General features: G+C 37.9%; 2 protein-coding genes across 4 annotated transcripts in view; one reads left to right on the top strand and one right to left on the bottom strand.

The window, feature by feature from the left end:
- naa30 (N-alpha-acetyltransferase 30, NatC catalytic subunit) overlaps nt 1–3,735 on the top strand; it is an 8,122-nt gene extending 4,387 nt beyond the window's left edge. The window contains exons 4-5 of one of the 2 annotated variants that reach the window (XR_013819357.1): nt 1,066–2,615; nt 2,741–3,735. Coding sequence is in view for 1 of the 2 variants with exons in the window: in XM_079852692.1 (XP_079708818.1) it covers nt 1,066–1,203 (138 nt within the window). In the remaining variant the exon portion in view is untranslated. Of the gene's footprint in view, nt 1–1,065 lie in introns of both variants that reach the window. The other variant, XM_079852692.1, reaches the window with a different exon arrangement.
- A 13,183-nt stretch (nt 3,736–16,918) lies between these two features.
- On the bottom strand, nt 16,919–48,328 carry slc35f4 (solute carrier family 35 member F4). Of its 2 annotated transcripts, none has more exons than XM_079852689.1 (7): nt 47,926–48,328; nt 25,557–25,857; nt 23,542–23,761; nt 21,775–21,900; nt 21,460–21,652; nt 19,895–19,984; nt 16,919–17,351 (listed from the first exon to the last, which is right to left on the bottom strand). In XM_079852689.1, exons 1-7 carry the CDS (start codon nt 48,173–48,175, stop codon nt 17,110–17,112), a joined length of 1,422 nt encoding a protein of 473 aa, XP_079708815.1. In that variant the 5' UTR covers nt 48,176–48,328; the 3' UTR covers nt 16,919–17,109. The 2 variants fall into 2 exon arrangements, with proteins under 2 accessions (XP_079708815.1, XP_079708816.1); XM_079852690.1 differs by lacking the exon at nt 47,926–48,328 and adding an exon at nt 33,315–33,708.
- Nucleotides 48,329–72,089: the final 23,761 nt, after the last annotated feature.

Genomic DNA, 72,089 nt, shown 5'->3' with positions numbered 1-72,089 from the left:
GCTCATTTGCATTTAAAGGGACAGACACAAACGGAGCGTTTTTGCTCACCCTCAAAAAGTGACAACTTAAATATGCTATATAAAAATATCTGTGGGGTATTTTGAGCTCAAACTTCACACACACTCTCTGGGGACATCAGAGACTTATTTTACATCTTGTGAAAAGGGCATTATACCACCCCTTTAAAATTTCTAATTAAAATAATAAAAAGTTATTTTAATTTGTAGTAATATTTCACAGTATTATTTTTTTACTTTTTTTTTATTTAATCAAATACACCGTAATTCCGTTCAAAAGTTTGGGGTCGGCGAGATTTTTTAATGTTTTTGAAAGACGTCTCTTATGATCGCCACTACTGCGTTTACTTGTCCAAAAATACAGTAAAAGAAACAAGAAACATTTCTTATTATTATCAATGTCAAAAATAGTTGTGCTGCTTAATATATTTGTGGAAACAGGGATAGATTTGTTTCTCAGGATTTTGCAAATGGAAAGTTCAAAAGAACAGCATTTATTTAAAATATAAATCTTTTGTAACATTATAAATATCTTTACTGTCACTTTTGATCAGTTTAATATATATCCATAATGTAAAAAAGTCAAATAATGTTCCAATTAATGGGCTGTTTACACCTGGTCTCTTCATGTGTTTTCTCTGATCGGATAGCTAAAAAATCCTGGGATGTCCTTCGAAAAAAGAGTAGGGGTTTAACTATTGGCCTCTGTCTATCATGGCCTCCTAATCATCCCCATGTATACTGATTGTCTTCATATATACTGTCTCCTCTCCACCAATAAGCTGGTGTGTGGTGGGCATTCTGGCACAGTATAGTTTTGCGAAGACCCATTTATGTGTCCAAGTGTAAATTGAACCGTTTTAACAAATCTGCTATCCGATCAGTAAAAACGCATGAAGTGACCAGGTGTGAATGAGTATGTGGTGCTACGCCATTCCAAATATGCCTCAACTTCTATTTTCCCCTCACTTGTGTTTTACATGTAAGAATGTATTTGAAAACCTATGCTATGCCCATTATTTCTACATGCTTTATTTTCATCCTCAGGTGGTGCTAGAGACGGAAATCACCAACAAATCAGCCCTGAAACTCTATGAGAACCTGGGCTTTGTCAGGGACAAGCGGCTGTTTAGATATTATTTAAACGGAGTGGACGCACTTCGGCTTAAACTCTGGCTTCGCTAAATCAAACTACGGGGTCCCTCAACTCTTTCTCCATCCCTTTTGGCCTCCTCTTCCTCCGCCCCAGTCCTTTGGCTCAGATCACCTGACTTCCCATCAATAGAAAGACACTCGACCTCTGCTGAGCCACAAAGGGGAAACTCTGAGGGAAATTTCAACCAATCATAATAAAGTGTTTTAAGAACTTTTTGTGTAAACAAAAGAGAGGTCATTGCAGAAAAGAAAAAGATGCGCAAAGTCGGGTACTAATATGACATTGACACCGAAAAGAGAAACACGTGTTGGCGTCGATGTTCAGGTGTCAATAGCCTGGCTTAAGACCTCCGTGTATTTGCGTCAGGCAGTGGAGGCGGATGGGCAGAATGTGTCGACGGCATTGGAGAAATGAATCGTGCCGAAAGCAAACAGTGCGCTACACTTAGGTTTTTTTTTGTTGTTGTTGTTTTTTTATGAACAATCACAATGCGAAGGATGGAAATGTGTTTAAACCGACTCAACGAAACTACTCAAATCAATTTTTGTTTTACAATTTTGTTTTTCTAAAAGAGGGTGCACGGGAGCATTGCAGGTTGCGATTATGCCTGCTACTTTGCGTTGTTTTTGTGCGTACGGGGGTCTGTGGTTTATTTTATGTGTATATTTTATGTTTTGGAAAACACTGAGCAGAGCCTTGTCTGCTTTAGAAGTTTGATCTTCGACAAACTAACATACACAGATACGGAAACACTTTAACATGAGTGCTGCGAAACCGTGCAGACGGCATCTCTGCTCTTTTAAGTTGGTCTTATTAGCTCACGTTTTGCCATATTGGTTTATGTGGCTTGTGATTCTGACATAAGTGTTTTGTACAACTAAATTAAATGAATGAAAATCAATTACTAAATGGCCTAAAAGGAGAGTATTCCCTGTTTTTTTTTTGTTTTTTTCCCAGTACTTTTTACCACAGACTTCATCATAGATACTCCCTTTCCATATCTGATACAATGTTTGGATATGCTGAACTAGAGAAATGAACCTCAAACAGACGCACTTCTCATTTTTGCACTGATTAGATAGGGAATTTGTGCTCTGTATATTTCCCTTGTCCGCCACTGCTTTAGTGGACCAGTAAAGGACAGACTACAGATCTCACCAGCTCAGTTGCTCCATTGGACTCATGCAAATAGTTGCTTTAAAGTCATGAATCTATGGATGCTTGTTTCCGCCTTGGAATTTAAAAATAGAAAAGATAATTGCCACTTTCTCACAATTATGACTTGTTTACGTCTTGCAATTCTTTTTTTCTCCGAATTGTCTGATGTAAAGTTGCAATTGCATGTAATAGTCCCAATTGCAAGATATAAACTCCCAATTGTGACACTTTTTTTTCCTCAGAATCTCGCAATTCTGACTATTACACGCAATTGCGACTTTCAGTCAGGCTTGTCAGTCTTTTTTTCCTCAAAATTGGACTTTATAACTCGTAATTATTGCGAGTTTATATCTTACAATTCAGAAAAAAGACAGAATTGCGAGATATAAACTTGCAATTGTTAGAAAGTATTTTATTTCTCACAATTGCGAGCTATAATGTCAGAATTGCGAATTATAATGTATAAAGTTGCATTTGTGAGAAAAGTAATTTCTTTATTTCTCTCAGTTGTGAGCTTTAATGTCAAAAAATGTGAGTTTTAAAGTTAGATTTTTTTCTGCGACTTTGTATTCTTTCAATTCTGAGAATCTTTAGAATTTTTTTTTTTCATTCCGAGATGTAAACTCACGTAAACTTTCTCGTGAGAGAAAAAAAGTCGTCATTGTGAGATAAGAAGTCGCAATTATCTTTTTTTTTTTTTTCAATTCCATGGCGGAATCAAGCTTCCATATAATACAGATTGATTATATGCAAGACGACAATGTTTAGAGGTGTTTTTAAAATTGAATGGAGGAAATTTCCAGAGGTTCTTGTTTTTATCGGTTTGTGTTTAACAGTAGTGTGCTGTGGCAGGTTGTACCATCACGTTGTATGTAAGTGTTTCTATGTCATTGCCAATAGACCCCCATTTTGCTTTGCTGCTGGCTCATGAGTTGTTCTTGAAAAAAAAAAAAAACTTTGTTTTTTCAAGTTTGGAGTGGGAAACCGTTTCTTTGATTTGCTAAATGTACATATGGAAGTTTGATTTGTTGTTTTTGATTGTCAACAGAAAAGATCCCCATAGAGCTGCTGCTCTCAATTGTCGAGAAGATGGATGGGTTGCTTTATAAATTTGCGCTTAAATACACTGATATTGCTGATGGAATTATGGGAAGAGGAATTTATGCATCTTTTGGTTGTTTTTCTGTTTTATTGCATTTTTTTTTTTTTTTTATAAAGCCCAAATTGTAGTACATCTCCCAGAAATGTAACGGTCCCATCAATTCCCTGGCTCAGGTGTTTGGTTTCTATTCAATTCTCCTTTCATTAGTCACGGGCTCCTTTCAAGGACCCAGTGGTTCTTAACAGCCAACTTGTCTTTGATTCCTTTTGATTTAGGTGGACAGTCAATGTTGAAATGGAAATTTGAGAGCCTTTGAGTAGCTTTCGTCCAAACAGACCATCTAAGTTTTTAGATGGCAGATGTAAATTTAGCTTGAAATACAGGGATTGTTCACATTCAACATCATTATTTATTCACCCTCATGTCTTTCCAAGATTATGTAGTGTTCTGTAGAACACACTAGAAGAAGACATTTTGATAAATCAGTTTTTTCCCCTACAATGCCACTCGGGGTCAAAAGAACATTAGATTTATATTTTATAGACAAAAATGGTTGAAGCATTCTTCAAAATGAGTCATACAAGTTTGGAATGACATGAGGGTGAGTTTAATAAAGACAATTTTCTGTCCTTTTATTAAAATCCAATGCTTTTCACAAGATGCCAACTTTGCCATTCTATGCTGCCCATATTTTCGTATTGGAGAAATACTGGTGGTTGGCACGATGATGTTTTTTGCACTGCCAATATCTGACTTTTGTGGTTTGTCACTGTAAGCAGTCCATCAGCTTTAGACCGAACAGCTGGCAGGTTCTAGCTGGGTAAGATCACATATTTAGATGATGTGGACACTAATCTGACTGGCTTCTGTTTTGGGGAATCATTCAATGATGGGACTAATTTTGAATCTGCACTTGTGGCTAAATATCACCCTTGTAAACGGTGGAGTTTATGTTGTAGTTAGTGTAACTCTTGTACTTTCAGCTGATGATTTGGACGAGCGAGATCTGCACCTCAAACATGGATCCATTTTGCTGGGGGAAGAGCGACCGTTTGCATGTTGATGAACATTTTCTCCACCCTTGTTTCTCCCACTTTCACCCCTGACAAAATGTCTTGCAAAAGTTTCTTTGTTTTCAAGTGGACAACAGACCTGGTTTAAAAATTATAAATAAATTATTTGATTTTTAAGCAAATGTAGTAGTTTGTTTTTTTCTGAAAGGAGAGCTTGGAAATCAAACTTTGTATGTTAAATTATTTAAATGATATTTTAATGTTGTGGTTTATTGATTTTTTTTTTTTTTAGAATAATTAAGTCAATTAAAGGTTACTTAAGCAATTTATGTGTTACTGTTAGGCGACACCAAACGGAACTACAATCTGTGTGAGCAGATTAAAATATTATTGGTGTTATCATAATTATTATTATTTTGGGCGAAACTACATCTTTTACTGAATAATGGCAGCCGGAGAATTGTTTGGAAGTTGTTTGCATCGTCATCATTTTTCAGATTCTGTTTGATGCTGATAGTGGTGCAGCAATTACAAACTTGACCTTTAAACCTTGCTTGCTTCAGTTTAAAAAGGCCATCACAGCAAAAGGGCCGCTGAGTTCAACATCAGCTGTATTCAGATGCAGTAGTTCATTAAGCTATTTACAGCGGCAGAGGCACTTGATTATTCATTGCTGTTAATTTGTGTGTGTGAGTACACTGATTTAAATCTGTTAAAATTCATTTTTTGTTGTCAAGAGGAGGCAGCTGTACTCAAAACCACTACAATGTTTTGTTTAACATAATTGCACAAGACTGATTCACATGACCAGATTTTTATTTTATTCCTCAGACTACATATACAGACATGTTCTGCAGGAAAATTGCATGATTTGCATCTTATGTCTTTCTAGTTTTGCATAATCATAATACCACATCATGTGTAACAATTTATGCCAGTTTTAAATTCAGTTATACATGTATACATTTTTCACAAGTTGCTTGTTGGTTACACTTGATCCTTAATTTTCAATGGTTGGTTCTGAATGGTTTTGCTTAAAAAGTGGACTTTATTTTACAGTACATCCTATGTACTAATAGTAATTGTAATAACTGGATAATAACTAGAACTAAACCTAACCTTAACCCATGTAGTTACCTTATATTACCCAGCACTTTCTTAGGTAAGTACACGTACTGTAAAACAAAGTGCCAAATTGACTAATCCTGACTGCCTGCAGGATTAAAAAAAATAATTATATAAATATCACATATCATTGGAAGACCTTTGGTCAGTTTCACAGATGAGGCTTAAGTCTAGTCTCAGACTAAAATGGATGTTTGAGCTGTTTTAACTGAAATCAACTTGCTGATATATCTTAAAATATGTCGGTGCCATTGTTTTGTCTCAAGATTTACACCAGTAATGTTTTTCTCAAGCACATTTATAAAAGTTACTTAAATGTCCTAATTGAACTAAGGCCTAATCCTGGCTTAATCTAAGCCTTGTCTGTGAAACCAGGCACTTATGTTGTAGGGGGCACAATAAAGGAGGATCATAGTCTGGTGACTTCAATTTCTGGGTTTCTGGTGATTGGAATTGTAGACTGTAGATTGTACAGTCCATCTCACACCATGAAAGTTCCCAGTTAAAGACGGAGGGAGGACTTTCTGCATGGAGTTGATGATGAATGAGAAGATGAATTTGAGGCCGTAAATTGCCAGTAGGTGTGTGTGAATGTGTGTTAGACAGTACTGCGATGGACTGGCGTGCGATGGATTTGTGTGTGGGTGTGTCCCTGTCTGCAGCCAGAGAAGCTGGGATAAGCTCACCGCAACCCTACTTAACACAAATAATGTGAAGTCGATGGATGGATGGTGCTTGGGAATGACCTTGCAGCTTTTGTGTTAGCAGTGCAGGTTGTTAACCATTATGCTCTCACTACTGTTAAAATAACTATTCCAGAATAAATGCTTACAACTTAAAATGAGATGTGAGTAAGATGTGTGATATAATTGCTTACCAACCATGGGCCAAATTTCCTAAACAGGGCGAATTAGCATGAGAGCGCAATTCCATAAAAGTGCCAATGGGAGTTGAAAGTTCTGAGCGTGATCTACTGATGACATGCAAATGAAAGAACACAAATGCCCCCGGATCATAATGAGCAACACAATCTACCAAAAGCAGCGCAAATTAGTGTCTGGTTTAAGAGGGTTTTTTTTTTGGCCGATAAATAATGGCCCAAATACCAATAAATTGAAGAGTGCAAACCTTAATAAATCACCTCTCATGATTCATTTAAAAACTCTCCTCCCATAAATTTGGTCTGAAAGGGAAACTCCTACAAATGCATATGCAATAATAACCCTGTTCATGTCTTTTCATTGCTAGTTTTTCCATGCATGTCTTTAGTAAATCCTGACAGTAGTTTTTAAACGCCAAAGGAGGGTTTGCGCTGGCGCAAGCTAAAACCTGTGTCTTTACCATGTCAAATATCCAGTTGTTTTAACATGTGTCATGACTAGCAGAAAAAGTTAATTAGGTTCATTCCACTTGGTATCTACAGGAAAATATCTGGCAAAACATGGAAGAATCATATAGTGTTTCTGTAAAGCAATGTTGACTTGATCACAGGAATTAAAAGCAAGTATGGCCTGCTTGCTTGCTAGAAGTGTACTACTGTAATGACATTTCCCAATCATTTATGAACTTGAGGACGAGTTAATGTTGCCTGTGTCACTGACAGCATACACCAGTACAAAGATCATATACACTTGACCTCCTGCTTGCAACCTCTTAGACTAACTGTGCTTTTCAGAGTCTGCCTGGAAGAAAGGCCTCTTGTTAAGTTCGCATTCTTCCCTGTGTAACCGGTCCTACTGACCCACTCCGAGCGGGATTCAACCGTGGTCTCCGGCTTGGGAGTCGGGCGCTCTAACGAGGAGGCTAAAGACCGCAGCCGCTAGCATCAGTCGCTAGAGCGCCTCTTGAGATCAGGGGAGTTAGGTTTACACAGGTTTTCAGATTCATGATGTTTCTCCTCAAGTCCCTTCAAGTCAAGGTAACTTCATGTTTGTGTTGCAAAACCTTTGCACAGTTTCTATCAATTATGGGTCTAGATTTGTTATGCTCTTTGGAGAATGCGGGTCCTTATGGTGACTTTCCTTCCCCAGACCTTCACATTTTTGGTCTTCTACCTTTGGCCGGATTCCATTTGCCATTAGCAGTTTGTCACTCATGTCTCCCACGTTTGGGTCTGTCAGCTGTGGACTTGGCTGCAGCAGTTCCCTTACGTCCAGAATCTGTCCCTCAAACTCATCCCAGAAGACATTTTGTTGCATTGACCTGGATACAAGCCGGACCCTCTGACTTCTTTCCATCTCCTCTCCTTCCACTGATACATAAGACAAGACTTCAGTGAGCTCAAGTTCACAATCAAAGTGAAAAGGACAGTTTGGGCAATTTAATAATTGGAAAAGTGTTGAAACTGAGGGACTCACCATAAGAGGTGTAACCTCTCTTCGATTTCCTCCATCTTTCCCTAAAGCACCTCTGCTGAGCTTGCCGCTTCTTGGTTGCTTGGCGACTGAGCATCGTCTGTGCCAGCAGGACACCTTTCATGTGTCCCTGCTAAGGTAAAAAAAAAATGCTTAAGTGATCCACCTAAGAATAGCCTCAATGTGTTAATGTAATTCTGAGTGGTATTTGTAAGTAGTTGCTAAACTATTGTCATAACACTTAAAGACTCAACAGAAAGTGTCCCACCTTTGGATTAGAGCAGTGTTCTCAAACTCAATTCCTGGAGGGCCACAGCTCTGCACAGTTTTGCTCCAACCCTAATCAAACACACCTGATCCAGCTAATCAAGTCTTCAGGATTACTAGAAACTTCCTTGCAGGTGTGAGTTGGAGCTGGTTGGAGCTAAACTGTGCAGAGCTGTGGCCCTCCAGGAATTGAGTTTGAGACCACTGGATTAGAGATTGGGATATGGCTAATGAGTGGAGCTTGATGTCCAGCTCCACCTCTCTGGATGTAATGGGTGAAGCGTGAAGGTTGAGCCCGGTCCTAACCATAACCCTATTCATTTCTAGGTCAAGACCACCTATTACATCCAGAGAGGCGGAGCTGGACATCCTTTGCCTCAGTACTTGATTGTATGATGCAAGTGTGCAATTATTAAAATTGATTGGAATGGTTGGCTGAAGGCGTGCAAGTAAAGATCTCTCTCAGTGTTGATGACACTGGGATTTCCAGAGTGTGGAGAAGGGATCTACTCCCATTCCCTGTACCCTGATCCCAGAGATGAAGGTACCACAGCTGCACCCCAGCATACTTTCCACTCTAACAACACCGTAATCAGATCTAGTGGGACCACAGGGCAAGGCTCAGTGCTCACCAGCTGTCAGTCTTCTCCCTCCTTATCTACATCTTTTATTCTTGAAACACCATCACAAACTCTCGGTTCCTGAGTTGTCAAAAAACCCGTTTAACAATATATCTGACTGCATGTCTATTTGCATACTTTTCCTATATGCAAGAGAAGGATCAGTGCTTGAATTACACTAATGCATCCAGGAGCTGGGGCTTTAAAGTGGCACTATGCAGTTTTGCCAATTTCTTCGCTGTTTTCTCGCTTTTTGCTCGCGGGTTTCTCTATAGAGCTCTCCCTACAGCTTCGGAATAGATATTTGACAACACTGTCGTAAAAACTCGTTGGTGACTCTCCCCCCCTCCCATCTTCTCTCTCTGGTCATGTGCATTTGTTTTCAAAGAAGCCGGCGAACGCACGGAGCCATGTCCACTGAGGTATGTATGATGCACAGAAGGCTAGCACATAAATGTATGTGTGCAGTGCCGTAAAACAATTTGTTACATCGCGAGACCTAATATCATGCAATACTTCCTGACGCTTGCCCAAAGTTGCAAGGGTGTTTTTTCCGCTCACAGGCACTAGGGGGAAGCGAGACAGCCACCATTCAACCCGAAAAAGTCATATAACCATTCCAGTGACTCCGAAGCTGTTCAGTTAAGGTAAATTAAGCTAAAAAAGCTGCATAGCTCCCCTTTAATATTTGGAAGACCCACTGCATGGGGATCCTGATCAGGAAGTTTATTTTGCGATATTGACCGATTGACTGTACATTATCCTTTACATTACATCCTACACAACCCATCAATGAATCTTTATAGTGCAAATTTAACTGTTACTTTGAGAAGATTCAAGAAAATGTGTTTGGTTTCACAAATGTTTAATTTTTAAATGTCCACCAGAGATGGTTTTATTATTGGGAGATACGAGGGTCCGTGGCTCTACCATTGGAGAAAGCGTAGCGGCCAAGTTGGATCATGTGTGCCTTGATAACCAATCACAATACAGCCTTGACGTCATGTTCGTAGTTGTGCGACATTCAATCAGTTTGCGGAAACCATAGACGTGAATGAGAAGTGCCGTAAACTGAATCATATCTAATTCGGAGTTGTCCGTGACTTCTCTTATAAAAATACATATTTTTTCAGTGTAACTCTAAAAATAGATCAATCCAAAAATAATGTTTATGAAAAACATTATTTTATTTTTGCAATATTAAATGCCGCTTTATGCTTTTTTTTCTTACTTTTTCAAAATAAGTAAGAGAGTAGGCTATGCGATTTCAGAAGCAGCCTTTATGTCCACCCAGAAAAGAGTTGTATACCTGTGGTGTGTTGCTTGTGCCACAGTGCCCTCCCAGGCTGGGAGTGGAATAGCAATGGACAGGCCCATCTCTCCATTCCGTGTCCTGGCAAGAACAAAACGCATGATGCTCATTAAAAGACAAGACAGAAGCTACCCTTAGATTTGCCCTCTTTAGAAACAACTTTTAAGTGATTCATTCTTTCAAACTATTCAGAGAAGATGGAAGAACATAGTGAAAGACCTCAGACTCTTCCGTTTTGCATGCCATGCGTGCATGTTTGGCAGGATTCACATCAGCCCCTGTGGCAAGGGCCATTGTTTGCCACCCCTGTGAGTTGAACGATGTTCATAATTAGGATCAAATTAGAATCATAAATTGAAGGACTGTATGAATGACTTCAAAGTATTTATACAGTAAAGTAACTATACAACATGTTCAGACCTTTGCTGGCTGTGGTGGATGAGACTTAATAATGCTTTTATCACAGACACTTTGAGATCCTGTGGGTGACAATACAACTAGCAACACAAGTATGAATGAAGTAATAAAAAACAAGGTCTATGTCAGACCCATCAAAATGGCTTACCCAAGTTGGGTCTTGCCCTAACGTAAAAGTAATACACTAGTTTGTTATTCAAAATTTAGCCTTACAGCCTATGCCAACTAGGATAAAATCAATCATTTTAATATGGGAAAAAATCTGTCTGAACATTCACTTAGCAATGTCATAAATAGATTTGATAGTCGGCACTCTATTTTGCCGAAATTTAAAGGTCAAAAGAGTAAAGATGAACTATCGTGTTGTGCAACACATTGCATGGTTCATAGAATAATATTGTTCATAATTAGTGCTAAGCATAAAGTTTAATTATCACACCACTGACCTGGTTCTAAACGAACAATATGAGGCACTTCGTGTCTTCCTGTCAAAGGAGGAAGATGGTTGGTCTTCCTCTGTCCCACAATCCCTTTCTCTTGCCTCTCTGTGCCTTTAACAGCAGTTATCATCCATGGTGAGGTTGGAAGCAGGGAAGGCTCATCCTCCATTGGTTGACCAAGAGATGGTGCAACTTGGCAAATCTTTGGCCTGGAGTTGCTGTTTCCCATGGTCCATTTATTCTCCCAGCCAAGGTAAGTTATGTATCAAAATATGATTTTCAAGGAACCACATTAGTCTAAATTTCCTAAGATGCTTACAAAGGTGTAATCCAGGACTAACTTCTCACTCCATCTGAATGTTGTATCCAGGTTGAATCCGGAAGGTTAAGTTTTGACTTAACCTAAACAAAGAGTATTCCCCATCAGTGCTTCTTAAGCGTACAAACTGAAACTCTGGCTAAGTTGTGTTGTGAAATGGCAGGTGCGTGCCCCCCTCTCGCGCTTTATATTTCTCGGTTTTGGCGTAATGAGGTAAGTTTCCATGGTGACTGTCCCCACAGGTTACTTTATAACTGTGTGTTAATGCTTGGACGGCGCTGAGAGGGCCTGTCTTACTGATCGCTCAGGCATGCGACCGCTCAGGGAACCAGGCTTAATGATTGACAGAATTAGTGACAGTTTTCTGTTTGTCGGATTACAGCAGGTATAACTTGACTTTAGAGACCTAGCTGGCTTGCAATTATTACACAGCAATACTGTATAAGTTATGCCCATTCATAGTCAATTTTTGGTTTTCTTTCAATAAATAATAACTTATTATAATGCCTGCTACGACCTCAGATATATCCACATCTTTATGACTATGACGAGTAAGATGGTGAAAAGAAAAATCTAGGTTAAAATACATTTTCAGAAAAAGCTTTGTATCTGTCTGTTGGTTTTTATACGTACCATTTCCACCAAAAGTTTTGATTTTATTTTGAATAGCCTAAAATGTCAAATGTCATCTTAAATATGTGAATGAACACACAAATTTCCCAAACATACACTATATGACCAAAAGTATTTTTAAAGATGTATTTTTCAATGTAAATTGTTTGTTTAATGAATTTTATAAATTTTTGAAGAAATGAGATTTGATCAAAAGTGACAGCAAAGTGTTGCAAAATGTCTATACCAAAAAAAAAAAAACCTTTTTCAAATAGATTTTGTTCTTTTGAACGTTCTAAAGAACGTTCTAAACTTTTTCAAATAGATTTTGTTCTTTTGAACATTCTATTCATCAAAGAATCCTGAAAAAAAGGATCAGCATATTAAATCAGCATATTCAAATTATATAAAATAGAAAATATTTTTATTTTATAAGAATATATAATTATTTTAAATGTGAATAATATTTGTCTTTTTGATCCAATGAATTCAGTCTTGGTGAGCATAAGAGGTTTCTTTAAAAAACATTTTAAATATCTTACCGACCCCAAACTTTTGAATGGAAGCATAGGTCATAAAGAATACTGCAAATCTTCCCGTTGAACTGTGTCAGCATATGGAGTGTTATCGGCACCTCCCAGGGTGAGCGAACTGGGCCCCATAATGTGGATTTAAAGACTTCCTCTGTTCTCTGTATTCCTCCCCTCCTGTTACCCCTCTCTTCCTTTCTCTGCCTCATTTGATTTAATGGGCTTCTCCAGCGCTCTGAAGATGTTCCGCCTGCCCACTCAGCTCACATCTCGTTACATTTCCAAGAAAGCAAGGTCGTTATATGTATTCGCACAGATCAGCTGTCACAGGACTGTGAAGGTGTCCCACTGTGTTTATAGCAGTGAAAAATGAGGTAATGATGAGTATTCCTCAGTCAATCAGCATGTTTGTTTTCCTGAATGTATCATGGTCAGAGCTGTGGCACAGTGACCACTGGACGTTTTCAATCTCACGTTCACTCATGCTCAAACCTATAGAGCGTTTATGCTCACGGGCTGCAGGTTTAAATCTGCTGTCATTTAAAGGTACCTCAAATCTCCTGTCTTTCTTAGTTTTCTTGTACTAAGGCAAAAGCCCTAAAAATCTACTGATACCACTCATCTGCCATGTTGTCATGGGAAAAAAAGTCTTATCTTGCTTTAAAATGAAGCTCAGAAGATGGAGTTCCAGAATCAAATAAGACTTTATTGGACAAAGCAAATGTCAGTCACCGCATCTGAATTTGTCTCTGGCCAGGGAGATATTCTTATACATTTTTCTGCTGTTTGGCAATGACCATGCAACTTTTTGTAAGATTCACCCCAACTGTTTCCCAGAGTTAAATCTTACTCCTCTCGTCTTTCTCTCTACTTTTTGAATCCTGCCAGTTGATAATCAGCCCTTTTCCAGAGGTAAGATGCCTGAATAATCTTTATTTTAACCTTTTCCAAGGACAATCAACCCTTTCCCGCAGAGGCAAGATGCCTCCAAGAGACATATGTATTTCACACCTCTTAATAATTGTTTGATATGTTCTTTGGTCTTTCATAGCCATCTGTTGTTTGATGGAAATCCCCTGACTTTACAATCACTGCTCAGTGCGCCACAAGACATTCTCAGACGCATCTGACCTTTGTAATAATCATCTCTCTCAGCTTCACAATACTGCTGCTACAATTATTTATTTGATATTGATTAAAAATACTCTGACACCATTCATTATAAGTCTAAAAACAATGCACACTACTGTTCAAAATTTGGGGTTGATAAAATGTTTTTAAAAGAAGTCTCACATGATCCTCACATGGTCTTCAGTGTCACATGATCCTTCAGAAATTATTCTAATGCTGATTTGCTGCTCAAGAAATATTTCTTATTATTATCAACGTTAAACACAGTTGTGCTGCTTAATGTTTTGTGGAAACCAATTTTTGGAATGCTTTGATGAACAGAAAAGAACAGCATTTAATAAAAACAGATCAATTTAATGCATCCTTGCTGAATAAAAGTATTTATTTCTTTTAAAATGTATTTTACTTTTGAACTGTGTATTTTTAGTACAATTTTTATTGTCATTTTTTATTGCAATTCATTGCAAAATATTCAAATATATGTTAAAATTACGATGCTTTCAAGTTTCTGTGTCCATTCTAACAGTGACTTCTCTGATTGGTGGATCTCTCCAGGATTATGGGTGGTGTGGTTCTTCACCAGGAATTTATTTGGCTGTTAAACACTTGCGTCTTCTGCCAAAATATGTAAGATTACTTAACAAACTCAAATCTCTTGAAAAGTCTATCCCCCGGTTTCACAGACAATTAAGGCTTAAGCCATTCTTAGATTAAAATGCATGTTTCAGCTGTTTTAACTGAAAGCAACTTGCACTGACAAATCTGAAAATATATTAGTGTCATTGTTTTGTCTCAAGATGCACATCAGTAATGTTTTTCTAAGGCACGTTTACAAAAGCTACTAATTGAACTAAGGCCTAATCTTGGCTTAATCTGTGAAACCAGAACTTTTACAGTGCTATGCATAAGTTTAGACACCCATGCTAAAGTTGACTAAAAAGAGGAATAAAAAATCATCTTTTGGAAATAGAACTTAATGCCTTAATTAAAAAAATTAGGAAAAATCCAACCTTTAAGGACACCAATTTTCTTTGTGAATGAATAATGTATCGTAAATAAATAAATGTTCTTCCTTAAAATACAGGGTGCATAAGTCTGGACACCCCTGTGTTAAATTCCCATAGAGGCAGGCAGATTTTTATCTTTAAAGGCCAGTTACTTCATGGATCCAGGATACTATGCATCCTGATAAAGTTCCCTTGGCCTTTGGAATTAAAATAGCCCCACATCATCACATAGCCTTCACCATACCTAGAGATTGGCATGGAGTACTTTCCATAAGATCATCTCTCAATGCAAATCAAACTAGCTATTAGGCTAACTGAAATAAAAACATGCCAATCTCTAGGTATGGTGAATGCTATGTGATGATGAGGGGCTATTTTAATTCCAAAGGCCAAGGGAACTTTATCAGGATGCATAGTATCCTGGATCCATGAAGTAACTGGCCTTTAAAAATAAAAATCTGCCTGCCTCTATGGGAATTTAACATAGGGGTGTCCAGACTTATGCACCCTGTATTTTAAGGAAGAACATTTATTTATTTACGATACATTATTCATTCACAAAGAAAATTGGTGTCCTTAAAGGTTGGATTTCTCCAATTTTTTTTAATTAAGGCATTAAGTTCAATTTCCAAAAGATGATTTTTTATTCCTCTTTTTAGTCAACTTTAGCATGGGTGTCTGAACTTATGCTTAGCACTGTATGTTAGAATATTGAATCTATTTCTTTTTGTAGAATTTGACTGTCACACTATATGCCCATGTGTCCAAAATAATACCATGACAGGCAGTTTTCAAAGCAGATCTTTATTTTTTGCGTTTTATTATAAAAGGAAAAGAAAGGCTTATTCATTAAAGCATAATATTTGTCTCCTACGTATATTACACTACTACATACAATGCAAATAATCTTCATATTTCATATACATATATATCTGATCTCTGAATGCATTCATGTGTACAGTGAGCCGAACTGGCCCTGACAGAGTCTATATTCATAGAATACATTCCATGGGGAGGGCTAGCGGAGGGGTGCAGGGGTGCAGGGACGGCGTGCAGCGGGAAACCAAGTCTGAAAGTCCATTTCTATGGAATGGATGCGTATCTTCCCATAGAAACGCAGGGAAGAGAATGCTATATCCCTTCGGTGAAATAAAAAAAATACTGTCAGTAAATATCCCTGTTTTAGCGGGACAATATTCTCAAGACGCTCAAGCCTCCACTGTCATCTCTATTAAAGAGCAGGACAGCATGCTATAATCTTTCTGTTGTGGTTATTATTAAAGAAAATGCCTTCCTTCCTTTTCACTTTCTCTTTTGTCTTCTTTCCAAAACCTTGAAGGGTCAGTTCACCCAAAAATGAAAATTTACTCACCCTCAAGCCATCCTAAGTATATATGACTTTATTATTCTTTATTCCAAACACCATGTTATATAAAATATAAATATCCTAGCTTTTCCAAGCTTTATAATGGGAGTGAATGGTATTGTAGATTTTGAAGCCCAAAAAAGCACATCCATCCATCATAAAAGTAATCCATACGGCAGGGGGTTAATAAAGACCTTCTGAAGCAAAGCGATGTGTTTTTGTGTGAAAAATATCCATATTTATAACTTTATAAGCTATAATCACTGGCTTCCGGTAATGGCCGTATGCGAGTCGACCTCTGACCCGACGCATGACGTAGGATGTAGGAGTAGCGTCAATTTAGACGCCTCTCGCAGTTCAAACAAACAAGGCTGGGCAACAAACTCAAGCTCCTTCGACATTTCTCTTAAAAAATTCTCGTTTTAGACTTCTAATTCATGACAGGTGTTTTGCTTTGCTCAATCCTCTGCGCTTCAGTGTTCGTCAAAACGTCATGCGTCGGGTCAGAGGTCACTCTTCCGCCGGAAATCGACCCGCGTACAGCTGTTACTGGAAGCCAATGATTATAGTTGATTAAGTTTTAAATATGGATATTTTTTCTTTGCTTCAGAAGGTCTTTATTAACCCCCTGGAGCCGTATGGATTACTTTTATGATGGATGGATTTGCCTTTTTTTTTTTTTGGGCTTCAATATCTAAGGTACCATTCACTCCCATTATAAAGCTGGGAAGAGCCAGGATATTATTAAATATTTTTAATCTCTTCCATTCCAGACAGGGGATTCAGGTAGTCTGTTTTAATATATTTTATATACATTTTTATTGTTATTTTTATTTGTTATGGATGCTATTTTAAATTCCTATGCATCTGTTGGAAATTATTTAGATTATTTTAATTACTTCTATAAAGCACTTCGAATTACAATTCAGTACGAAATGCGCTATATAAATAAACTAATAATATATCCCCGATTGTGTTTGGCTGAAAGAAGAAAGTCATATACTCCTAGGATGGCTGGAGGCTGAGTAAATCATGGGCTACTTTTCATTTTTTGGGTGAACTAACCCTTTAAAACACAATCAAACCGTTCTCTCTTTTTTCTCTAAGGCTGTCACGTGTTGGATCAATGCTGATGTCTGGCTACTCATTCACAGGTCAAAGGTCATGCCATGGGGATGGATACGGCCCCGTTGGCTCTGCTCCGGCTGCGCGTGTGGACGCTGGATTCGGTGAGCTCCTCGCCGTGCTCCTCCGTCTTCTTGTCGGCCAGGGTGGTGAGGAAGCGCAGGGTGACGGTGTCCCACTCCTCGGGGAGCAGCAGCAGAAGGAAGCCCAGGCAGATGATGCAGGTGGCAGCCAGACGCACCACGCTGAAGATCACCTCATGCTTCAGCACGTCGATGGCTGAACACAGAGGAAGAAAAACAGCCAGTTTAAAAGTCATTGCAAAAATTTTCTCTTTGAATTCTTGTCAGTTTCATATGGTTTTGATCAATTTTTTAATAGCATTTAAATTTAATCTTAAATCTAATTTCAAATGATGAATAGTTTCGGCTTTAGATTGGGTACAGCAAAAGCATGAACAAATAATAAATGATTTGTAAAGATGTATAAACAGTAGAAGTCTGCATACACACCACAAACAAAGAATACAATACAACACAAACAAACAAGTAATAACATATTTTCTTTACAATTTGAATACATGTGAACGTACACCTTTAAAAAACTATTTTATCTATATTTGTCAATTACCTTTATTTTTGTTAAATATCGTGTCTTTTGAGGTTTCATAGTGTATATGACATATGAACTGACTTTGCTTTGTCAGAACAAGGTAAACCATTTTTTTTAAATACATTTATAGAAACTTTTTGACCTCGACATAGTTCTCTCTATGATATAATTTCCTATTTTATGCTTTTTTACCCCCTGGATATTTATGCATTTTGGTTGCACTACATTTGATTAGGTGGACTAAATTTTTTCAAATAAAATTTCTGGAAATCATACTGGCTTTTTATAGTACAGTGTTTTGTTAGCAACTCCTATTAATTACTTAACTACATAAGAGTGAGTTTCTACAATTAAAATGTGAACTTGTGCCCACACTATCTAAACAGTGTGTGAAACTTAATGACACTAGCAAAGCCCTCTCTGCCATGCAACCAATTAACTCCAGTGAAATAAAATTCATTACCGTTAATAAAGACATTTTCAGCATTAGTTGCTGATATTTTAGGGTGATTTCTCTTTAGATGAATAGTAATTGCCATCCAGTGCCAGTTTGCTGACTTCAAAATGCATATGAACTTTTGCAATTTGTGCTAATGAAGGCAAAAATCAAATCAAATTTATAGCCTCGGCTATGCAAATGTGAAATGGTTTATAACAATAAAATGTATCAATACATTCACATTTAGCACACAGTCAATCATAAGGAATGTAGCATACATAACAAATGAATCATACTATCTGTTGCAAGTGAATCATTCTGAACAAAAGCCACACACGATTAAACACACTGACCTCGAAAGACAAGCATCATCTTAAAGCATTTACTGTCGCCATGGCAACCTCACCACCCATTTGTCATGGTGCAGGTGTTTGCTTTGAGTCAAGACACTCAGTTATAATAGAGTTTCATATTTTGTTTTAGGGGAGGGTGAGAGATTTGCTCTGCTGTACTTCAAGGGCAATTCTCACAAAAACCTGTCATAAAAACAGTACTGTGCAAAAGTCTTCGGCACGTTAGTATTTTCACCAAAAAAACAAAGGGTTTTAAGACAGCTGTAGTGTGTCAGTAGGAAATATCAGTTTACATTTCATCATATAAAGTGATCGAGTCTCTTCAGAAAATGTTGGACTAAACTGCTCAATTCTTATGGATTAGTTTTTACGATCTCTTTATGAACTTTTTGAAGCGTCAAAGTGGTAGTTGCGTAGCTGTCAATGGATCTTCATTTGTGTTCTGAAGACGAACGAAAGTCTTACTGAGAGTAACAACATGAGAGAGAGTAAATGATGACAGAATTTTCATATCTGGATTCATATATATGTACAGTACTGTGCAAAAGTCTTAGGCATGTTAATATCCCCCACCCCCGTCCCCCCCAAAAAATGGTTTTAAGTCAGTTATTTCTATCTTTTGCTGTAGTGTGTCAGTAGGAAATATCAGTTTACATTTCCAAACATTCTGTTTGCCATTAATTGTAATAATCCAGTGAGATTTGTGTATGCACAAGGAGTCTGACAGGATGATCTGATCTCACCATCATCGAGTCCGTCTGTGATTACATGAAGAAACAGAAAAAACTGAGACAGACTAAATCCAGAAGAACTGCAGGAACGTCTCCGAGACGCTTGAAGAAACCTTCCTGCAAAGCTACCTGAAAAACTATGCGCAAGTGTACCTGGACAAAAGCCGTTTTAAACGCAAAGGGTCGTTACACCATATATTTATTTGAATTAGTTAATAGAAGTTAAATCATAAATAAATTTAATTTGTGATTTTATTTTTGAAAGCATTCTCACTTTACAGCATTTTAACACAAGTGCCAGTGCTTCTCACAGTACTGGAGCTTTGCAGGAAGGTTTCTTCAAGCGTCTCGGAGACGTTCCCGCAGTTCTTCTGGATTTAGTCTGTCTCAGTTTCTTGTGTTTCTTCATGTAATCACAAACGGACTCGATGATGGTGAGATCAGATCATACCGGCTGTTGTCAGACTCCTTGTGCATACACAAATCTCACTGGATTATTACAATTAATGGCAAAAAGAATGTTTGGAAATGTAAACTGATATTTCCTACTGACACACTACAGCAAAAGTTATAAATAACTGACTTAAAACCATTTTTTGGGGGGACAGGGGGTGGGGGATATTAACATGCCTAAGACTTTTGCACAGTACTGTATATGTGTGTGGTGTACAGCATAGACTCACGCACCTGCATTGCCTGGAACACTGAGTAACGTCCCGATGGATATGAGAATAGGATATGTGAGTACCACTCCTACATTGACCAGGATGTTAAATACTACAACAGAGAGAGAGTGAGAGAGAAATAAGAAACAGGAACTTTATGTAATCGATTGTTTGGTCATCTAGAATTTTTTGTCATTCAGTCCTCTCCAAGTGGCTAAATACACAGAGAACATCACGTGATTTGAACGAGTGACAAAAGTTAATGGATATCATATTATCCTTAAAACACCCTAGAGCCACAGAGCTCCGGTTCAGCTCAAATATACAGTAAATATAAGTGGATCTGTTACTATCAAGCTTTACACATCTGATGCAGCACATATTGGATATCAAAGAAATGCTACTTCGAGGTGTAAACTGATGATTCTAACCTGATTTATCTTGCTTACTATGCACTTAAAGGACTCTTGGAAGTGTACATAAGGGTTGTATTTGATCTACTACAACACTAACTCACATCTGAACATGCAGTGATCAAGTGGTAAACCATCAGCAGGATTTAACGCCAGTAAATGTATACAAACTTGTATACAAAACTAAAGGTTGGCTTGAAATGGAAGTTGCGATAGCCTTTTCTGCCTTATGTATATCCCTACATATATCCGAGATAAACAGCTTCTCGAACAAGAAAAAGTGCAGGATGGGACTTGATTTTGTCCATCAGGAATTGATTGGATGGTTGTGGTTTGCTATTGGTGGATCTCATGTGATTGACAGGTTGTCCCACCATCATGTTGTCAAAATGATCCCATTCACACAGATCCGCGAAAATGACTAAAAACACCATCTTATGCTGCCAGGCCAGTAGATGGCGATGTCACTTTGTAAAGAAACACTGTGCTTCTATAGACTAAACACGTAATATGCATGTGCATAATGTCACCGTTTTCACAAATTTGCGTTTTTGTAGTTTACACGGAGACGATAATGGTATAGTTTTCAAAGACTTGCACTTTGAAACCCGTTTAAACGGCCAAAATGCATAAAATGTTTTCCGTAAACTCGCATGTTATGTTTGGCAACAGTTCTTCTAACCCTAATTGATGGAGTGTGTAGCTTTTCATTTCTTAAACAAACATCTAGGAAGACACATCATGGCCATTTTCCAGGATGACAATGTCAAGATTGGCTCAATCTTGTCAAATCAGGCTCAAATTGTGAAAGAATGGTTGTGAGGAGCATGAAGAGTCTTTGGGATGTGCTGGAGGAAACTTTACAGAGTGCTGGACTCTTGCATTGTCAATACAAGATCTTGACCAAAAATGATGCACGTCTTGATGGAAATAAATGTTGTGATGTTATTTCCATCAAGAGGTGCATCGATTTTTGGTCAAGATCTTGTATTGACAAATAAAAACCACAAATATTTAATTTGATTAGTGTAGATTACATATGTATTGTACAATGGACAATGTATTGTTACAATGTATTATTGCAGGTTAAATGTTGCTAAGATAAGATGGTCAGTGATGTTTTTTTTTAGTTGGGGCTTAGTGAAGAATCAGTTATTTCCATAATTCATGTTACCTAGCCAAAGGCTGGCCACGCCACAGAGGTAACCCCAGGGCAAAGACGAGAGGGAACCCCAGTGCTCCACTTTGGTGAAGTACAGGATAAGGGGAACACAGGAGATGAAGATAAGATTGAAAAAGCCCATCGTGGAGAAGAAATGAGCAGCCTCTCCCAAATTGGCACTGCCGAGGAACATCTTAAACAGCACCTGGGTGATACAAAGAGGTTTTGCAGTAAAAGCATATCAATACTAAAGGAGTCTTAATGCTCGTCAAGGGTCTTCTGGGAATCAGTATTTTCAGCTGAGCAGGAAAAACTATCTGGACTGACCTTGTAGAGAGCAGAGGTGGAGGCGGAGCCGACTGCCAAGGCCACACCCATAAAGGAATCGCCATGGAAACCATCAGCATACGCCATCATCACGATGCCTGTGATAGCCATAATGGCAGCCACAATCTAAAAGAAAAGATTACAAAGATATTATTAATCAATAAAGCCTTCGAAAAACAATTGAGGTTTTTACTAAAATAAACATCAGTGCACTCCAGGGTACCATTTTGATTTGCACTTGCCAGTTTCATATTTGAGTTGGATAGCTAAAAATATAAAAGTAATTAGCCTGAAATCCAGATCTAAAACATCAAGTCCAATGAAAGTCAAGAATTCAGACATACTGTGAGCAAAACAATAGCTTCTGGCAAAGCAAAGCTTTTTTATACTTGAACGAGAATAGATTCTCATTGACTCACCATTTGTATCTGTTATCTGCTAAAAATCACTTATCCCTTCTCTATAATTGTCAAGCTCCAATTTCATGAATCATTTAATTTATCAACAGGTAGTGCTTCTAATGCAACTAATTTCAGCTCACTCACTGAAATAATGGCGATTCATTCATAGATCCAAATTATTGTGAGTATATGTAAAGGATAATGTAAAATCAGCCAGTCACTGTCACAAAATAAACCCTGACAGGGGGATCAGTCAGGACCCCGATGCAAAGCACACGTGACCCAAAAGGGTTTATTTTGTGATAAAGCCGATCCTGCTAATTAAATGGCTACTCACCAAATAAAGTATATATCAGTTTCTGCCAATCTCATGTTAATCTTGAGTAGTATTGCATCCTTCATATCTCTGAAGAGTCTTTAGTTTTATCAGATTTATAAATAGACAGATACGCTGTACCAAGTCTTTCAGAAAACAGCGGTACCGACGGCTTCCGTAACCCAAACTAGCATGTTGATGGACGTTGCTCTTGCTCTCGCTCTGGTTGATGTGTGTGAGCACGCACACTTTCAGGAGAAGTGCCCATTCAAGCACTTCCGCCCTTTATAACGTCATACAGGGTCATACTCGGAAAAAACTTTGTTGAAAAAATCTTGAAGGAGTGTATTTGGCACAGAAATACCTCATCATACGTCCAACTTGTTTTTTGAAACTTTGGCCATGTTTAGCATGGGAATCCAACTCTTTAACAGTGTAAATAAGTCAGAATGCATGAAATAGCATTAGACATCCCCTTTAAAAGCAGTTAAGAATTGAGCTGAGCTGAATTTGTGCCATCTAGTGGTTTAAAATAGAATAAAGTCAAATACGCCTTTTACCCCGGTGCGCCTTTAACCCCGTTTATTTACTCTATTTATTTATTGAAATAAGAATGAAAACCAAATGACTTTATTCAGGCAAATTGAAGGATTAAAAGGCAAGAATTTAGAGGTTATTCCATTCAGTTCCTGAAATACAAATAAAAATGTCTATGTAAATATTATAGCGCCCTCTATGGCCAGTTCTCATCAATTTTGGTATAGAAGTTCTGGTGGACACCCTTTACTTGTATACAAAATATCATGATGATTCACATTCCCATTGAAAAAATAGTCTGCTGAATTTTGATTGGCTTTTTGGAAGAATTTGTTTTACTGATTTCGTGAAGCATTTTAACCAAATACAATTCTTGCCAAATTTCAACTTCCTTGATTGCTGAGGTAGAACGGTTGCTGAGGTAAAAGTTGTGTCGATGCTTAGACCACTAATTAGTAAATAGACATGAAATTCTGCAACTAGCTGAGTAATAGTCAGGTTTATTCCACCTACCCGCACACCCATGAAACGATCTTTGAGGACAATCCACGACAAGAGGAAGACGAAGGCCTTGTGGCAGCAGTAGAGCGCCGAGACGTCAGTGGCGGTCAGTTTTCTCAGTGCTAACAGGTACAGGTAGTTAGTCAGCGTCCACAAGATGGAGAAAGGCGCCGTTCTCTTCAGCAACACCTTCAGAGACATTCCATCCTCTCCAAACAACCGACTGCATTCCCTACATCATGAAATGAGAGGAAAATGTTTAGCTTACTTTGATAATGCTGCACATGGCAAGTACAAATGAACCGAACTCCAGGTCTATGACATAAAGACTAATACATTATTAGCAAAATACAGTTAAAACACAAACATTACATTCTAAACCTAAAAACAACTGATTGCTTACTAATTTGCAGAAGTTAAAACAACTAAATGAAAAATGATTTGCAGAAATTAAAATGACTAAATTAAAAATGATAACAAGACTCGCTTGTTGTCAGAATATGCTAAATGGAAATACTCGCGGGACATTCTAACATTTACAGACAAGGATATCACCATAAAATGCAAGTTATGTGCCGAGGAAAACACGTCACATGCATCTGTCAAAGCACGACAGGGCAAGATGTGTTATGCTTTTGTTTGAAGTACTTATAAATAACACATTCTCATGTTTCAGATAACTTGGATCATGTACCATGAACACAGCAGCAAACTCTGTGTCCTCCCCTATTTTCCATATGCGTTTTGTCCATAAAAATGGGTTATTCAGTAGGCTATTCACTACTGTAAAGCGATGGACTGGCTGATGGTTTCCAGCGTGCAGATATGGCTAATCGATAATCATTATTATTTTCATTGACGATAATAATCGATTTTATCGATTAGTTGTTGCAGCCATACATTTTTGTATGAATCAAATCATACAATTCATACAAAATCACCCACTTGTAAAATATTTACGTTTCGGCGCTAGTCACTTTTTACATGGAATTACAATCAAAAGGAGATTTTCTAACTTCAAAAAGGATCCAAAAAGATCATAAAAGTATCAATAAAGTGCTCCATATAACTTGTTGTGGTCACACTTTAGTTTAAGGTCTAATTCTCACTATTAACTACGACTTTTGCCTAAATAAAGTCCTAATTACTGCTTATTAATAGTTAGTAAGGTTGTTAAGTTTAGGAATTGGGTAGGATTAGGGATGTAGAATATAGTCATGCAGAATAAAGCATTAATATGTGCTTTATAAGTACAAATAAACAGCCAATATCCTAGTAATATGCATGCTAATAAACAACTAGTTAATAGTTAGAATTGGACCCTAAACTAAAGTGTTACACTTGTTGCTATATTCCAAATCTTTTAAAGAATAAACAGAAATGTCATTAATTATTCACTGAAAATCTTGACACAAATATAAGAGAAGTAGAGATTTGTCTAAACTGTTTCTTGAGCAGAGGTTTTTCAATGAACTGGACTGAATTGTTTCTACTGAGCCTTGCTTTAGGGCAGGTATGGGCAACTCTGGTCCTGGAGTGTCATTGTCCTGCAGAGTTTAGCTCTATCCCCAATCATATACCTAAGAGTTGTGTGTTAGGCAACTCTTAGGTAAATCTAAACTCAATGGCCTGGTTTCACAGACAGGGCTTAGACTAAGCCAGGATTAGACCATAGATCAATTAGGACAGTTTAAGTAATTTTTATAAACATGCTTAGAAAAAAACATTACCGATGTGCATCTTAAAACTAAAAAGGCACTGATATATTTTTAAGATCAGTCAGTGCAAGTTTATTTCAGTGGAAACAGCTCAGACTTACATTTTAGTCTAGGACTAGTCTTAAGCCCTGTCTGTGAAACCAGGGGTAAATGTGTTAGGCTAGGCCTATAGAGCTAAACTGCAGGACAGTGCAGAGTTCCCCATACCTGCCCTAGGGGAACTGTCTCTCTATTAGGTGTACAGTAAGTTGCCTGTCAGCTTCTACTGTACTTCCTACCCAAACGTGCTTTCATTCATTGAGACTTCACCTGAATTTCTGAATGGGCGTCTGTTTTTCTCTGGTAGTGGCCACATGCCCAGAGTAGTAGAGCGGGAAGAAGAGAATGTTCCAGTTGGTGCTGAACCATGTGATGAAAAAGGGACAGGAGAAGGACTTGAACGTGAGCTGAACCACTTGTGTGGTGCCGACCCAGGACGAGGAGATGCACAGCACCACCAGTAAGCCCCCCAGCACCTTGAGCACTGTGTTGGCGCAGGTCTGATATGCGGTGGCTTCTCCACTGGTTTCACTGCCTGGAGTCTCTGCGTGTGATTCTGAGCCCTCCTCTCCTGCAACACAGAGATCAGTATTGCACCATTACAGCACACATTATACGTCCTTGCCTCATTATATCCCTGGTAATAAATCTGGATTATGAAATCCCTTGTGTTTTATATTTGTTCTGCAGCTCCAACTGTGCTTAACATAGTCCATTCACTGAGCATTCCCACCAGTGTTTTGTGAAGGGTATTTAAATGTTAAGATAAATAACATTTATAGAATTTATAGTTTATAGTTCTTATAACATCTATATGTTCTATGTGTTCTCATGATGCTGAGAGAAAACATTCTTAGAACAACATTCCTTATGATATTAATATTTGCTGAATGTTAACGTTAACGTTCTTAGATTATTACAAATAAACATTCAAAGTTAGGAGAACGCTGTATCGTAACCTTTTAAATAACATTCTAATTACAACCAGAACACTGGATATTTGAACATTTTAGAAACATTGCAATTCACTCGTCCTAGAATGTTTTTAGAACATAAATTTGTCAGCTGGTTTCAGCTTTTAAATGTTTTAAGTGTTATTGTTTTTATAAACGTGACTTTTCCCAGAAATGTAACATTTAAAAGTGTACTAAGTAATTAAATCGGTTGCACTTTATTTTACAGTACCTGTACTTACAGTGTACTTACCTGAAAAAGTACTGGGTAATATAAGATAACAATATGGCTTAAGGTTAGGTTTAGGGGTTGGTTCAGGGTTAGTACTTAGTTATTACCCAGTTATTTTAATAGCTATAATAAGTACATATATACATGGGAAACAGGACTGTAAAATAAAGCGCTACCATTAAATGTTTTGTGGGTGTGTCTCAAGTATGTACTTGGCTGGTGATAAGAAAGTATAGACTTTGGAGCCGCGTGATGTAAATTAGGGTTCGAGGACATAAGATCATAAAATTGTGCCTACATTCAACAGACCCCCTTGTTTGCATTCACATATGAATGTTAGCAATAGCATGCTAGCTAAATTCATTACCTTAAAATGCATTATTATGAAAAGTTTAGTCGTAATTTTGTTACATGGGATCTGAACCCATACCTTTGCACAATGTGAGCTGTGCTTCATACATCACTACACTATTAACAATAGTCGCTGGACCATTCTTTCCACAAAATTTGTGACCGCAACTTTACACATTTAAAAAGAAGTAGGCTACTAATGTGAGTCCTCATGCAAGTCTACATCATATTACAGTTGTTTACAATCACTAACAAACATTTCTCAATACTTATAGTAGGTCATTTTCACACAATTCTCCTAACCAACTTTCAACTTGGCACAGAACTAAATTTCTAATTCAAAATGCACTAAAACTACCAAAACATATCATACATGTTTCAAATCAAGTCATTCTTCCATAACACTGGCAAAGTTTGTCAACCAACAAACACACTTTGTCACTCATAAAACATTTTTTGAGCTAAAAACACAATAGGTAGCATTTTACAATGTTTTCTTTTGTAAAATTTCTTTACGAAACAAGAATGACACTCTCTGCTGCTTATAATTCACTGCAGTATATTTCACATGATCCATTAATTACAGTACAAAATTATTCCTAAGTTTTCCCCTTTTGTATAGGATAAAGGGTTATGAAATTGAAACACTAACACCTGTGCAGGTGTTCAGCTAAATCTAATCGTTTTGACAGTGTTTCATTTTTTAGATGTAGAATATATTTGTATATGGAATCCCTTCAGAAATGTAGCAAATTTCTGGATTATTTTGTAAATATAAGTTTAACAGCTTCGTAAATATGTGCAAATTGGCCTGTAGGTACACAGTTTTGGTGATGTTTGTGTTTGAGTGAGAAAATAATTAATGTGATTTCAATTTGATAGATGTCATTGAATGCATTTTGTGCCAAAGCAATGATAAATTATCCACAGTTTTGCTGACACTCACTGCTGTTGTGATCACTGTGTGAAGAGTTTTGAAAAAAGTGATCTAACAAATGAAAAATGGTTGTTAAAAAACTCTGTAAACATTTCTTTAGGTGTAAAACTTTACTTAAAACTGTAATTGCACTTTTAGAGTATGTAAATCTCCCATTAGGCTTATAGAATATTCAGTTTTCAAAATCAACTCTCTAATACTGAATTGTGATTGGACTTTTCTTCATCTCTCCCTTGATCGACTATATGTTCGAGTTTACTAACTATGCTTTGCCAAAAACCTGAAAACTATTCCTTCGTTACTCTGCGAACACTGGTATTTACAGCAGGAAATGCAAATATACTTAAAGTTTGTTGTACTTTCTTTCTTCTTTCTGGTCTTGCCTGCATTAGAGTGACAGTGTTCTGTTCCTGTCTTTTACTTGGTCAAATTTTGGAACACAGGACAGGCTATTTTTAGACGGGGTTAGGGAATGCTAATTATGTGCTTTGTTGACGTGATTTATTCATGAGAAATTCACCAACACTTCCTCGTGCAGCTGCCCCTGATGTTTCTCTGTGGTTCGTACGGATGTATTGATCAGACGCTGTCAGTGTCAGTTACCTGCAGGTGAAGCACTAATGCTGGACAGCGTTTAAAATCTGCCTACGTCGCACAGTCAAGCTCTGTCAAAAATAGCTTCACAGGGTCATGGAGAAGCACAGAGACCATTCACATATAGTGGGATATACATAGAAACTCGACACCACAGGGCGCCCACAAAAACATCGGCCAATCAGAAAACATCCCGTCCGTCATCAGTCATGACCTCCTTCACAGAAGCTGTACTGACAACATTACACCTCATGCTGAAGGATTTTTGTCAGTAAACAGACAGATAGATACTATTTTGCAAACATTAATGTTGCTTTTGAATGTTCTTTGAACCGTGACTTCTGTGTATCTTTACACCCCTAATAGATGGATGGATGGATGGATGGATGGAGAGAGAGAGAGAGAGAGAGAGAGAGAGAGTAGTGGTGAATGGGAGGTGATGGGATATTGAATAGAGGGGAAGAGCGCTAGTATCACACAGCCAAAATCTGCTGTAGACTCAGAGTGATCAATTTACACCAGACCAGGAATAAAAGATGACATGCGCTGGCCCATGGTCACTAGCTTGCAGTGTGCTGGGTCAGCAAGAATGTCTACACACACACACACACACACAAAGCCACTTTGTTGTTGTGATCGTGCTATCAAGCCATGGATCTCACCCTGATTGAAATACAGGGGATTTATTACTGATCTTTCGTAAGTATTAGATTAATGTGTTTATGTCATTGACATAACATGTTCAAAAAGAAATAAAAAATGGCGTTCATAGATACAATGACTTGAGTACTGCAATATTAGTCCACCAAATCACGGTCATGTGGCGCAACATGCAGAGGCATGCAAAAAAAAGAACAAAACAGGAAATGCCATCATGACCCTCATGATTGTGTGCTCTAAAGGCCCTGTCACAAATGGCACACTTCATATGCACTTACAATGGCTGCCGTGTGCGCATGTCCATTAAGTCCATTAGCCCATAGGGTGTCCCATTTATCATTTTAGGTTTCAGAAGGGTGCTCGCGACTGTCTCTTAAAATATGAGATAATTCAACCTTTTATAACAAGGCAAGTTAGTTCAACCTATCAAAATATCATGTGATGTGACTCCCTAAAATGTAATGACATTCTTTGAATAACATTTCATGAAAAAACATTGAAAAGAGATTTTTTATTTTTATTTAAAAGTTTTATAATAATACATATAAAGACTATAAAGATTTCAATTTTTTAAACATTAGTTAAATTGTGTTCTAACTCTAAAAAGACTGGACATACTTGAACTGATGGTATAAAGTACTTCCATGTGGTCGTTCTGTTGGCTTTTGAAAATCGAAGTATTCTGATCGACAGCATTAGGGAAAGGCACTAGCTCAAGTCCTTGGATACTTCCACGAACAGTAAACAAGACACTGACCCCATTTTGCATTATTGATTGTCATATGCCTCAACCTTACAGACATAAAGGGATGTAAATTCAACCGTGTTTAAAAAGCCTATATGAAATCCTGCGACACGCCAACATTCTGTTCAGGGAGAAGCCACAAACTGCATTAATATATTAGAAAGATGTACTTCAGATAAGAGCACCTTTGTCCTGTCTGATGATGAGCGATTCCAGATGTTTGCTGACATAGTTGCATCTAAACAACAACTCAATTATGTCATTTTTAAAGAGAAAAAAACCCAAACCTGACAACTTTTCTAGGCATATTTTGGGCTGAAAAAGGGCTCCCACAGTGTGCACCCACACTGACAGACTTTTTATATCCTGCGGATAGCTTGACTGGATGGCTTAACAACCTGCAGAAACCAACAATACCAGGGAACCGCAGGTCCAAGATGCGGAGGCACAGAAATGTCACATCAATGGTAAATCCCTGGTTTACCGCCCTACATATTTACACAGCACTGCACAAAATGCTATTGTTAATTTACAGCTATTTTAAAGATTCAAAAGCATCATTTTACAACAAGGCATTTGGTGGAGGGATCGCTAATATACACTGACTTATGATGAGCAGTTTAGCTGTTGACATATCTCAAGCAGTGACTCTAAAACTAATACACTGTATTTTTTTTTTATTATTACTTTATTAGTTCATACTTTAAAAGGAACAGGAATCGTTTACACCCAAATAATTTAAATTTTGACTTGATTTTTTCACCTACATGTCAGTAGAAAAAATTGACCACAATAAAAGGGATAGTTTACCCAAAAAGGAAAATTCTGTCATTAATGACTCACCCTCATGTCGTTTTTAAACCTGTAAGACTTTCGTTAAGACTTTCGACAAATTAAGATCTTTTTGATGAAATATGAGAGCTTTCTGTCCCTCCATTGACAGCTACGCAGCTACCACTTTGATGCTTCAAAAAGTTCATAAAGAGATCGTAAAATTAATCCATATGTTTCAAGTGGTTTAGTCCAAAGTTTTCTGAAGAGACTCAATCGCTATATATGACGGACAGATTGAATTTAGGCTTCTATCACATATAAACATTGAGAACAACCCTCATTGGTTCTCGCACGTCAAGCAAACATGCTTGAGCTTCCATTTACCACAACTGATGTGTGAGTTGATGAATGTTTATATACAGGGATGCACCGATACCAGTACTCGGGTGTCGGTCCGATACTGTGCTTATGTACTCGTACTTGTAAAACTAACCCGATACAACAGCACCCGATAAAACGTTAAGGGGCCGTTCACATTTCGCGTCTAAAAACGCGTGGCAGGTTGCACCACTTTCTCCTTCTTTCCACAAGCGCTTGCGCTCCCGTGGCGTCTGTCGTTGCTATGAAACCATGAACGTTGCTTCTATACATGAATATCAATCACGTGACCTCTTACGTCATCCGCTCTTTTTCCGGTTGACTGCCGCCATCTTGAGTACCTACCAAGTACTGTCTGAGTATCCGCGCCACTGATCGCAGGGGCAACGAGCACTTTGATCACTTGATTTCAGAAACAACACATTTCAGCGCTAGATCGCCTCTTATTTAACAAACGAACGAAATGCACGCTCTGCTAGTTAACTGGAGATGTTTTGTTTATTTGTATTGGTACATTCGTGCCGTGAGATGTTTCAAAAGTGGTGGGGACATGTCCCACCCGTCCCACCCGCAAATTACGGCGTCTTTTTTCGTCCTGAGGTAGTCTGTAAAAGGATATTTTGGGGTCTCCTTTTTTGTTGTTGCACCCCACGGCACAACATATTGAAGGCATAGCTAGCTAGTTCCTTTGCGACTGACGTGAATCAGGTACTCAAGATGGCGGCAGACAAGTTTTAGAAGTGAGTGACGTCAGTGAGGAGACGTTGGTGACATCATCTGATATTCATCTATTATGAGCGCGCTTACCGCTTGCCTACATTTGAAATATAGTCAGGTAGTCGGAGGAGGAGTAATGTCAGCCGTTTGGAGATATTTTAAGATATCTGATGAAAATAAAACATTGTTAGAAGAAATGTATGGTATTATTAAGTACTCATATCGGTGCTTGGTATCGGCAAGTACCCAAATGTAAGTATTTGGTCTGAAAAAATGTGGTATCTGTGCATTTATATGTGAATATAAGCCTAAATTAAATCTGTTCATCATGTCCATGGAGGGACAGAAAGTTCTCATATTTCATCAAAAAGATGGTTTGGAACGACATGAGGGTGAATTTTTGGGGGAACTATCTCTTTAAATCTGAACCTGTAGAAGTAGTAGGATTAGTCAGAAGCTTTAATTTATAGGCATTTATTGAAATGAATAAAAATCAATTAGCAATTTGCTTGTCTGAGACCAATCCAGTATGTACCAAAATTTGGATAAAAAAAAAAATCTTTAAAACATCAGTTATTATTGTAAATTGAGCTACTACTTCATATTTACATAACGGCACAACCAGGAAGTTTTAAAAACTGCAACATCTCAATCCCATAATGCAACTGTGATGCATGCTATATGTGGCCACAACCACAGTCAACACCAAAACACAACTGAAAAGTCATTAGACATCCTAATGGACTCTTCTGTGGTAAAACCACATCTTTAGTATCCCTGAGGATTGGACTGTTTATTTAACGCTTAACCAAACACAAGCACACAGGCAAGAAACAGCATGATTCACACACAATCTGAAGCACAAACACATTTTCAATGAAACACAGAAATTCTATACAGCATAAACGTAGATTAACAATGAAAACAAACACCGAAAGTAAATTATCACTGCTGGCTAATGCCTCCTGTTTGTCCCTTTAGCCTAAAGGTAGCCTATTTATGAAGAGATAACACTAAATGCATCATGAACTAACATGAACAATTGTATTTTTATTAAATAACATTGACAAAGATTATAAAATGTTGTAAAAAAAATGCTCACTGTTAAAGTTGGTTAATGCATTAACTAATGTTAACAAATGAGACCTTATTGTAAAGTGTTACTCTGAAAACCCCACAGCACCATGAAACCTGTATCATGCTTAAATAGACAAACCGTACATCATTAAATAAAAGGTAATTTAATACTGAAAATGTGATATAAACTGCTGAGGTGGCTCCTTTTCTGCTTAGTTGCAAACACACAAAGCTCTGAAACCGAACACACACACACACACACACACACAAACAAACACACACTCGACACATTTCACACCATGCTAACTTGCAATTTTGTACATGTCTATTTTTTCCCTTTCTTACGTACACAATCTTTCCTTACTCAAACATCTAAATGAGAATATACACAGACTTAATTATAAATAATTATAGCTTAAACCATTACCCAAACTCTAACACTAGTCCTAAACTTAAACTTTAAAAAAAAAAAGGTTTAAAATAAAAACATTTTTTAAAATGTTTTACCTTTAAGGTTGTCCCTGAACATCTCCAAAGGAAGGTTTTCTCAGATCTAGCTAATTTCTGGGGACGATTTTGTATTCAGAAACACACAAACATTGCGTTTTACCTTCAGAGATGGGGCAGGTGAGCACCTGGGCGCTATAGGAGCTGAGAGGGGCCACTCGGGCCGAGTGTTTCTTCATTCTCTCCTCTTTCCTGAGCTTTTGGAAATGTGTGTGTGTGTGTGTGTGTGTGTGTGTTCGTGTGAGCGGCACGGCTCAACTCCTCCGACAAACCCACTTCATCCCCACGCGCATCTCTCCTGTCACTCCCACAGTCTCTTTCTTGTTCCTCTTGATATCTTTTACTTTGCTGCTCTCCTGCTGTTACTTTGCTCTTTCTGCTAACTGAACTTCTCTTTCTCTCTGGCTCTCACACACTCTCAACGTGACACATAAAATCGCACAGTTTCGCTCTAGTGTAGATGCTGCAGTGTCATGCTGCTATCCTGCGTCTCCTAGGGAGACTGGGCTTCAAGTGTGTGTGGAATGCAATCATCCCCTTCATATCTCTCTCTCTCTCTCTCTCTCTCTCTCTCTCTGTCCCCGCCTCTTCTCCTGCTCAGAGTATCCTTTGCTCTGTTTGGAAGGTAACCAAGCAGCTCGGGCTAATTATGCTGCATTGGTCCCTCTCCCCTTTTTCTCTTTCAACCCTTCGTTCTTTCTGCTTGTACAATCTGCCTTTTTTCAAGTCAGTTCTATATATACAGCATCCAGCGGCTTAATAAAGGCAGTATGATGAAGATGATTTAGTAGAGTAAAAAAGTAGCTTTTGTCTTTTTCTTGCTCTCTCTCCTTGCCCAATCACGCCCTTTCCTTTCTTCATCAGCACTTGTGCTCCACTTGAAGGCCCTTCACTGCTCGCTTTAGCAGAGGTCTTGTCTTGCTGTCTGAGTCTCTGTAGCGTTATGCTAATAAAACCGAGTACGGAGCCTTGTGGGACTCCATGAAAAGTATTGTCTCTGATTTCTGTGCGTTCCTGGATGAATCCGATCTCTCCTGTTAATCATACAAAGTGACAGGAAGTGGGAGTCTGGGATCGGTGCTGTTAATTTCTGATTTTGGGAAAGCTTGTGAAACACAAAAAAGATTTTTGAAGATTCTTTTCAGGATACACTGACCATAACTACTCCAACTTTCTTTTTTTCTGTGGAATACAAAAGGAAAAATTTTGCAGAATGTCAGAGCTGCTCTTTTACATTCAACAAAATCAGCGACCAGGGTTATGAGAACTAAACTGAAAGCTAAAAAAAAATTATTTTCTAACTGAAATTAAAATTAAAACTAGCATATAGTTAGCATAGTAAGATTTGAGATTTGCCTGTTCACACAAAGATGAATTTTAAGTGTGAAAATTCTATGTGATTAACATTTTAATTAGAATAAATGGCTGTAAATGTATCTTCTCAAACAGACATGAACATTTGCATGTGTCAGTGTGATGGATTGCTCTAATCTCTTTTCCACTGCACTGCAAAAAATGCTGGCCAACCGATAAGATTTCCTGTTTGAAAACATGTAAATACGGTTTGAATTCCTTTATTCTCTGTGACAAGTGGGTATCAGAAACTAAAATGTGTGCAGTGATTTGTGTACCGGAGTAACCATGGTGTTTCTGCTTGTCAAGAAGCGCCACCTACTGTCATATCGGACCGAATTTCCATGCCAGACATTCATGTTGGCTTTGTGGTCATCATATTCTTTTGCTTTATGGAAAAGAGCAGCTTAAACATTCAACAAAGTATCTCCTTTTGTGTTCCATAAATAAAAAAAAGGTTTGAAACGTTATAATGGTGAGTAAATGATAACAGGTTTTTTTTTGGTGAACTATCCCATAAAAGTTGTTTCATTCTGTGAGCTGTGCTGTGCTGAGATTTTATTGGACTAAAGGGAGTCTTCAAATTCAAATCACAGAGCGATTTGAGTATCGAGTAGACCTTTAGCAGGCCTGCCTGGACGGTGTCCATTACACGCTGCCCCTGTCTGCGGTTTTTATGGCATTGCATTTAATATGTCTCGATGATGCTTGTTCCTGTGGCCCCAGCTATTCACTCGATTAGCGATACACCCACACACACCTATATCTGCTTCTTCCATTGTCACACAACCTTACATACTGTATACACACACAAAAAGCTTTCTGCCTCTCATTCATTCATCTTGGCTTTGTTTAACACCACACACGCAAGCATGCAATGCCTCTAGTAATGCATTGAGGTCCGCTGCATACTCCTGAACTCAAATGAAGCGTCTTTGCTTAGCCAGCACTCATTATACTGGCAAATTTGCAGCAAGTTTTGAAGAAGAGTCATATTTCTCGGATAAGCTCAGAGCGTGTCACCAAACAGCAGCTCTGGTTGTACGCTGCCAGGAAATGTGCTTTGCTGCCATTGTGTTTAATGCCCAGTACACATTGTACGATTTTGGGCTGTCCCAGATGAAAGATGACCAACAGTGGTGATTTCTGTGGTCGTGGCTCCTAAACTGCGGTCTTAAGTTGTGCAGGGAGAGAGGTTCAACGACGGCCGTTGTCACTGTCTTGCAACCAAAGATAGGCTGCGATAATTTTCTGACAGTGTCCGAAATTTAGCATGATCATCTCATAATGTGTTTGCTGCAATGACTTATGTCTACTGACTAGCCAATAAAAATGCAACATGAATTGGCATATTGATCAACGCGTCAGGGTGCTAAAACTTAAAACTACTTACCTCAAGCTCCATTTACAAAATTGCCATGCCAAGTTTACATTTTTGCAATTCCATTAAAACATTACATAATACACTCACTCGCCACTTTATTAGATACACCTGTTCATTTAATGCCAATCACTATATAAATATCTAATCAGCCAATCACATGGCAGCAACTCAATGCATTTAGGCATGTAGAAATGGTCAAGATGATCCGCTGAAGTTCAAACTGAGCATCAGAATGGGGAAGAAAGGGGATATAAGTGAGTTTAAACGTGGCATGGTTGTTGGTGCCAGACGGGCTGGTCTGAGTATTTCAGAAACTGCTGATCTACTGGGATTTTCACACACAGCCATCTCTAGGGTTTACAGAGAGTGATCAGAAAAAGAGAAAATATCCAGTGAACGTTGCTGATGCCAGAGGTCAGAGGAGAATGGTTCGAGACTGGTTCAGATGATAGAAAGGCAACAGTAACTCAAATAAGCACTTGCTACAACTGAGGTCTGCAGAAGAGCATCTCTGAACACAACACATCAATCCTTGAAGCAGAGGGACTTCAGCAGCAGAAGACACACCAGTGACACTCCTGTCAGATAAGAGGTAACAAACTGAGGCTGCAATTCATACGGGATCACAAAAATTGAACAATAGAAGGTTAGAAAAACGTTGCCTGGTCTGATGAATCTCGAATCTGCTGCACCATTCAGATGGTTGGGTCGGAATTTGGCGCAAACAACATAAAAGCATGGATCCATCCTGCCTTGTATCAGTGGTTCAGGCTGCTGGTGCTGTAATGGTGTGAGGGATATTTTCTTGCCACATTTCCGGCCCCTTAATACCAACCGAGCATCATTTAAACGCCTACCTGAGTATTGTTTCTGACCTTGTCCATCCCTTTATGACCACAGTGTATCATCTTCTGATGGATACTTCCAGAAGGATAACACACCATGTATAAAGCTCAAATCATCTCAAACTTGTTTCTTGAACATGTCAATGAGTTCACTAAACTCAAGCGGCCTCCATAGTCACCTGATCTCAATCCTCTAGAGCATCTTTGGGATGTGGAGAAACAGGAGATTCACATCATGGATGTGCAGCCGACAAATCTGCAGCAACTGTGTGATGCTCTCATGTCAATATGGACCAAAATCTCTGATGAATGTTTCCAGCATCTTGTTGAATCTGTGCCATGAAGAATTAAGGCCGTTCTGAAGACAAAAGGGTGTTTCAACGTGGTATTAGCAAGGTGTACCTAATAAACTGACCAGTGAATTTAATATTAATAAAATTATATTAATAAATGTGTGAATACACACACACACACGTATATATGTATATATATATGTGTGTATATGTATATGTGTACACACATTCAAATAAATAAAAATACAATTTTAATTAAGTAATTATATATTAAGATTATTATATTAATTAATAATGTTTATGAAGAAATTTTATTCAAGGAGACCATTGGCTGGTCCACATAACATAGCACACAGACACACACATAAAAACATACACCAACAACCACACACACCCACTCAACTACTGTTAACTCAAGTACACATAACCTATTGCTACAATCTGATTAAAATCTGAAATTGACCACACATTTGACTACAGTTTGAAACAAATGGTACCATTAGTGACAAAAAGATCTGGCAATATGTCAAAATGACACTGAATTGAGTAGATCGTAAAAAACAATGTGGCCCCCAGAAGTATTTGGACAGTTAAGCCACATTTAAAATGTGTGGATTTTATTGCATTCTGTATCTGCATCATTGCATCTGCAAAAAAGATGATGCTAAACTTTCTACTGGGGCTATCTTTGTAATAACTGCTCCCAAGGTGTTTTTTAGTGGGTGGATTAAGTCAGCTCCCCTTCATTGTGTCCTATTAGAGTAACCCCAGGTGTAGGTAATGGCAGTATGTTCCAGTTAGACAAACACAACATGTCTATACACTTTTTTTTTTTTTTTTTTTTGTTATGGTCATCAAGGCTGCATTTCTATTTTAATCTATTTTAAAATGTAATTTATGGCAAAGGTGAATTTTCAGCTATTTTTTCGGTGTTTAAAGGCTGGCCTACACTAAAAGATTTTTAAAAATCTTATCAGATTTTCAAAATGTGACAGACCACAGTTTTGTTCGCACAAACGACCCGAGTCCCGACTGTGAACACCGGAAATTTGCTAAATCTCTCGTGGTCAAACGTGACTTTAAAGTAAACAAACATGGCGCACAACGGGCAAGAAGAAATGCTGATAAAAGTGTTTAGACTGCTTTTTACAGTAAAAAGAAAAAGGTTTGGATGAAGCAGAGATGGTTATATTGATACAAGGATTCATGGCTCTACCATTGGAGAAAGCGTAATGGCTAACTTGGATTGCGTGTGCCTTGATAACCAATCACATTACAGCCTTGACAGCCTTGAATTTCCGTAAACTGAAATTCTGTCGCGCAATTGTCCATGACTTCTCTTATCAAAAAGCATTTTATTCAGTGTAAACTCTAAAAATAGATATATCCAAAACTACTGTTTAACAGCTAACATGTTGAAGATGTTGAACATGTTGCTAATGAAGACATTAGCGGACAGGCTGTCAATGTATTAAATGTAGCTATTTCCTCACAGAAGCGATTTATTCAGCGTAGTGAAGCCTCTCCTCCATTGACATCCATTAAAAAACGGCCTCTTGTCTCCTTCCCAGCGTCAATCATATGTGTCAATATCTTTCCTGTGTTTGCAGCACATGCATACAGCTCTTCACCGCCAGCAGTGCATAGAGAGAGAAATCTTAAAAGACAGATTATATTTCCGCAGTTCAAGTATAAGATTATATTACATATTCACACATAGTTGATGATGGATTTTGTGTCAGGACTGCATATATTTTGTGAATTGTGATGCCAAGGAGAAAATTAAACCACAGCTTTTTTAATGACTTGACTTTTCTCTTGCTGATTTATTATTAAAATATTGCACTCACTAAACTATAATCTACTTCCATTAAGCAACAGAATCCATGTGCTCCTGTACGGAAACTAAAAAGCACACACATGGACCTATACTCAGTAGAGGTCTTATTTTCAACCTGTCTTTTTCAAACGGACACCTGCCATTTGAGATGCCTGTTGTTTCGTCCCAACGCCCCCCTCCTCTCTCATCCCTGCCATAGCAACGCCTGGCCCTTGTGTTCCACCTTCGATATTGCCACCGCGGCCCCATTCAGCACCTTTGTCATTTAGATCAGTGCCATGTTCCTCCACCATTGTCCACAGACCTGCTGCGTCCTTTATGCACGTCTATTAGCTGCGTTCTACGAGACGAGTGCGAGACAAGAGTAGAATAGTGCACCCACGCGCTGAGTGTTATACACACTTCATAACCAATCGGTCAAAACCCCACAAAAGACTTACAAGAGCCGAGGAGCTGCGTGATCTCCATAAATATATACTTTTTTGTCTTTATCACTTCAGACTCAGAAGATTTCAAAAGAAATTGTAATGGTCAGACTTCCGCTGTTTGGACGACACCTGGTCTTTCCTGTTAACAAATATGTGAACAAATATGGAAGACAATTTCCACCACATAAAAATAATAATAATTAGAATGTCAATTATGACATAAAATGAGATTCTAAAATCATATCATAATCATGAGATAAAAAGTCATAATGATGACATGCTAAGTCATAATTATCTGATAAAGTCAAAATTATGACAGTCAATTACGAGATAAAAAGCATTATGAGATAATTATGACAAAAATTAGAAATTATTTATGAGATACGAAGTCATAACTATGACAATATTGTTTGACTTTTTAATGAAATAATTGTTTATCTCATAATTAAGACTTAGTATCTCATAATTTCGGCTTTTTATCTTATAATCATGACTTATTTCAAAATGTGACTGTTTATCTCATAATTATGACTTTTTATGCCCTAATAATCAAGGCATTTTAACATTGATCATTAAACTAATTTACTGGATTTTCATGCTTGTTCTGTTGTCAAATGTCTTACTGGTTTTCATATAGAGGCTTTGCATTAAATGTTTATTTTGAATTTTACATGAAGAACTACAGTATATTTGACATTAAATAAATGTCCTTACTATGTGTCTTTAAGTAACAACACATAAATTACACAAATATAATATTATCACATAATACAGTAAAATGAAATAAAATTAAATGTATAGGTAGCGCAACTCTATTTAGACTGTATAAGCTCCGTCCCGATTTCCATTCTGTTGTTCTGAAACCGCTGGCGCTGTGGTTCTGCAGCTGGATATATCTCAAATTTTCAGATAATAAGATATCAAAACATATTGCGGTTTGAGCCAGTGAATTGGATCTAGGGATCAATGTTAAGCTGGTTAGTTTCAGTGGTTAAAGGTAGGGTAGGCAATTTTTTTTTATAAACACTTGTTGCTATACTGGTTGAAACTCTCTTCACATCTGATAGCAATCAATAATAGAAGTGGTCTAAACACTAAAACATGTACATCTTTTGTGGAAGTCTCAGGTTAAAAAAATTATCATCCAATCATTGCATTCGGTCCTACCTGCCTGTCAACATGTATTTCCACACCTCCACGCACTTGCAGACAGACAGTCACTGAGCGGCACAAAACAACAAGATAATGCTGCGTTCACGCCATGACGAGAAGGCAACCAGTGAAGTTCTACAACACTATCAACACTATCAACGCCGAAATGAATCTGCAGCAGTCAGGTGGTACAAGAGCTCTGTAAGTTGTTTACGTTCATTATTATTGCTATGTGCTTTGAGACATGGTTTATTTAACGGCATCTCTCGTGACGCTGCAGACTCTGCTGTGTGTGTTCATTTGTTTTAGAGGATGTGTGTCTTTGAAGACTCTCTGAAGGGAGGGTGCCGGGCAGAGGTGGACAGTAACAAAGTACATTTACTTGAGTACTGTACTTAAGTACAGTTTTTGAGTATCTGTACTTTACGTGAGTATTACTTTTTCTGGAAACTTTTTACTTTAACTTCACTACATTTGAAAGACAAATATCATACTTTTTACTCCACTACATTTCTGTCATGGTCCTCGAGTAGAAAGTAGTAACGTCAGTCAGGGGATGATTTTGGTTGCAGCCAGGGGTTGCATTTTGGTTGGAAAATAAAGTCGGGTTGAACCCGTAAGATTAACGTCAGAACCCAACGTTGGTTTGACATTAAACAGACGTTGGATTTTAGTTGGAAATGAAAGTCGGGTTGACATCAGAACCCGACTGATGCTGGTTTCTGACGTCAACCCGATTTTCATTTTCAACATTGGGTTTGGTCTTCTAAATGCGAATTTTAGCATTGTTTTGGCGCACACTAGCTTATAGATAACAGTAAGGCTAACATATTCATACTAAAAGCCAACAAACTTTAAATAGGGCACTATTTGAGGGAACAGACATTTGGGTGTCCGAATCTCACATTCACTCCCACTACTGGAACTGTGTTCTAGAAATACATGTGATATTGATATAAGGGTAGGCACTAGGCAGGCATAGATTCAGAGGCATAAGGTACTGTATGTATTACATACAACAATGCAACCATAATGCAACAATAATAAAACAATGCATTGACATTTATTTTTCTTACTTTTGATACTTAAGTACTTTTAAAAACAAGTAGTTCTGTACTTTTACGTAAGTAAAAATCGGTCTTTTTAACTTTTACTTGTAACGGAGTAACATTTGATCAGTAGTATCTGTACTTTCACTCAAGTAAGGAAGTTGTGTACTTTGTCCACCTCTGGTGCCGGAGTCTTATGCTTTCAAAGCTAGCCAGCTATTGCTAGCCTCTCTGAAATTGCCTACCCTACCTATAAGCCCTGCTGGTAGATGGTGTAACTACAGCCCCATGCAGGCAAAAACTGTTTCTATGCCATATAAAAATAATCATATTTATGGCTCAGTTGACTGGCTCACAAAAAAAGTAAATAAGTACCCATGAGCAAAAATGGCCATGTCTATATTGGTTCTTTAAGGGCTGCACAAATAGGAATAACTGTTAGCTTTCAACAGGTACAGTTTATTATACCTCTGTACAACCACTGTAAAAAGAGAGGAGTGACACCTTGTGTCCAGGCAAAGGGGTTGCAGCTCCTCTCTGAACTCAAACCTTATGATACGTTGTGGCCAAATAGTCATTCACTAACCCCTAATGCTAACCACTAACTGAACGCTGGTAGCAGCAAATGTGCACATGATCAAGATTTACCCCATCTAGCCTTGATCTGTATTGATAGCTACTCTCAGAATCAGCCACATCTGAAGTAAAATATGAAAATATGCAGTAAAATGATTCACAATTTGTCCATGTCAGTGGGACCATCACTACATCAGCCTGAATCAATGAACGAGTGAAGAGATATATGTCAAATGACCAGATGGGGGCAGCACAAGAGTGCACAAAGTATAAAGCATTCAGCCAATTTTGTGCTGATCTTGCAGCATATGAACAATCCCTGATCAGTGATTTACTAAGACTAAAATGGTTTTAAGAGGTTTTATGATAATGGCTTAAGATCAACTCCACAGACCCAGGAAAGTTAGTAACATGTCTGAAAATCTCAATGCCTGTAAGAGAAGTTTACAGAGATGTCCAAAAAGTTTGGAAAGGCCCCAGGGCAAAGTGGGGTTTTGGACAACATCAGCATAAATCCTTATCATTTTGTGATGACTTTGCATGAACAAGGGATAACACAAATTATGCAAACATTTTATTAAATAAAAAGGAATTCAATACTAGAGCTATTTATGAATCATCTCTAAACTGTGTTCTGATTGGTCTGTGTACTAACCTTAATTAGAAATAGTTTTAATAATTAGTAAGGTTTAAATGAACTTGAGCTAAATATCAATGAAACATTCTCAAATACGAATAAATACTGTAACAAATGTATTGCTGTTAGTATGTAACAAATGTATTAGTTAATGTATTAAATAATAAAGTGCACCTATAATGCTATTTTAAAGTCTCCTAATTTTTAATATTTAATGGAAGCTTATTGTGAATTGTTACCAAATAGTAACTTTAGTAAAAAAAAAAAGTTTTTGACTAAAATGAGACTAAATTGCCACTAAATAACACTTACTTGAAGTGTGAACATTATTTTTTATTTTTTAAGGTGATTCAAGGACGATTACTCGCGTCAGCGGTCCGTTCTGAAGTCTGTAAAGCTCCCATGTGAGCCCACAGTTAACAGCGCCGCTCTGGCTAAGCAGATGAGAAGAGTCCCATTAGACTTGTATCTAAAAATAGCTCTCTTAGGCGAGGTGGTCTGCAGTCAGAGCGACCGTGCAGATACATTTAGATGATCACTGACTCGGGCATCTCCATGTATGAGAGGTCAGAAGACAACAGATGACACCAACAGACTGTTTCTGACAAAACGGGTTTAAAGCGTTTTTTGGGCAATTAGCAAAATGTTAGTGTTTCGGGCAAGTTAGTGGGGTAGGGAAAGGGAAAGGTAACGGAACATGTGGAATCTCAAGTCGGTTTTCCATCCAACTATTTTGATGTGCATTTTGAAAATGCGCATAAGAAGTGTGCCACACAAGTCGCAGATGTAGTATAGGTCATAAGCCCCGCCCTCTCCATGTAATCTAAAGGGACGTGAGACAAACTAAACAATCAAATTACACTTCAACATTTTTTTTCCAAAGATGGTTTCTGTCATTTTAGGAAGTTTTTATCACGCTGATGTAAGTTCAAGTGTTCGTTTTTAAAATAAGTTTGATTTTAGTTAGCTATTTGATACTATAAAAACAGGAGTGTGACGTCATGATTGACAGCTGAGATTGACAGCTTCTCTGAGCAAAGTAGTCACTGAGGCACCAATGGACTTTTTCAGGATTTTCGGGAGGAGATTGGAGCTTTAACTTTAATTTCTATATTTCCACGACTATTTATTTCACTCCGACATAATGAGTTGTTCAGCAGTAAACTGCATACTAACTGATTCTGCAGGAGTGTGGACAGGACCTTGATATCGCGGCTCTACCTCATGTTCACTACTGCACAGACTCCGGCTACAATATGTCAGCGCCATATTTGGACATTGGCGGCTTCAAATGAAAGAGAGTGAAGGTGCGTCGTCCATATTTTTTACAGTCTATGATGGAAACGGAAACGGAAATATACTCTCAGAATTAACATAGAAATTTAATGCTTTAGACACAGATGATCTTGATTTGTGTTAGTTCAAAGGCGCGTTAAGAAACCGTTTTTTTGTGCGAACTTGTGACCAGTTGTGTACATGTAAAAACACCATGGCATGGCATTATGCATTAAAGGTGCAATATGTAATATTTTACAGCTAGTGTTTGAAACGGGTACTGCGGTCCAAATTCAAAATATTTGAGAGGGTTGTTTCTCCCGCCCCATCCTCCTCAGACTCAACACTCACGCGGGTTGCCAGATTGAGGACAGCAATCGAGAAGGCAACAAGCCTTATACACTGTAAGTTGATTAGTTCAGGTATCCGCATTCTAGAGCTTTTTAGATGGACGCTGAGGCTTTTTAGGTCCGGTAGAATCTGCAATCTCTGATCCAGTTCGTTTGCTGGCTTCCGTGGCTTCCATCGCTGTGTTTTCTGCCAACTGGCAACCCGGGGAGTCACAATACTATTGGGTGAATTGGCAGTGGGCGGGATCACACAGACCAAAACAAAAACAGACATTACGACATGGAACACACATTTCAAAGTAGAATAACTGGCTGTAGCATTGTTTCTTGGAGTATGTGAACATAGCATGTTTCCTAAATCTCTGCAAACATATTATGGTATTTTTGTGCTTTAGTACAGTCAAAAAAACAATAAAACAACATACAGCACCTTTATGCCCAACAAAAGGTTCGACAAACATAGCCCTTGACATTCATATGGAATTCAGAATTTTAAACTCTAGTCATTTTGCGGAGGCTACCTACCAATGTTGTGCCAAATTCTTACCCCTGCCAGATTCTTACCCCGCCCCACCCCATAAAAGTCCTCAGTAGGTATATGATTATGGAAGGGGGGCGGGGTTAGGAATAACCAATCAGGGAGCGGCCTCAACTAGGGTGGTAATAATGTGGGAGTCGAAATTAGGCACAACACCGGCGTATCAGCATAGCGGCTGTTTCAGGTCCCAAATTTCATCAGTTCTTCTGCGTCTCCTCACAGCATTTAATAAAATGATGTCCAACTACACAAATAACTCTCTCCGAAGCAATGGGCTCCATCACAACAAGTTCCCCCAAGATATAGATATAGATATAGATATGTTTGTTCATGTTCCTGCACAAATTAAGCCCTGGTAAAATGTGTGATTTTTTTTATTTTAAAGCTTTTACTTTTTGATAACAAGTGACACATCAGAGATTATGGATTTTTCATAATATAGAACAAAAATAAAACAAATCTAACATAACGAAATACACTGAGCATTTAGTACACCTAATTAACAAAATAACAATGTCCAGCAGTGACATCTAAAGGTAGGAAGGAGGAGTGCAGTGTCTCTTTTGTATCCTTTGAGCGCCTTGCATTGTCAAAAAGTCCTAAAGTGATGAGGAAAAAGTGAAATGATGATACAAAGGATCGAGTAATGCAAGTAACTTTGTTTTCCTGTTTATTGATTGAATTTGCATTTCCTGCAGCCTGAGGCTTATCCATTTCACTTTTGGTGTGAAAGGGCCTTTACATTTGGCAAAATTATAACTTTTTTTATTTTTATTTTATTTTGTATTAAAAAACTAACAAGCAAGCTCAGCCCAGTTTAGAAAAAGCAAAACAATAAAATAAATGCAAAAATAATGTAACACTTTACTTTCTATAAAAAGTAACTAAGGTAGTTAGTTAGTTACTTTTCAGGGAGTAACGCAAATATTGTAACACATTATTTTTTTAAAGTAACGGTTGTACTTTTTTTTATTGTACTTTATTTGGTGCTGAGTCAGGTCTTAAAACACAGTCTCAGAGGAAACATTTCAATGTGACAACTTTGCATAAAAAAACTTCTGAAAAACCTTTTCGGGTTATATTTGGCTGATCACAGTATTTTTTAGCTTTTAACTAAGTGCTCATATAAATAACTTTTTTTTGTTGTTTTAATTGGCATATCTGGCACAGCCCGTTGTGTGTGATGTGCGAGTGGCAAAGATGAATACAGTAAAGATTTATCGGTACCATCCATCATCCTCAGGGACTTCATCACACACAAATGCATCCACACGTACTGATATTCATTACATATGATTCATGTACTTACATACTGCACCAGAGTAATAACGGCACACCAGGGACACAGGCCACTACACCACCGCTCATGTATTACATTTAAATCCTGCATGCTGCTAACAAAAGCGGAACCTTCAATCTGTCCTTGTCAAGACTCTTTCGATTGCATTACACTACTATTGAAATTCAGGAAAGGCACAGAGACCTATAATTAGGATCCAATCATCACTACTCCATTCACGTTGTCATTTTAAAAGGTGTTCAGTAAATCAGTGTTTACTACTGTTGCGTTCTGTCTGATCACACTTCTTGCTTTATATATTGCTTGTGATTTCTTGTTTACTTGTATGCACAATGGCTTATTATCATTGCATATACGAGTATGCTATATGATTTGCTTTATTTTATATTATAACAAAATTCATTCATAAAACATAAGCCAATAAAAATGTATTTAGCCTACAACACAATTGGCTGCAGAAATTTGTTGACATAATTTACTTCACTGATGGATCTAAACTATAAAGAAAGTGGCATTTTATTATTATATCTTTTATTGTTATATATCTATTACATTTTTAGTTTCAGTCTGATTTCTCAAATCTAATTTCCCCCTATTCTTTATATTTTTATTCCTTCATATTATGTACAATATCATTCAAAAGTTTGGAAACATTACTATGTTTTTGAAAGAAGTCTCTTATGCTCATGCATTTATTTGATCAAAAATAACTGTAATATTGTGAAATATTATAACAATTTAAAATAATGGTTTTCTGTTTGAATATACTTTAAAATATAATTTATTTCTGTGATGCAAAGCTGAATTTTCAGCATCATTACTCCAGTCTTCAGTGTCACATGATCCATCAGAAATCCCTATATGCTGATTTGATACTCAGTCATTATTTTAGAAACAGTTGTGCTGCTTAATATTTTTTTTTACAATCAGTGATACTTTTTCAGGATTCACAAAGAACAGCATTTATTTAAAATTGAAAAGGTTCAAAAGGTTATAAATTAATAGCCTACTTTTATTCAGCAAGAATATGTTAAAGTGAAAAAAAAGTGATGGTAAAGATTTATATTGTTAGAAAAGATTTCTATTTTGAATAAATGCTGTTCTTTTTAACTTTTTATTCATCAATGAATTCTGAAAAAAACCACAGGTTCCATTTTCGATTTCTGATGGATCATGTGACACTGAAGACTGGAGTAATGATGCTAAAAATACAGCTTTGCATCACATAAATAAATCATATTTTAAAGTATATTCAAAAAGAAAAACATTATTTAAAATTATAATAATATTTCACAATATTGCGTTTTTTATGTATTTTTGATCAAATAAATGCAGGCTTGATGAGCATAAGAGACTTCTTTCAAAAACATTAAAAATAGAAATGTTTCCAAACTTTTGACCGATACTGTATATTATATCCAGTAATTTCACCTCATCATATTCTGTTTTATTCTACATTCCACCCTATTCTAAAACTCAGAAAGTTTTGCCGACTAAATTCATGTGTTGATCAGATTTATTTATGCAGCACGCACATAACTTGTGAACAAAGCCAGATGAGACACACAGCATGTGTTTTCTCCACATTCACATCGTATAGATTCATCGTCCAAGGCCACCACAGTGAACAGACTTGATCTCGACACCATTACAAAGGCTACATTTTTTTATTGCGTGTGTATTTAAACACTTACTTTTGTGACTGGAGTACCCGGGGTTATAGCCATAATAGCCTGTAATTCGTAAAATCCGATCCTCAATGTCATGGAGCCCGTTGGCCGTCACTTGAGGCGCTTGATCCCAGCGGCTGTTCACCTGCGGAGACGCCTTGCCCGGTAACGTTAGGTGCGGGCTCTTGCCTGGTAGGTGTGGGCTCTTACCCGGTAGGGTCTCCAGGCGAAAGCAGGGCTCCTCTCCCGAATCCTGGATATCCGTGCTGCTCATTTTACCTCTGAACGGGCAAAATGGCAGCTTTCATGTAACAAGCGATAACCATACGAAACCCGCTGTTGAGAGCATCACCCGAGTCAAATTCCAGCACACGTTTCTTTGAGGAGTCTCTCAGGGTTGTTGTGTGAAACTTGCCCAGCGCGTTTACTTTCGTGCATCAGACAGCAGGGGGCGTCACGCTGCTCCGAACAGATGATAGTAAACACTGGAGGTCCGATTCATTTTAGTGAATCGGTTCGTTTCAATGAACAGCTCTATAAAAACCAACCGTTTCACTTATCATCGTTTTATTATTGTGGTAAATACATTTTTAGATACTACTTTAGTAACGGAATTTGTCAGTTTTACTCATGTGATTTCCAAACGCTGTGCGATTCGGTTCGAATGAATCATTAAAACGAACCTGTTCAAAAGAAAAATTCGCTCGAGATTCGGATATAACGGATAAGTTAGTGCACCAGTGGAGTGCAGTCGTTATTAGGCTACAAAAGTGGTGACACAGTGTGTGTGTGACTGTGTGTGTGTGTGTGTGTGTGTGTGTGTGTGTGTGTGTGTAAAAGGCACTGCAGGGACAAAGCACACGATCTTCATACTATTGCATGCTATCATTGCATTTACCAATTACCATGATAGCATGCAATTACCACGATACTATTGCATGCTATCGTGGTAATTGGTAAATGCAATCTTAAAGAATTGGGTCTAAAGGAGTCACTGAAATATTCAACACAGAAAAGGTGGGAATGAAAGATGGACATGACAGTGAACAGTGTGATATATATATTTTCTGGAAAATGCTTTGGACCAGGCATATATTGGATAGATAGATAGATAGATAGATAGATAGATAGATAGATAGATAGATAGATAGATAGATAGATAGATAGATAGATAGATAGATAGATAGATAGATAGATGGATAGAGATGTTTTGCCTTGACATGATTAGCAAAAGTGAAGATACAGTGTTTGTCCATTCTTGAATTGCTCTCTCTGTTTTAGTGCACATATGTTACACTTTAATACTTTAGAGGCATGCGGCTGTGTCTCTATAGCCTATTGTTTTCTTCAAATATTTATGAGACTTTGCCTTTGAGAGTGAGAGTGTAGCTCTGAGATGGTGCCACAAGGCTATTTTGCCCAACAAAATTAGTTTTGGCTAGCTTCACGTAGCTAATCTGCATTCAAGTGTAATTTCTCCACTCCTAATTGTCAATGTGAGTGATACAATAATGGCTAATTCGTGTTTTAGCTAAAGCCACAGAGGCACAGTTGTTGTAAACTGTTATCACTTCCAGTAAGCCACAACAGTTTGAATCTCTCCCATGCCAGTAAGTAAGAACACAACTTTAAATCTAGAACAAAGCACTATAAAATGCCTCTGAATGCAAGTTTTGAGTTGCTGGTCTCAGCTTTGAGCATCCCTGCTCAAAACCAATGCTTCTTGCACAGAACATCCAGTAGAAAAGTGCTGAGGTTCAGGCCAAACCTAGTCCAATATCCCAAGCCAAGTCTATTTCAGTCTACTCCATATGGTTCTGTAGCAAATCCTTAGCACTCTGTGTGAAATCGATCTCCGGCACATGAGAGAATTTTCTCACGGTGCTCTCGGATTTTCTATGAGAGAAGGACACATGCTGACTTTCATATGTGGCCCAATTACTGCACCAGACTCTTTAAGCTTCGCTACCGTCACTCTTGGCTAAACCTATCTGCTCTACACATTGCTTTGTTTCCTTTTGTTCTCCTTCCAGCCTGTTATGTTATCACTGTCTCGTACCATTCTTCACACTTGCTGGTGTTGTTTGGTGGCCAGAACAGCAACTTATGACTCTCAAGCCCAGAACTTTTCTACACCGTTCAGAATGTATTCCATTTCAGCTCGTTTTTTTGCATAGCCACTGATAAACTGTACAGTTCAAAGAAATTTTGGGTAACTTTATTTATAGTGTCCTCTTTTCACATGCTTATTATAGTATATAAATTAGGCATAATTACAAGCAACTATCCCTTAACCAAACCCTAATCCTAACCCTAACACTATGTACATGTTGCTAATTAATATCACTCAGTACTTAATTGCATAATTACACTGTAATAAGGACAACTTAAAATAAAGTGCATGTAACCTTTACGTTTTGGTAAAACATAAACATATAATACAATTACATTTATTTTAAACATTTTATAATGGAAAATAATTCATGTAAATAATTGAATTATTTGTCTAATCATTATCTTCAAGATATTTTTGAAGGTAAGAATTTTTTGTTGACAAATAGGCTATCATGAATTATGAATATATAAATATCACCACATTTCTGGAGTGTCACACCACATGGCATTTTACAATCTGGACTAACCTTGCCTTGTCATACAATAAAAGTCAAATTACTTGATATTTTTAATAGATTATTTACCTTGACATGCAGTCATGAGGAGTCATGCAGGGGTCCTCTATGATTTCATTTCTATTTTTATGTTTAATTTCTGAATTTTTTTATGCATTTTGGTCAAATTGCATGACTTTGATTTGGCACACAAAAGGGTAATGTTTTTTTTTAACATGACATAGTTACACGTTACATACGTACTATAGTAATAACAGTACATTATGCATAATTACAAGCAACTATAACCGTAAACCAAACCCTAACTTTATAGTAAATACATGTAGTTAATTAATATTACACAGTACTTATTTGTGTAATTACACTGTAACAGCATCACCTTATAATAAAGTGTAAACCACAAAAGTTTTTCAAATAATATACTAAGCAGTGAAGCAGGACTGTTGTGTTGGGGAAACCTGTTTGGCATTATTTTTTATAATTCATTTAGGGCAGCTGATGGTACAGAAATGACACACTTCACCTTTAAAAACCATATTTTAAGCCCTTTTGGTTTTGTCAAACACATTCTGGATCTTGACAATAAATGTTAGGCTACTTAGTATTCACTGACTGTAACCACCCTTTTATCATTCATGCTTCATAGAGTACTGGTGTAAAGTAAGAGCAGTAATCAGAAATAGTGGTTGTCTGTTTTGTAAGAGTGCTGTCTGGCAGATTGCTTCAGCGAAGAGGTCTTCAGCATGATAATAAGGGTTGCACGTAAATGACTGTCCTCTTCACTCACCATGGATTCTCTGCGAAGAGAAGAAACATAGTTTAGTCAATAAATCAATAGGTGAACGTACTATATCTTTTCAAGGGCAATAGAGTTCGCCTGCTCTTTCTTCTTTCTGTTATTACTTTTTTTTGTCATTTGCCCTCTGAGGGAGAGGATCAACAAAAATTCATCATCAGAAAAAGAGCAGGGTTGTGTTTCCTGTACAACAACGTAACTCTCTGCTTAACTAGTATACGATCATCATTGAAGGAATCAGCTAGTCACGTTAAAAAATCAGCTAACCGTATTTTCGCAAATTTGTTGTTCAACCATGTTGGTTAATGTCACTAATAACTTCTTTTAATGAATATGTTTGAGATCGAACTAATGCTAGATCAGGGGTGCCCAATCCTGTTCCTGTAGATCTACCTTCCTGGGATGCGTTTCCTGTGCAATGGCGTAATTAAAGCAAGTATAGGCTACTTCGTTTTTTTTTACACGTACGCGAGCATACGCGCACATTCGATCGCACAGCCTTGCGAAGTATAATTCAGTAGGCCTATAGTGAAAAATTGACTGGGGTTTGAGACATCTTCAAAAGGCATAACTCTCTCGCAAAGTTTGCACTTTGTTTGTGAGATACCCACATAGTAGGCCTGTATGAACACGCTGGAAGACTTGGGTAATATGGTTTAAAACACAAACTGGAGCAACAGTTTGCGTAATTGCAGCTAGTTTGATTGCAGCTATACAGAACTTAAAGATCTCCCTCTTAATTTTTTTTCTTGCTGCAGTAAAAATGAAATGGTTTAACTTCTGTTTTTGTGCAGGCGCAGTGAGGGAAAAACACTGAGTTTAGGTCAATCGTTTATTAGCTCTGATTCAACTGTGCGATACAATCACGAGGGGCGGCCAAAATTTTGGATATGCCAGAAATTCATCCGACCATCCGATTGCTGGTCGGCACGAACACTGCACGACAAACGACGCCCAACAAAACTGAAAATCGGCCGGACTCAAGTCGAACGAGTTAGAATTCGGCTCAAAAGCGGATAAAAATTGCAGTGTATGCGCACTCTCCAAAAATGGTGCTGTAAATCTCTTGACAAGCTAAAAGACGTATTCGAAATAAAAGATAGCCTATAGATTGTACTGAATGTCAGCTTGCTTATTTTGCTCAAGATAAGGATTCATTACAGTCCTCCTGTAGTCAATAATTGTATCCCCTAAAACTAATCTTTGATCACCAACATGGCATTTTTAAATGTTTTTTCCTTGAAAAAAAATGTCTTCATTCAATTCAATTCAATTCAAATTTATTTGTATAGCGCTTTTCACAATACATATTGTTTCAAAGCAGCTTTACAGAAAGTGCATTTCAGAAATGTACATTGAGAAATACAGTTAGTTAATCATGTATTGATTTAGGGCATAAACATCGCCAGCGTCGAGTCGTCTCTTCACAGGCGCCGAGTCGTCTCTGCACGGGTGTTGGAGAATCTGTAGTTTCCATGAGAGGCTGGATACAAACTGGAGCTGACGATCTGTATTTACCTCGGGACTAGCGTCCCGAGATAACAACAGAAAAGCATATGGGAAATAATTAGCGTAGCTGCTGTTCGCAATATTAATGCATTCAATCTGATTCAACTGTAGTATAAAATGTAAGTATTATGTGAATGCCTGGCTGAAGAGATGCGTCTTTAATCTAGTTTTAAACTGGGACAGCGAGTCTGAGCCTCGAACAATATCAGGAAGGCCATTCCAGAGTTTTGGAGCTAAATGTGAAAACGCTCTCCCTCCTTTAGTGGACTTAGATATCCTAGGAATGACCAGAAGCCTCGAATTTAGTGATCTTAAAGAGCGCGATGGATTGTAGGTCGATAGAAGTTCCGTTAAATACACGGGAGCTAAACCATTTAGGGCTTTATAGGTCAGTAGCAATACTTTGTAATTGATACAGAACTTTATAGGTAACCAATGTAGAGACGACAGAATTGGTGTTATATGATCGTATTTTCTTGATCTAGTAAGAACTCTAGCGGCGGCATTTTGGACTAACTTCATGCCTTATTGAATGTACCTCGACACCCTTGCCTCCTTTATTATATGGTTCTATGAATATGCAAATTAGCCCTGCCTCCACTCACTCACACCAGTTCAGAAATCCACTCGTTGATAATCGCACGTTGATGTGATTGGTTACAAGGTAGTTTGTGACGACAGAAACACCAGCGATTTCAAACCATATTTTTGAGACTGTCTTTGGTTCACTGCAGTTTTAAGGAGAAAATACTCAGCAATGGTGTCGACTCATGAATTTGCACATGGTTCGTCTTAAACCATATTAAAAACACCACATATGCATAGAAACAACATTAAAAACTTGATTTTCACCACAGGAGGACGTTAAGTCCACATGTCATGCAAACAAAACCACAGGTCAAGAGCTAGTTCGTCCAACCACACAACTGTTGGTTGGAATATGGTTTCGGGGGAAAAACAGACTCGTTGAACTATGCTGATAGTGGACTAACGATGCTTCCGGGAAATGCACCCCAGACAGACATTCAGTGCGTGACTGGAGCCTGAGATGTCTGTCCAGCTGCCGCAGGAATGAATTTCTGTAAAGAGAGAGAGAGAGAGAGAGAGAGAGAGAGAGACTATTGTAATGAGATACGGAAGTGACATTAGGCCTACATTGATTCCAACTAAATTAGTGAGAGAGAGACTAATTACGAACGTCTGAGATTATGCTTACATTTTCAATTTGATTTAGCCTCTTTGCTTTTTTGTCCATCAGATCTTGAGTAAATAGCCTTGCCCTTGATGCATGCATATTACTGTTGCTCATGGTTAGGGATTTATAAGTATTGACACCAATATCCTGCACCATTTGTGTTATACGGACATAACTTATACCTCAAATTAAACATCTTATTGAGGAGAGGTATGTTATTACTTTTTTAAACAAACGTATGATTTTTGCCTGACAGATGATAATGGGCTACAGCAACTGCATAGCAAGTAGCAACACTAGAAACCAATTTTCTAATGACAAATTAGTCAATAGGCCATCTTTGAAAGGAAGATAGTGGATGCTTGGTTTGTCAGACAGGCAAATTAAATGCTAAATTAGCTAATGTCTTACAATAATGAAGTTTAATTAATTAATATTGTCTGTGAACAGTCCTGTGGGTCCCCAGGACCAGAGAGGACTTTAGTTGGCATCCTTTATCATAAGGCTTTTTGCAGTATGTAGGCTATGCATGCCCACCAATATTTTTGCAAAACTCTAAAAATGTATCTATTTATACAATTCACTGCCATTTCCAGTTGAAATGAACACTAGTGGCAGTAAAACACCAACAACATTTATTCCTTTTAACACAATTTATTATTACAAAGCAGATTATTGATTAATAAATTCTTATTTTGTGTGGTTTCTTGCACAATACTATGTTATGAACTCTAAATGACTATTTACCATTGTACATGATTTGTAAACTAATACATTTTGGCGTTTGCATCACATAATCAGCTCCATATGTATGACTTTTTTGACTTGGTAATCTTAAACAGTAGCTTACCTTGGACAGCATTGCACTTGCGATGCGGAGCGCTTGGGTACGAGTCCCGTGAAACATGAGTCACTGTAAAAAAGCTTGAAGACAAAGACTCACAAAGAAGATAAAATGCTATATGGTTGCTTCATCAAATTTGTTTTTAACTCACGTTTGCTTTCGTTAACACTATCTGTAAGGTTTAGGGTATGGTTTAGTGTAGCTGGTTCTTTTCAAACTAGATAGAGAATTAACCTTTAAGCGCCACTCAACAGACAATTCATTTCTGAACTGCTGCGATACGTACAACAGCCAATGTAATAAAACATTGCCAGATTCACGTTCAACCGAACATGCTTTTATTGCCGCCGTTATATAATTTTGTAGAAATGTCACCACAGGCACATGTTTCCAATGAGTCCACTGTATCACAAGTCATTTCCCTCCGTTTTCAACAGAAAAAGGCATAAAGTACTTGATAGGTGATTCACAGTGATTCTTTTCAAAATATTGCTGACCCTTCTGTTCTGTGAGTCGTTGGATTTGTAGTACTGGCATTAGATCACAACTCTGCTCAAAGTATCAGCTCTATACGCCCTTCTTTTGCACTTGACCAAAACGCTAATGTGTGGAGATTAAAATTCAACTTCTATTGATTCCAGGAGCCAATAGCATGTTCCTCGGTCAGAGCTATCATGGCTAATGAGGCAGATGGCTGTTCAGCCTCTATATTTAGACCTGTCAGGGCCATGGAATTGGATAAGCAATCTTTTAAGGCAAATTAATCAGGCAGACCTTTTCTAATCAGTCAGACCTCACATGATTTATGTAGAAAATATACATACGTATTCAAACAATTCATGAATGTGGTGCTGTGCTCTTCATTATATTCAAATATTCAATTCCCAAACATATGCATTACATAGAATGCCTTTGACGTCATGTGTATCGACTATGAGGTCTTAATATCTGTCATACAGTATGGCTATCACACATTTCATGTGCAGGGACACTTGAAGGAGAGCGGTAACCTGAAGTCTCTTTTCTCTTTCCCAGACTTGATGGGTCACCTTCACGATCAGTGTCTTCACAGCCACCTCCAGCTGGAATAAATATTCCATGTGTGCTATAAAGATAACACTTAGCTGTTATAGAGAGAACGGGAAGGTTTTCAGGCAGCATCAGTGTTACTGCACATATGGTTGAGCTGGTAAATATTGAATATGTGTGGCTACTTGCACACACAGATAGCAATGTATGGTTTTAATTAAATACATTGTGGTGTGATTGTAAGGAGCCATTGAGATAATGCCTTAGGTGTTCCAGAAGACAGACGGTGGTATTTTGGGGTGTAATGATCCACTCAGACAAGAGTTATGCATTGCTGATAAAGAGCAGTGAAACGAGAGGAATAAATGCTGATTGCTTTATTTAACGTCATCATTTCTTAATACAAGGGTTGTCCTTGTTATTTAAATACAACAATATAAAAATAACATAACATATTAAAATTTTTACAAATTGAATCATGTTCCCTGACCCACAAATAAATGTGTAAAAAGAAAATAAGACGCGTACTATCAATGTAAACAATACATAGCGCAATGATTTCTGTGTGAAAGTCGATTACAAAATGAATTGCTGCATACTGTAGGCCAATCAGAGGATTATGTTCAATGATTTATAACAAAGAAAATATTGACATCTAATAATTGGTGAGACTTCTATTCCCTCAGTATTCCTGGCTGGTGTTGGTTTACATCAGTTATTCTGATTTTATGCTGTTTAATGCATCAAAGTTCCCTCTCATGCCCTTTAGTGTGCTTTGAAGCATGTTTGAACAAGCTTTCAAATAGTGGGCGAGATTCTTTAAATTATGCACATAAAGACAAGTGCTCTGCCTTCCATATATACTGTATATGCAGAGCCCCAATGCTGTCCTCCACTTATATAACGTTAAGGAACGTTGCAAAACATGTCTCAGAATAAAACATTATTCACATGTTTAGCCAATCATCTTCATCCTAGACAGACATCAAAAACTGATGCTTTGCTTCAGTGAAGGTCTGCATGAATGATCTGACAATACCTGACTGAGGAAATGCCCCATAGATCATCTCTCTGCTGCATAGACATACTAACAAAGCTGGTTGACCATGGACGTCTTGCTGGTTTAGCTGGTTACAATAACTGGTGGGGACCCCAGCATGCCTAAATAGCTAGTTGGCACTATAGGTAATATTAGCCAATAACCTGTGCGGCTTAAATGATGAAGTTGATTCAGAGGCAGAGCAAGCTGTTACATTTTGATGAATCGTGCACAATAAGGCATGATGTGTATTGTGTATAATTTTAATTTCATGTTCTCGTTAGTGACCACATGTCTCTATCTTTAAGCCTTAAACCAGCTGATCAGCATGTAGGTGTCAGTGAGCTTTGGCCTAACATCTAAAATGGCCTTTACATTTACATTTATTCATTTAGCAGACGCTTTTATCCAAAGCGACTTACAAATGAGAACAATAGAAGCAGTTAAACTAACAGTAGGACAACAATATGCAAGTGCTATGACCCTTCTCAGTTTAATCTACATGTTAATTTTTATTTATTTTTTTAGTTTGGCCAACTTCTTAAACTGACATTGTGTTGTTCAGATGGGTTTTCTTTTACTGTTGTGTACAGGTCAGCAATCTGGTGGACACAACAAGGATAGAGAGCAGAAACAGCTGTGTTTCTAACCCTTTTAAGAATTCCTCTGTGGATTTGAATGAAAGACCTGAATGGCTCTTTCCTTTCCTCAAAACTACAGGCACTTTACCGCACGCTGCTTCTTAGTGTCCGCAGCTCTTCCAAGAGCAATATAAATCTTGCAAATGTAGGAAATGGCTTGTACAGCAACTTTATTTAGACATTGTGTTAGATATGGGTCATCTCTCTTAAATGTTAATTTCTCTCTATATTTAGATAGACATTAAAAGGATAGTTCATCCAAAAATGAAAATGCCATCATCAATTACACACCCTCTTATCCTTCCAAACACTTACTATTGTTCATCTTCTAAACACAAACAGTTACTCACCCTCATTGGTTCTCGTGTTTCGGCCTGATTTTGTTCGAAATGACATCACATCAGTTTGTTCTTCGATTTCGCTTGAAGTATACCGGGGCCTTAAGGATGGTAATGATGATGATTTTACCATATCAGTGGAGTCCAATGATGAAATATTGGAAGAACTACTGAATCAACCCCAACCTCCATCGCAAGCACGACTTGAGCAGGACGTTTAAGTTGGACATACTGGTGGTGTTTACAGAGAAAGTACTTGAGCAAGTTAGCAAGGACAAAAGTGGACAGTGTTTATATCTTTACATCCTATTATTGTACAGATAGTCCTTGTACAATAGTCCCTTTTACTCTGTTCTAATAATAAAGACTCAGAGAAAGAACACTTACCCAAACAATAACAGTACATACATTAACCGAGTACTTACACGAATGACTGATGAAACATTACAGTTTGTAAACCAAAATCTTGGTAAATGGACTGCATTTATATAGCGCTTTCAACAGACCCATGGCCACCAAAGCACTTTACATATTGCCTCCCATTCACCCACTCATTCATACAGCGACGGTGGTGTCAGCCATGCAAGGCGCCATCCAGCTCGTCGGGAGCAGCTGGGGTTAGGTGTCTTGCTCATGGACACCTCGACACTTGGTCAGGTGGAACCGGGGATGGAATCACCAACCTTCCGGTTTGTAGACAACCTACATGAACCACTGAGCCACTGCCGCTCCATTCTTTATCATTACTCAAGATAGTAAGAACAATCTGCATTAATCAACACAATTTTAGGTAATAGTGGGTCCACAGACAAGACAATAATGAGAGTTAGCCAGTTAGCAGACGTACAGCTGTGTACTAACACAAAACTATATATTTTGAACACTTGGTAGAAAATATATACATCAATAATTAATCAAACTTACAGGTTGTGATCATAGACTGTAAAAAAATATGGACAACGCCCCTTCGCTCTCTTCCATTGGTGAGAGGTGAAGCCGCCAGTGTCCCGATATGGCGCTGACATCTTGGGATTTGAGTCTGCGCAGTAGTGATTTCGGGACCAGACCTGCGCAATAGTGAGCAGGAAGTAAAGCCGCGAAATCAAGGCCCCGTCCTCACTCTCGGTGTGAAATAATTAATTATAGAAATTTAGATATTAAATTTAAAGCTCCAATCTCCTCAGTCCTCCGAAGATCCCGAAAAAAAGTCTGTTGGTGCTTCAGTCACTACTTCGCTCAGAGAACCTGTCAATCACAGCTGTCAATCATGACGTCACACCACCGTTTTTATAGCATCACCTAACTAACTAAAAACAAACTTATTTTAAAAACAAACACTTGAATTTACATCAGCGTGATAAAAACTACAGTAAATGACAGAAACCACCTTCAGAAAAAAGATATTTGAAGTGTAATTAAATTGTTTAGTTGGTCTCACGTCCCGTTGAATAACGCGGGGAGGCGGGGCTTATGACCTATACTAGGACCAGTCACCGGGGGGCGATCGAGACGTTTTGGCTTCACTTTTCAGGGCTTGTGCGGCACGCTTGGTTGTGATTGAGAAAAGCAAGTTAGTCCAAATAAAGTGGGTACTGCCCAGTGTTTAATGGATAAGCGTTTCGCAAATCCCACGTTGATCTCGCCAAGATTTGAGAAGCAGTCAAACAAAACAAAAGGTTAGTGTTATACTGCTCTGGGGCCGTATTCACAAAGAATTTTAAGGGTAAAAGTAGCTCCTAACTGGCGAATTTAGGAGCAACTCCTAAAAATAATGGGCGTGTCACTCCTAACTTTAGGACTCCTAATTTTTTCACGAAGCATTTTAGCCCTAAAAGTAGCACCTAAGTCTGGGACAGCTTAAAAGAAGTCGAGAGGACTCCTAACTCACTATTCACAAACCGCTTTTTGTGGCATTTCACGCTGCGGTGTTTTGAAATGCGTATGCGGCGGCTACAGGAGCTTCCAATCGCGAGGGAACAATTTTGCATTGTAGGCATAACTAGGGATGCAATAACGGCACCAACAACAACTAAAACTAGGCTACTCATTGCATGTAAACTAATTGTAACGTTTCATTGTGAATCAAATTAAAATGTTCTTCTCTTTGCAAACGTAGGCAGAGGCATATAGTGATAGATTAATTCATAATGTTGCAAAGATATTGCATCAATCCATATGTTTCATTAGGCTACTAGGCTATTTGTTTTGCCTTACTCTTTATTCATTTAGGCCAAGGGCGTAGATCTGAAAGGCGTTGTGAATAACTTTTAAGAGAAAACTCCTAGCTAAAATCTTTTAGTGCGATTTAGGAGTACTCCTAGTGGTAAGATAAAATGCTTTGTGAATACGGCCCCTGGTATCGTTGTAACACTGACTCTTCACAATCACATCCTCATCCTTTGGAAGTATATACAAAGAGAATTGGCTTTCGCAGCTCAGAAAACAGTGTCTTCTTGACAAGTCGACAAAAGAAGTGGGTCAAAGTAGGCATCGTTGTAGGACTACTTTTTATGATAACAAATTTTTATGCAGTTTCTTTATTTTTTATTTATTTTACAGCCCAATGGTACTGCAAGATACATTACAATCATGTTAAGACCAAAAACACTTCACAGATGTTGATAGATGTTGAAAGGTAACGTTGTTGAAAGGTAACAGGACAGACACCATGCAGAGTTGGTGTTCTGTAAACATCATGCATTGATTGAACTGGATCGGAAGAATGAAGTTTAATCTCATGTATCCGATTGTGTACAAAGAGGGTTACATGATGCTGTTGTTGGCTGCTGTCTTCTGAGTTAAACACACCTTTAGCTGGAAGGTATGAGGAGTTATAACACAAGGTAACATATTTAGAAGTCTCTAAGGTCAAACCGAACACCCCCTGCCTCTCCCACTACTGGAATGATGGATGAGGGGGCACTAGAAGAAAAGGTAATGGAGGTGGAGAAAGACAATCCAGTTAGTAACAGCAAATGGGCATCTTGGATGGTAAGGGCTCTAGAGAAAGGATGGATTTGGATCTGATGAGACGATGCCAATGTGTTGCCAAACTCAAATTAGTTCATATTTTAATGTCTGTAATGATGAATGGTTACCACTAAATTGCTATTGTCTGTGGAATGGTGAGTTGCAGTGAACATGAAATGGCATTTGCAAGCCATTTTACTTCCAAAATGTGTATTCATAAGTGAAACAGCCAACCAGGCTTATTGAGAAGGCTTCTTGCACACTTTTGAAGTGAATTGTGCAGTGAGTGGAGGTAAAGTGAGTTCAGTTTTATCTATGTTGTATGTATTGTGACATTCCGGACAAAAAATATCCAGTGAGTGTCGTTAAATGTATAATGCTTTGTCTTGTAAATAACACCTGCACTAAACCCTAAACCTAACCGACTGTGTTAACAAAAGCAGACATAATTGCTTTGTCCATATAAAGGATTTCCTGGGCTGACATAAGTTACTATCCACTATGAGTGAAACATCCATGAGATTGTTTAGCGCTCCATTACATAATTTTGACTTCGCCTCATTTTGGATAAGAATAAAACAGACTATAAACAATCTTGTCTCTTAGAATTGAAATCTAGATTTATTCACAATGGCCCTTGAAAACCTCTACGTGAACACATTTTGCCCCCAAAAAGTGCAGTGTATACTACGCCCATGCATTTCAGCTTGCTTTTAAGTCTTTGACCTCAGTTATCGTGACTGTGTTTCACAGGATTGGTAACCGAGTGCTCCGCATCGCAATTGCAAACGATATACCAGGTGAGCTATGAGCAAGTGCACTTTATCTGAAAACAGAAAAGCCATGATTATGTAATGCAAACGTCAAAATGCAATCTATGATGAAAGTCTTTTGAGTTCATAGTATTGTGCAAGGAACCATGCAAAATAAGTCTTTATTAGGCTAATCAATAATCTTCCCCTGTAAACATAATTTGTCTGAAAAGGGATAAAAGTTGGTGTTTCACTGCTACTACTGTGTATTTAAACTGGAAACTGCAGTGAATTACAGGTGAAACTCGAAAAATTTGAATATCGTGCAAAAGTTTGAGTATTTCAGTAATTCAAATTAAAAGGTGAAACTAATATTTAGTATATATAACTATATACATATGCATGATTATACTTTACATTTCTGTATTTAAGATCTTTGTTTATTGATTTCATGTAATATTCTAATTTTCTGAGATTTTGAATATGGGGTTTTCATAAGCTGTAAGCCATAATCATCAAAATTATACTGTAACTTTTGCACGATATTCAAATTTTTCGAGTTTCACCTGTAGTTATGAACAGGCCTCAACATAGGTTCTTGTGAGTTTCAAATTAATTTTGCTTTACTCATAAGCATTTTAAGCATTTTCTTTCCCCAACTTGTATGACCTTGAAATCTACAATCTTCTTGGAGGAAAAATCTATTTTTAGTCATCTTCTTTAAATGTTAGGAAATGGAAAAGTGTGTGCATATTTCAAGATAACTGCTTATGAGGCCATTATACTGTCTTGAGTCCTGTCAGCTATGGTATTTTTATAGCTCTGGAACTTCTGTCATTTCTTAGAATGATTGTAAGTTAAGGCACATTACTTCTCCAGCACAATCTCTCTCTGCCAGCTCTCCGCCCATGTGCACCTGTAGATGCATGGTGCATCACAAAGGCAGCCAGAAAGTATTAAATTGAATTACACATGTTGTAGATGACGCTTATAAAAGTAACAGCCCACCACTCCTAAACAAGCCGCATCATTTGAGATATCATTCATATCTGTAGCATAAACAGTGAGATGCCAGTTACACACCAAAGTTTGGGAGCTTTCCCAGTCATGTGGCGCAACCAACATGAAGAAGAAAGAAATCAGAAAACAAGAAATTAAGGATATGTTCACAATTTGTTCAGTTATTTTGGTCTGGACCAAAAAAGAAAATTGTACATTTATTCCTGGTTCGCTTGACATTCACACTGCTTTTTTTTTTAACCATAAAACCTGAAGATACAAAAAAAAACAAAAAAAAAACTTCCGGTTTTATGATATATATTTTGCAACGGAACTTAACGAACATCCCAAACAATGCTCGAGGTGCACTTTGGAACAACACAACCTTGTTTTAGCATCTTTCTTGTAACAACGTTTGACTTGTTTACATTTTACGTGGCATGAGAAATTGACATCCGATTAGAGCAGTCAGACTGAAACGCATTTCTAGAAATATGAATGTAGCTCAAAATGGCTTCGTAAATGGCTTTTTTGCTGTTCACACTTGCTAAATATGATCGGATTCCAATCGGATATGCACAAAAATCATCTAACGAGGCTTAATATTTGGCATGTAGTTGCAAAGTTACTTATATTTAGTAGTTTATATTTAGTAACTTCAAAATAAATTGTTACCAAAATCATATGGTGCCTTCACGTGCTATGGTAATTATGGTAAATACCAAAAGCCGACGTGGAAACTGCACATGAACACCCCCTCATGTGGTATTTTCCACTGGGCAGCTCGTAGAATATTTTGATGCATGAGTTGCCGAGATGAGATAACCTTTGACCTTTTCAAAATGGCGGAGAGCAACGCAAGAGTCGTGAATACTGTTAGCGGATAGTTTTTGTAGCCTATACAATGTTGTGTCATTAACAATTATAATATAATGCGTTAACACTCAATTTTCAACTTCGCCGCAATTTCCTTGGTTCATATTTAATCATTTTATGTCGTTTTTTTTTTTTATTATTATTAATTATGTTTTAATAATCAGAATAGCACCACATTTACGTTTTTTTGTTTTGTTTTGTTTTTTTGTAAAGAAAAAAAATATACTCTACTGACACAGACCTTGCGGGTACCACATTACGACAACAAAAGCACTTGAACACAACACACTGGTAAATACCAGTTCACAAGTGGAAAATATCATCTTTTCCAGAGCACATGAAGGCAGCATTAGTGGTGGATCATAAACAAATCCTCTTTGTGTCTGAGTGACAGTTCCACCGTGCCGTTTGAACCTCATCTGAGACATGTACACTTGCTGTAAATCTCACTATCACTGTAAAACCTCCACAATTAGTCAATTATCTAATTGAACATGCAGGCAAGACCATCGATTTAGACCACACCACTTTTTCAAGTATACACTTCCTCCAGCATAGCCAGAAGGGACATTCGTCAGGCAATTCTCTTATTATCTCGGTGCCAGAAAGGCAGACAGACCCCAGATGCAGGGAGTTGGGCAATTCATTCTGTTCCCCTTCCAATCATACTTTATGACAGCTCTCCTGGGAGATTTACCATCTTATCAGCCTGTTGTTACTGTGGGCTCTGATGGTGAAGCAAATAATATGAGTGAGAGTGCTTCTTTCAGTAATGTCCACCTCCAGCACTTAGAGGATTACATTATGAGAAATAATGAGTTAATCACAGACCTCACGCTTAAATGTCATCACATTTACATGAAATGCTCTTCTTCCAATAACACATAATGGAGCTGAGGTCATAAAGAGAGTTATTTTCAACATAAACAGAGCATCTACAAAAAAGATGTGTTTTGCACTTTGCTTTTTGCCCAAAGGCTCATATAATTAGGGGTTGTAAACATGACAGCCATTCATCTATTATTGATTATTCCATTGTGATTATCTTGCAATCACAAAAAATAAGAAATTTGTTTTTGTAAAGTTTATTGTCAGACTGCATAATGAGAGTGATACTGATTATTTGGATTTGTTGGGGTTCAGAGTCGACATGAAATCCTGATTTTATATATATCCTGATATTATCAAATATCCTGATATTGTTTTGTCTTTCTTAGCATGTATTTAAAGTCCCCCCTTGGTGAAAATCAAGCTTTTAATGTTGTTTATATGCCTATGTGGTGTTTTTAATATGGTTTAAGACAAACCATGTGCAAATTCATAAGTCGAATTGCTGAGTATTTTCTCCTTAAAACTGCAGTGAACCAAAGACAGTCTCAAAAACCCTAACCCTAACCCCATACAATTATTAACAACAGGGTTATTAACTTATTAACATCTTTACATGCAGTTGTGTTGACTATTTTGCAGTTGAATGCAAACAAATGTGTCTTTGTGGTTCTTAATTTCATTTATACTTGCGTAATGTACCCTGATGCAATATTCACACAGTCAGCAGGGTTTTCTCGCTTTTCTCTGCATCAGTAGAGCACACACTGCACCCTTGGTGGACTCTCTTCATGCCCTTGGTCAAATATGTCTGGACTTGAATGCCCTCTTGAGACTGCTGTGCCTATTTTGATCAGCATCTCTAGATTCACTTGTATTCACCATTTGCTCAGCACTGCTTTTGTGTCTGTTCCATCAAGCAGAAGATAAGGATTGAAAAGAGGGAGAGAGAAAGAGACTGTCCTCACATAGCCTGGTGTGAAAAGATGCAAGTGGAGTGTGATTTTGGTCACTGCATGAGACTTTGAACACTTTAAAGACTACTGTATCATATTTAATGCGTGTATTTCTCAGGCTTCTAAATCAGTGGTTCCTAACCCTGGTCCTGCACATTTTATGTCTCTCTTATCTGATACACTCATCTGAGTTTTTACTAATGAGCTGTTGAGTTGAATAAGATGTGTTCGATTATTGAGGCATTTCTGGGGTCATTTACACAACACCGTTTTCAACACGAATTTGTGAAAACAGTGACGTCATGTGCATGAGTGTTACGTGTTCAGTCTATAGGCGTGTAGTGTTTCTTTACAAAGTGACATTGCCAACAACTGGCCTGGCATGAATAATACAGTGTTTTTAATCGTTTTCACGGATCCGTGTGACTGGGGATCATTTTGACAATGTTGTCGTCTATACGTCTATAAGTCTATGTTCCTGTTTCCTGTTCCTGGTGCCATATTTGTAGTTCTTTGTAGTTTTCCTTGTTGATTAGTCTGATTGTTCCCAGGTGTGTCTTGTTAGCTTGTTTTCCCTCGTGTGTGTGTCTGTGTGTGTATACAGTATAGCCCTTGAGTTCCTTTGTACTTTGTCAGTCATTAGATGAATGTAGATCATTCCCTGTTCCCCCATTCCCCGCTCTCCCGTTCCCCGTTCCCCCGTTCCCCGCTCTCCCGTTCCCCGCTCCCCCCTTCCCCCACTCCCCCCGCTCCCCCTTCCCCCGCTCCCCCCTTCCCCGTTCCCCCGTTCCCCGCTCTCCCGTTCCCCGATCCCCCGTTCCCCCGTTCCCCGTTCCCCAATCCCCCGTTCCCCGTTCCCCCTCTCCCCCCCGTTCCCACGTTTCCCCGCTCCCCCGCTCCACCGCTCCCCCGTTCCCCCGTTCCCCCTCTCCCCCGTTCCCCCGTTCCCATGTTTCCCGTTCCCCGCTCCCCCGTTCCCCCGCTCCCCCGCTCCCCCGCTCCCCCGCTCCCCCGTTCCCCCGTTCCCCCGCTCCCCCGTTCCCCCGTTCCCCGTTCCCCGTTCCCCCGTTCCCCGCTCCCCTGCTCCCCTGCTCCCCCGCTCCCCCGCTCCCCCGCTCCCCTGCTCCCCCGCTCCCCTGCTCCCCTGCTCCCCTGCTCCCCTGCTCCCCTGCGCCCCGTTCCCCGTTCCCCCGTTCCCCGCGAACGCACAGAGCCATGTCCACTGAGGTATGTATAATACACAGAAGGCTAGCATATAAATGTATGTGTGCAGTGCCGTAAAGCAATTCATTACATCGCGAGACCTGATATCACGTGATACCTCCTGACGCTGAGGCCTGCCGGCCCAAAGTTGCAAGGGTGGTTTTTCCGCTCACAGGCGTTAGGCGGGTACGAGAAGACCACCATTCAACACGGAAAAAGTCATATAACCATTCCAATGACTCCGAAGCTGTTCAGTTAAGGTAAATTAAGCTAAAAAAACCTGCATAGCTCCCCTTTAATAACCCTCTGTCGACTGTCCGTGGGCAGGGTGACGAAAATGTGGAATTATAATCCATAGTTTTCACGAAATCCCTGGAGCTGTCAAAATTCTTTTGGTGATAGATTAATATACTACCGACAACATTGTAACAATACAAAGCAGGTTGAAAATCGATGGAATAACACTTTAAAGGGTTCTGTCAAGTGCTTCATATATAGAACCTTTTTTATGGATTTTGTTTTAATTCATTTTGTTTTAATTATTTATTCATTGTAATTATTTTTTATGATTTAAACAGCTCGTAAACAATCACTAGAACACATTTCAATTACCTGTTAAACATATTATGCAATCATTTAAGACATTTCTCCTTTAAAGGGTTCTTTAAAATTGAGTCAAGAACCCTATGATTCTATATAGAACCCCATTGAACTTTCTTTTTCTAAAAATGTGTAATTAATATTCTACTATATGGGGCATAAAACCAGAACTGCCTGAGTCAGCAACTAATATGCTTTGTACTTCGTCCCTGTTTCATCTGACTTGATGCTCACAAAATTATGCATGTTCATTGGGCAAAACCCATCATATCAGCTGTCTGCTTCCCGGTAGTCTGTTTTTCCAAAATGTAATTGCAGAAGAAAGACATTAACTGCCATATGGAAAGATGAACAAGATTGCTTGTATGCATTCTCAAAACAACCTCCATCTTCTATTGTGACATCTGTCCAATCTTTACCCACTATATTATATATTATATAATAAATCCAGCCGGCGCTGGCACTAATATCTAAAGGATAATGAAAAGCTTACAGGGACCCCATAGAATGCACAGGAGGTTTTATATTCATTGCTTTTCCTGCATTTCATTTTCACCAGTCCTGAGATTCCAGCTGATCTATACTTGCTGTTAATGTCTTCAGGATTTATAAATTCCCTTGCTAATCAATGCTCCTTCTTGGCTTGATGACAGACTGGTTAATCTAATATTGAACCCTGTATTCTCCTGGCTTTATTCTTAACAAATATATCAATAGATTTTTATCTTCCCATCTCATTCGCTTATCTCCTAGTGTCACTAATTGTTTTCTCTCACCCTTCTATGGCTTTTTTTTAATCAAATAAATACTGTTAATTTCGTATATATTTTTCTTAATATGGAGCTCATGTTCATGTATGAAGTGAAACGACACCATTCTTCACTGTGTGACTTGAATGAAGACCCTGATTTCAGTTTACCCCTACACACTATTCACAACCCCATCTCGCTGCCTCTCTTATTGATCGCTTCTTCCCACAAGCAATGCATGTCTCAGCGCAAGACACAGCATCTCTCCAATTCACATTGGGGATAATTTAACTCGTTTGTCATTGGCCGGCCTCCTTCTCTCGCTGCTTGCCAAAGCAGACATGCTGGGAATAGTGAGGAACGGATGTGTGCAGAATAATCTGTCCCAAAAATGTGGCCTGTTATGAAATTGACACTTATTGACCTTTGCTCGTGTCCTTCACAGAAAGTTCATGCTGTAATGGATGATGATTGATGACCTGTCGATGATTGATTCATGCCATGCCTCACTGGAATTGCTATTTAAGATTTATGATGTGGTTCTGCCATTGTACTTTATTCCTGTGATGCAAAGCTGAATTTTCGGGATCATTACTTCAGTCTTCAGTGTCACATGATCCTTCAGAAATCATTCTAATATGCTGATCTGGTCCTCGAGAAAAATTTCTTATCATCATATCATGTTGAAAACAGTTTTTGCTGCTTAATATTTTTGTGGAAACTGTGATACACCAATCAAATGTTTGGGGTAAGATTAATAATTAATACTTTCATTCAACATTAACACATTAAATTGATCAAAATGGAAAGTAAATACATAATGCTATAAAAGATTTCTATTTCAAATGTTGTATCACAATCTGCACAAAAATATTTAGCAGCAAAAAAGTTCTCCAATACTGATAAAAATAAGAACCATTATTAATAATCTAATAATTGCTATGCTCCAAATCAGCATATCAGAATGATTTCTGAAGGATCATGTGACACTGAACACTGGAGTAATGATGCTGAATATTCACCTTTGCCATCACAGGAATAAATTACATTTTTTAAAATATTAAATTAGAACAGTTATTTTAACTTGTAATAATATTGCCCAATATTACTGTTGTTACTCATTTTTTTTATTTCTTATTTCAAAAACATTTTAAAAAATCTTAATTATTCCAAACTAATGTATAGTAGTGTGTAAACTTAACTTTGTAGTACACAGTCACATCATGTTTTTCCTCTGACAGCCTTCTCTCTCCTCGTTCCTCATGTCTTTACAGTGCATTTCGAGAATTGATGTGTCCTTCATGTTATTGGACTTCAGTCTATTTCCAGATTCCAGAATTGAGTACAGAGGAGCAAAGAAATGAAAACTCATCAATCAGAGTATTGAGAAACAGTCATAGCCTATTTCTGTTTCCCCGATGGACATTTAATTAACCAGCGATGTGATTTTCCATGTAATTTTATGGATATCCGTATTTTCTGACCTGAGAAGTATGACCAACGTTAATGTTTTCAGGGTCTCTGAGCATTATTTTAGCCAAATTTCCAAAATGTTTTGACTGAACTGAAAAATAAAGGAAATAAAATTCATTTACACACTTAAAAGATTAGTAAAATCAAAAATGTAAACATGTCCAATGCATTCATTGTGTGCGAGAGTGCCCTCGATGTGGTAAAATCGAGGAACTGTGCATATGAAGATGTGTGATTGAAGAAAACTACAATACGCCTTGTTGCTGATTTCCCTCAATCTCAGTATTTGACTGATTTTCACTCACTATTAAAATAAATCATTGTTCGTATATTTAGCTAGTCATATGATGATCATATGTCAGCTCTCATGAGGCAACCATTGCCATGTAAAATAAAACTGCTTTTATTAGGCTAATGATTGGAGTCTTCCTTTGAGAGTTTGCATGATTTTAAATTTTTTTTTTTTTTTTTTTAATATTCATATGTATACTATTCATTTTAGAACTATTTATGTATAAAGCATTTATAAAAATAATTTTTAGTGTACCTTTAATTACTTCTGTAATTTTCTATTTATGTTTTTGAGATTTTGGTTACGTAGGCTAATGTAAGCAGGGATGAGGCGGAGAGGGAATCCAGATGCAAGCACAAGTTTTAATAGAAAAACATAAACACAAAATAATCCAGGAACAAAGGTAAAATCCACAAAGAGAGGGCAGGAGAACAACAACTGGAAAACATAAACAGCAGCAACGACTGACAAACAACAACTGAAGTACAGAGGTTTAAATAGACAGGCTAACAAGGGGCTAATGAGCCCAGGTGTTGGTGACTGATGTCATGGAACTAATAAGGGTAACTATGGTGACAAACAAGATACAAGGCAAAACAGGAAGTGAACCCTGAAACAATAGGGAACTAAAAATTCACTTTAACATAAAAGTCCTTCAAAACACAAGACAGAAGAGGGCCTGGAGACTGGGGCAGGACAGGGTAGAGCCGAAAGTTCAGGGATCGTGACAGGTTATGTTTTTTTTTGAATAGTCATCGCATGCTAGTTCGTAAGATAGCTTGTGCTTCTTGGCTTTGTAATGAAAGTTCATATAATTGCGTAATAACTGTCCCTGATCATTCTGCTGAGCATGAACCAGCATGATCTCCTCAATGATTTAGAAAAAACACACCTTGTGATGAAACCCGATAAAAATGATCTTGTAGGCTATTAAATCATAAGATCATAAAATTTTGCTTTGAGTGCAGAATATGGGCGCAGAATAAGTGGTTAATCAATAGTACAAAAAAAGCTAAACAAACTTTAAGAAATATGATCAAATAATGTGTTGAGTAAAATCAGGGCGCAACCACCCATAAACTGGCCCAAATTGTTCCCCATAACATTTGATAGGCTATTATTGATGCCGCTCTGCTGCACTCCATTACTCAAAGCTTTGCTTTATTTAGAATTTGTTTTAAAAGTTACATTTTTAGGCTTGTTTTAGCACTCTTAACAGCGCTCGTCAAAACTGTCAAAATGATTGAGATGGCCAATCAAATCAAAGAAGGCGGGCCCTACTTCTTTTCGCAGTTGAAAGAGCTCGTGGAAAGATGTAAGTAATATTTGAAAACTTTTTCAACAGAGAAATGCTCAGCGACCAACAGTGATATCCAGTGATGCAAACTACTCAACTTTGTAAGGAAATTTCACCGATTTGAATTGAAAATACTATTATATTTACATGATTCATGGCCTAATTCGTAACTGAATGCAACGAGGCAAGACACGTTGAATTCACTTTATTTTGATGGTCCCTTCAACACATTATGTTGTTGTCTATAAATAACGTTGAGGTAAAAAGGTAGAGTGGTCTAATTTGAATCCATAACAGTCTTATGCTACTTTTTGGATTCAAATTAGACCACTCTACCTTAAGTAAGCCCCAACTAATTTCTAGATGGCCAGACTAGTTTTGAAGACAGCGGCTATGTTTACTCTACTGGCCCCAGCAGATGAGGGAGTTTCAGAGAGTTAAACTGTCTCTTGAGCTCATTGTTTTCTCACTGTAGAAACATCAGTTAGAAACACATCTGGTGCCGCATAATATATTGCCTGAGAACTTGGTATGATATATGCCCAAGCCAAAAAGCAATTTTGTGCCTTAAGCATTACTCTGCTGCCCTCCAGTGGGTATCAGTGGTATTTGTGGTGGTCCTGAAAGAACACAGATTTCCCACTCTAAGCCTGGAGTGATATTTTTCAAAGTACAGTATAAACCCACAGAAATATAAATTAAACTTCAGCCTGATGCTGATAGAAGATCATAAATAAAGCAACAAATGTTGAATTTCCTAATTAGATTTCCATAATTAGTACTTGTCTTGTCTCTTTGGTATTGGTTTCCTTTTGTAAAGAGCTTCAAAGTATAACAGTCATTCTAATGTACAAAGCAGTTATGCTACAGACACATATCCATTCTGATTAGACTTTTAGTTTCTCTGATATTGGGTATATCGGTATATTCAAGGTTGTGTAGATTATAGGTTCCCTGATATTTAACCCAGATTGATGGTGGAAGGAAGCCACAAAACATTTGTCTCTTTTAGCTGAGGCTCAGTTGAAAGCTTTTTTGGAGTCTGTTCAGTACAGCAAGAAATTATCTTATCCCAACTTAAAATTGTAAATAAATTGTATAGAATGCACTACATATTCTGTTGAAAACATTAACTGAGTTTAAAATGATTCTACTCATACTGAACTAAAATA

The sequence above is a fragment of the Squalius cephalus genome (genome assembly GCF_949319135.1).
Source record: "Squalius cephalus genome assembly, chromosome: 20".
Taxonomy (NCBI): Eukaryota; Metazoa; Chordata; class Actinopteri; order Cypriniformes; family Leuciscidae; genus Squalius; species Squalius cephalus.
This window is presented reverse-complemented; position numbering and strand designations above follow the sequence as displayed.

Bases quoted from the DNA above. Each gene is read 5' to 3' on its own strand.
- slc35f4 (XM_079852689.1), bottom strand. From the start codon at position 48,175: ATGAGCAGCACGGATATCCAGGATTCGGGAGAGGAGCCCTGCTTTCGC. The intron at 25,858-47,925 runs GTAAGTGTTTAA...TCTGTGTTGCAG, and splicing joins CGGGTACTCCAGTCACAAAA to GAGAGGAGGGCTCAGAATCA. The intron at 23,762-25,556 runs GTGAAGTCTCAA...TTCATGATGTAG, and splicing joins ACGCCCATTCAGAAATTCAG to GGAATGCAGTCGGTTGTTTG.